This window comes from Zootoca vivipara, chromosome 17 (assembly GCF_963506605.1).
Source record: "Zootoca vivipara chromosome 17, rZooViv1.1, whole genome shotgun sequence".
Taxonomy (NCBI): Eukaryota; Metazoa; Chordata; class Lepidosauria; order Squamata; family Lacertidae; genus Zootoca; species Zootoca vivipara.
The window spans coordinates 24,564,110-24,625,057 of NC_083292.1; the positions used below are offsets into that span (position 1 = coordinate 24,564,110).

General features: G+C 46.5%; 4 protein-coding genes across 5 annotated transcripts; all 4 read left to right on the forward strand.

The window, feature by feature from the left end:
- The first annotated feature begins 10,265 nt into the window (after positions 1–10,265).
- Positions 10,266–17,203, forward strand: LOC118076209 (arylacetamide deacetylase-like 4). Its single transcript, XM_035098834.2, has 4 exons — positions 10,266–10,442; positions 11,857–12,073; positions 15,622–15,685; positions 16,423–17,203. The coding sequence occupies exons 1-4, from the start codon at positions 10,266–10,268 to the stop codon at positions 17,201–17,203; spliced, it is 1,239 nt and encodes a 412-aa protein (XP_034954725.2).
- Positions 17,204–18,892: 1,689 nt separating this feature from the next.
- On the forward strand, positions 18,893–26,777 carry LOC118076560 (arylacetamide deacetylase-like 4). Of its 2 annotated transcripts, XM_060269603.1 has the most exons (5): positions 18,893–19,086; positions 21,470–21,686; positions 23,096–23,159; positions 24,382–24,968; positions 26,346–26,777. In XM_060269603.1, exons 1-5 carry the CDS (start codon positions 18,910–18,912, stop codon positions 26,384–26,386), a joined length of 1,086 nt encoding a protein of 361 aa, XP_060125586.1. In that variant the 5' UTR covers positions 18,893–18,909; the 3' UTR covers positions 26,387–26,777. The 2 variants fall into 2 exon arrangements, with proteins under 2 accessions (XP_060125586.1, XP_034955298.2); XM_035099407.2 differs by having other exon boundaries at positions 24,382–26,777.
- A 7,016-nt stretch (positions 26,778–33,793) lies between these two features.
- LOC118076538 (arylacetamide deacetylase-like 4) lies at positions 33,794–51,639 on the forward strand. Its single transcript, XM_035099376.2, has 4 exons — positions 33,794–34,117; positions 34,885–35,098; positions 38,120–38,183; positions 47,223–51,639. Exons 1-4 carry the CDS (start codon positions 33,941–33,943, stop codon positions 48,001–48,003), a joined length of 1,236 nt encoding a protein of 411 aa, XP_034955267.2. The 5' UTR covers positions 33,794–33,940; the 3' UTR covers positions 48,004–51,639.
- Positions 51,640–57,824: 6,185 nt separating this feature from the next.
- LOC132591316 (arylacetamide deacetylase-like 3) lies at positions 57,825–60,298 on the forward strand. The gene has a single exon (XM_060269425.1). The coding sequence runs from the start codon at positions 58,172–58,174 to the stop codon at positions 58,979–58,981; it is 810 nt and encodes a 269-aa protein (XP_060125408.1). The 5' UTR covers positions 57,825–58,171; the 3' UTR covers positions 58,982–60,298.
- Positions 60,299–60,948: the final 650 nt, after the last annotated feature.

A 60,948-nucleotide genomic window follows, 5' to 3' on the forward strand; every position in this document is an offset into this window, starting at 1 on the left:
TTGGAGGTTTTTAAGCAGAGCTTGGATGGCCATCTGACAGGGATGCATTACCGGTAGTTCAGAATTTAGGACCCTCGAGGTCCCTTCCAATTCTACACTTCTATGATTCTATCATATGGCAGACCACATTTGGTGGGGTGTGTGGGCAGGATTCGCTTGTGATTTGCACCACGTTTGCTGCATCTACCACAGGGGTCAGCAAACCTTTTCAGCAGGGGGCCGGTCCAGTGTCCCTCAGACCTTGTGAGGGGCTGGACTTGTTTAGTCGTGTCTGTCTCTTCGTGACCCCATGGACCATAGCACACCAGGCACTCCTGTCTTGCACTGCCTCCTGCAGTTTGGTCAGACTCATGTTCGTAGCTTCGAGAACACTGTCCAGCCATCTCGTCCTCTGTCGGGGCCGGACTATATTTTGAAAAAAAATATGAATGAATCCCTATGCCCCACAAATAACCCAGAGATGCATTTTAAATAAAAGGACACATTCTACTCATGTAAAAACACCAGGCAGGTCCCACAAATAACATGCATTTTAAATAAAAGAACACATTCTACTCCCATAAAAACAAGCTGATTCCCGAACCGTCCACGGGCCGGATTTAGAAGGCGATGGGGCCGGATTTAGAAGGCGATTGGGCCGCATCCAGCCCCCGAGCCTTAGTTTGGGAACCCCTGATCTACCATAAGCATTTCTATAAGGGGTGATACAATACAACATTGAATCGTAGAATTGTAGAGCAGGAAGGGACCCTGAGGACCATCTAGTCCAACCCACTGCAGTGCAGGAATATGCAGCTATCCCATATAGGGATTGAACCTGCAACCTTTGCATTATCAGCACCATGCTCTAACCAACAAAACTACCAGGTGGCTTTTTAGTTTAGAACAAAAGGACAGATATGGAAAGAGGTTTATACTTTCTTTTTTTTTTTAAACATAATTTTTATTGATTTTACAAATTACAAAAGATGGTACATACATATACACCTTTTCCACCTTCTTCCCACCCCCCTCCATGGGTCCTCCCCTGCCACAGAAGTATCCCACGCAGGTGAACAGTCAGAAGTGGTCCATTTTATGATTGGGTTTCTGTCCTCCTCCCCCTCCCCTGCCCCCGAAGCCCCCCCCTGCCACCAGGGAGCTCCAGTGAACCAGGGCAGTACGCAGGAGTTCATCCATCCAACCATCTATTGTCATACCAAAAAAAAAAGAAAATACAAAAAGAGAAAAAGAAAAAAGAGAAGAAAAAAAAGACAAAAAGGAAAAAAGACAAAAAAAAATTCATCATAATTGTTAAATTCATAATTGTTAAACCATATTTTGTGGGCTTCCCCACCCTCCCCCCTTCCCCGGTTTTCCTCCCTTATTTATCATCTTCAACAGTTTCATAGTTCATATTTTATAACATACACCTTTATATCTTGTACCACTTTTAAACTAACTATTATCATTTTCGCCTATTGTCCAATCACTGAGAAATCAAACTCCCATTTTTTCTTCCCGTGCCTAATTTTTACCCCTCTATAGGCCTCCATATTTTCACCTTTTTCCAGAATCAATTCACTTTTTAAACCTATAATTATTCCCAAACTAACCTTACACCCCCCCCCGAGTACTGGCTCCACCCCACCAATCCAGCAAGTTCCATAGTCAGCAGTCCAGTTATAGTCCTATTAACCCATCCTTACAATCACAACTTCACTTTCCCTTCACCCCACCCCCTGTTTACAGTCTTTTGCCATCCAGGCCTCCATATCAGACCCCTGAGCTTCTTCTCTTCTCTGCTTAATTTTTCCTTCTTCCCTGTGGTCATTCTGGAGTTCCAGTAAGTCCAATCGTGCCCCCCTCGAAGGGGAGGCACTCCATCCAACTTTTTGTAGAGTAAAATCATCATTTTTTTCGTGATGGGCTTCATTTTGTGTTAAGTCATCACAGTCCTCATCATTGTCATTCTCACATTCGTCTTCTTCAGTTTCAAAAGCTTCATCTTCTAAGAAATCATATTCTGCCATCATCATCTGGAATTGTTGCTGTAACACTTGCCGTTGTGTCTCCTCTTGACATAGTTCTATTCTTGCTTCCCACATTAAGGTCAAAACAGTCCGCTGAAACTCAGGCGGGTACCTTTTTGTTGACATAGTTCAGTCCTGTCAAGGTCAAAACTTGTCACATGGGGTGGAATATAATCGCAGTCTATTTTCTCGACTCCATTTTAACAAGCTGGCTGCATTCTTAAAAATAAAGTTCGAACTCACATTTCAAAAGTATATAAACCAAAAAAGAATTTCCAAAAAGTCCAGAGATAAAGATAGAAATAGAATTTAACTATAAATCCTGATCAACTCACTGGATTGTCTGGGCTGCCGGCTCCCGAGGAACAGAAAGGTCTTTCTTAGTCTTAACTTCTTTCTGCAGGGCAATCACAACCACAGTCTCTCTCCCCTTTTACCCTGCATTTAGGGGAGATTCTCTTTGATGCCTTTGAGGAATCCTTTTAAGTTGAAATCTTCTGTTTACGGCTTCGGGTTTCTGTTTACTGTCTCTTATGTTACCGTAGGGGGGGGTGGCTTCCTCTTTTCCCCTCTCTCCCAGGTCCAAATTGTTGCCTTAATTTACATTCCAAAGAATCCAAATTACTCACAGTCTATTCATTTGCTGAATGTTCTTTGAAGAATTGGCCACCTCCACTTCCCAGACTCGCAGCTTCGCACTCTCAGAGCAGCAATGTCAGCCTGTCCGCCGCGGTTCACCTCCTCGCTCTCGGGGGCTTAAACAAAGCCGATCCGGGGAGGAGAGAGCCCGCTTTTGGCGCCGCCAGGCAAAATCTGTCCCCAAAAAGCTCGATTTGGGGCTTTTAAGGAGGTTTCGCTTCGCTGGAACGATTCCCTCCACCTCTGAAGCGCCGAGGTCCGCTCCGCTGTGCGGACCCCCGTCTGAGCAAGATGGCGTGGTCAACCGGAAGCCGGAAAGAGGTTTATACTTTCATCATGCTAAAACAGGTTACTCGATTTAATTGATAGGCAGGGTATTCAGGGCAGGCAAAAGATTTGGAGTTTAACAGACCATATAATTAATTTTACAGCATTTGTTGCCAAAAGGAGAATTGGCTAAGTGTATGGAGGTGGAGGAGGATGGTGCTGAACTATTGTACTGTAGCCTCTTCAGAGATCCTGAAATCTGTTTTGTTTCGGGGTAAGTGGGAGTTGCAAAATCACTGGAAGTGCTTCCACGTGAGGAGTTGGAAAGGGGCAGGTATGCCATAGCTGTCAACTCCCAGATACGAAAGGAAGGGTGCCGAATAAGGGAATTTCCCGCAAAAAAGGGAAAGTTGACAGCACATATCTAGGCTGCAGTGAGGAGGACTAATTGGAAGTGCTGATTGAAGATTGGAACATCTTCACAATTTGCATTCCACCTCCACAGGCATGCAACTATGAACGGCTATTGCATGCTGTATTCTCTCAATGGCAACTGGTTACCAGAAATGCCCATAGTGGCTCTGCAATCAAGATGAAATGCAGCTGTGAATTTGATGCAATTCCAAGGTATAGCTTAATTTAATCAACAACAGAGCTGTGGTGAAAGAGAGAGCGAGAGAGAGCACCCCCTCCTGCCCCAATTAACCAGTCCTTCTAATCCACGGGTGTCAAACACAAGGCCCGGGGGCCAAATCCGGCCCACCAGACCTCGTCATTTGGCCCGCCGAGCGCCCCAGCCAGCGGGACCCAGCAGCGGGACCTTGCTGCTGAAGCGCCGCGCCAACAAAGCGCCGACAAGCAGCTGGGGCCGGGGGGGGGGTAGAAAGGCGGCCAGAGCAGCGCTGCGTGGAGCACCCCGAGCCACAGCAGGAGAAGGAGGAGGCAGCTTGCAGGGTCAGCACCCAGCAGCGCCGCATCCCCTTCCCTTTCTTCCTCTCGTTCTTATTCTTTCTTTCCCTCTCCTTCCTTCCTTTTTTATCTCTGTCTTCTCTCCCTCTTTCTTTTTCTTTCCTTCTTTCTTCCTTCTTTCCTACTCTTCTTTCTCTCACCTCTTTCCTTCCTCTCTCCCTCCCTCCCTCCCGCTCCTTCCTTCCTTCCTTCCTTCCTTCCTTCCTTCCTTCCTTCCTTCCTTCCTTCCTTCCCATCTTTCTTCCTCTCCCTCATTCTTTCTTTCCCTCTCCTTCCTTCCTTCTTTCTCCCTTTCCGTCTTCTCTCCCTCTTTCTTTTTCTTTCCTTCTTTATTCCCTTCCTTATTTCCTACTCTTCTTTCTCTCCCCTCTTTCCTTCCTTCCTCTCTCCCTCCCACTCCTTCCTTCCTTCCTTCCTTCCTTCCTTCCTTCCTTCCTTCCTTCCTTCCTTCCTTCCCATCTTTCTTCCTCTCCCTCATTCTTTCTTTCCCTCTCCTTCCTTCCTTCTTTCTCCCTTTCCGTCTTCTCTCCCTCTTTCTTTTTCTTTCCTTCTTTATTCCCTTCCTTATTTCCTACTCTTCTTTCTCTCCCCTCTTTCCTTCCTTCCTCTCTCCCTCCCACTCCCTCTTTCCTTCCTTCCTTCCTTCCTTCCTTCCTTCCTTCCTTCCTTCCTTCCTTCCTTCCTTCCTTCCTCTCCCTCATTCTTATTCTTTCTTTCCCTCTCTACTTCCTTCCTTCTTTCTCCCTTTCCATCTTCTCTCCCTCTTTCTTTTTCTTTCCTTCTCTCCCCGCTTTCCTTCCTCTCTCCCTCCTGCTCCCTCTTTTCTTCCTTCCTTCCTTCCTTCCTTCCTTCCTTCCTTCCTTCCCAACTTTCTTCCTCTCCCTCATTCTTATTCTTTCTTTCCCTCTACTTCCTTCCTTCTTTCTCTCTTTCCATCTTCTCTCTTTCTTTTTCTTTCCTTCTTTATTCCCTTCCTTATTTCCTACTCTTCTTTCTCTCCCCTCTTTCCTTCCTTCCTCTCTCCCTCCCACTCCCTCTTTTCTTCCTTCCTTCCTTCCTTCCCTCCCAACTTTCTTCCTCTCCCTCATTCTTATTCTTTCTTTCCCTCTCCTTCCTTCCTTCTTTCTCCCTTTCCGTCTTCTCTCCCTCTTTCTTTTTCTTTCCTTCTTTATTCCCTACCTTATTTCCTACTCTTCTTTCTCTCCCCTCTTTCCTTCCTTCCTCTCTCCCCTCCCACTCCCTCTTTTCTTCCTTCCTCCCTCCCTCCCTCCCTCCCTCCCCCTCTCCCTAGAAACATAGGATGCTGCTTTATACTTCTGGCCCTTAAACCCTGGAACCAGGAGAGCAGCTCCAGTGAGTCAACCTCAGCCAGTCCCTTTGGTGAAGGGTGGTGGCTCACTGGCAGAACATCTGTCCTGCATGCAGAAGGACCCCAGCATCTCCAGGTACCAGTAGCTCTGCAAAGCTCCTGCATGAAACCCTAGCGAGCCTCCACCACCCAGTGCAGTTACCAAAAATCATTTTTCAATAAATTGTACAATAATGGTACATTTAAATATCTACTTGCCATTATTCTGACTAGGTTTCTGCTTTCAGAGCTAGTTATTACTTACATTATTACAAAAAAACAGTCATCATTGAATGCAGTGACAATAATTTATGATAATCAAGAGTGGACACATAGTCCTACAGATACAACCGGCCCTTTGAGGGCGACCAAACTGCTGATGCGGCCCCCGATGAATTTGAGTTTGAAACCCCTGTTCTAATCCAAGACAGGACTAGGAAAGCAGGGAGGGAGGGGTACCCCCTTTCCAGAAGTTGCACAAAACAAAAAGGTAGATGGCTGCCACCACTCTTTTATCCACCCCCAACCCTAGGGCAGAAGTTAAAAGAGCAAACCTCCCGCTGTTCCCAGGTTGCACGGTCCCCAGCCACTTTACCGTGGCACAGGCAGAAATTCAACTGGTAGGGGTCAAGCAGTCAGATGCTGGTTTAGCTTCGCAAGCAAGAGACACAAAACAGAAAGGCAAAAGTTCCATTCAAACATTTAATAAAAGAAAGGATTACTAAAGTTGGTTATACAATTCTCAGAGAGGTTACAAACAGAACAAAATAAGAACATTGTAAAGTATAAGCTAGCTAAAAACACATACTCACGAATTGAGGCAGGGCAATAACAGATTTTCCCGGGCTACCCGCCAAACAAAAGAGCAGCATGGCTAACAGAGACCCCAAAATAAAATAAAAATCCTTCAGTAGCACCTTAAAGACCAACTAAGTTTTTATTTTGGTATGAGCTTTCGTGTGCATGCACACTTCTTCAGATACCCCAAAGAACGATGGCTAAGGGGAATTAGCATTTCAAAACCCCAGACTTTTATCCTGAAAACACCACGCTGGGTTTCCTAAACGAGCTAATCAACAAAGATACTTAATTGTGAAATGACCAATGGCAAGGTGATAAGCATTCATCTTTTAGCTGCCAGAAATCAGAGGAGATGTCTTAACACAGGGTAGAGGAAACTCCCTTGCATTTCTCAAGCCATGATTTACGGTAACACCTGTGAGGATAGATAGATAGATAGATAGATAGATAGATAGATAGATAGATAGATAAATTAATTCCAGTAGCGCTTTAGAGACCAACTAAGTTTGTCATTGGTATGAGCTTTCGTGTGCATGCACGGCTACCTACCTGTAACTAGTACCTGTGAGGTCTGTAAGTCACCAATTAGTTGATAACCTGTGCTTCAAATATCCTTTTCACAGAGCTGTAACAGATTTCCCTCTCCCCCTGCAAATCAGAGAAGGGTCCTCTGGTGCTGGAATTAAGAAACAACAGGCACAGGGAGGTAAGAGATAATTCATTTTAAAGAGGCAGCTGGCCCCATTCCCAGAAAGCTGCAGTTTTGTTTTCCCACAATGCTTCACATTTCAAGAACCAAAGTTTGGTATACATACAAAGAAGCTCTTACTACAAGAGCTACCTGTGTTAATTTCTCCCCAAAAGAAATCCATTGAAAAACAGGAAGCTTTTCTCAAATGCAGGGCGGTAGCATGGTGGTGTGGGATAATTTCCGGAAGACTTCAATTTTTGATCATAATATATGGGTAAAGGAGAAAGTTCTTAGCTTATTTTGCCTTGCCTTAATGAGATGCCTCCTAAGGAAAAAACAAACAATTGCAGAAGCCCCTACTCTTGGAGTTCTCAAAGAGATTTTGGCTCAGGTTCAACTTCTAAAGCTGATTCAGGAGAACTTAGCAGTTCCTAATGATAAAATGTCCTTCTTAAAGGCAATGTTGTTACTCTCAAAACTGACACTTCTGTTTTAAGTCTCTTATTCTCAAACAAAGATTGAAGCTTTTTTTTGTCATGAATGAAAATGGATAGGCCTATTTCCTTCTTTCTATTTGGACACCTGCAAAATATTTTTAAATGGCTGTTTTTCTTCTCTCTTTTTTCTTTTTATTAATACTATTCTCTGCTTTTTATCTTTTTATAAGTGATTCGAATGGGAGGTAATTTTTTTGCTTTTTCTCTTCCCTTTTTAATCCCCCCTCTTCATTTTTTAATGCTACTATTTTTTTAAGGCTGTTATTTGGAACTCAAACTATATCCTTGTTCTTTCTGTGTGTGGCAATTTTTCTGTCCGTTGTGTTTCTTCCTGTCCTTGTAGGATGTTACGTCTTTCCCCTGGTTATTACTCTGTCATGCCTTCAGCAGAGCTGGTTATTGCCCAGAAATATCTCCGTCGCACCGTCCTGTGCTTCCTTGTTTTGCAACTTTAACAACAACTGAAAAAGTCACTCTGTCCCAGTAAATGTTACTTGTTGTCACCATGTTTCCCTCTCAAACTGGGAAGAAGAGCTGTCTGTCAAACTGCACATGACTCAGTAAAGAACCTTATCAGTTCCTTGGCAGTTCAGACTCCTTTCATCCTTCCTTCCAACTGAAGATATATGAGCAATTGTATTTCCAATTAAATTAAATTCCAAGTCCTTTGAACCAGCATTCAGAGGAGGATTGCAGAATCATAAATGTAGAGAAGAAAACTTTAAATAAAGAAACCCTAGGTTCCCCTCCCCACCACCGTCTTTTGCACCGAATGAATTCTTCTCTCAAGTTCAAACCTTAACGACCTCATCTCTTCTAGCATGCGCCTGTACATTCGTCCAAATTAAACTCTAATGAACAGGAGAACCTCTGCTTCTTAATGGCAGCATAGGAGGGTTATCGGCTCCATGCTGGAGCGAGAGCCAGGTTCCGAGACGAACTGCAAGTGAAGACCATTCCTGGGAGGAATTTGCAATAATGATTTACCCTCTATCATCTTTGTTTTTCCTTCACCAACGATTTCCCGCTGTCTTGGGATCTGCCTCCGTTAAGGCAGAGCGGAACCAGAAGCCTACTTGTGTGGTTTCTCTTTTCCCTTTGGTTATTTTTCTAGAAGAACAGGTGCCAGAACTCACCTCCCTTGTTCTCTTATAATAGTAATGTTGCCTACCTGAGAGGTGCCAGAGGTGAGCTCCTGCGAGTGCTGGCTGAAAGAAACCCCAATTTTGCCTCCTCCATGTTGTTGAATGTGCAATAGAATCTGACTGAGGCTTGGTTGTTGTTGTTTCTTTGCCTTTAGAGCTTTCTCTCCACCCAGCTCCTTTTTTTTGCATGTGGTGGGGAGGGATATAACTATATTTTCTTGCCAGTGTAGGCACTTTGCATCCTGGGGCTGGATGATTGGTGGGGCCCGCAGCACTCACTGCATCCAAGTCTAAGGGAATGCAACCTGGTCTCGCCCCAGCCTGCCCATGGCTTATTGTTTGTTTGTGTGCAGTGAGGAAAGAGAAAGCAGAAAGGCTGTTCTGACAAGGTTCTTCTGACAGGTCCCACAAAAACCTTCTAGTTTCCCAGAGCCCTCCTCATGCTTAGGCTGTCTGCTGCTTCTGTTTCATTTCATTTTTAATCTTCCTGCGGAGCATGGACACTAGCAGGCAATCTTCAAGGCTGTCTTCTTTTGGGGTGGTTTCCCTCAACCCCCACTTTTGGGGGGAGCTGCCATGCCTTGCATGAGCGGGGGAGGGCAGTGGATTAACTGGTCGACCTTGGCCCCCATAGGTGACACTCTGCATTTACACTCCTCACCAACTGTGCTGTATTTTCTACACCAAATAACAAACCCTTTGTGGGAGAAAGACAGGTTCCTTGCCTTTGCTCTGTGAACAGAGATATATTTTTATTTTCCCGCTCTTTTCTTCTTCTTTTTGCTTAAAACCACTAAGGGAAGGCGCTTGGGTGTCATGGCCGCTGAGTAGTCTTTAAGTGATCTTCCCCAGCACCACTACTTATGGGTGAGGGGCAGGATTCTGAAGCTTCTCTTTTGAAAGTCCCCAGACCCAGCGGACAATCCATATTGCCTTCCCCAAGTGTCATGAGTGGGGCTCCTCAACCATGCTTAGGTATCCCTCCCTTCTGAGGTGTGTCATAGCTGTCATGGCTTTGCCTGTTGCTTCTGCTACCTCAGGACAAGATGGCCGCCCAGGAGGGGACAGGTCAGACCCCAATGGCTTCTTCTCTGACAGGGCCCAGTGTTTTGAGGCAGGGACTTCTCATTCACCCACTTATGCTACAGGTGGATAAGTAATGCTCCTTTCTGTGTCAACTGAGTTTTCCCTTCTCATTGGTAAATCGAGCATTTACAAAGAGGTAAGGGACTCCTTCCCTCATAGTAAAGACAGGAGGGGGTGAAGCAGCAGAGAATTTATCGATTACAAAATAATGTCCTTGCAAGATCGGGGGTCCAAAAGCAGGCACACCCAAAAATAGTAAGACCGACGAAGGTTATATCCCCTATACCCAAGCGCAGGTTCCCTCCCCTGTTTCCCCATTGGCTGGGTACATGCAGGGTTTGCAGCCTATCATGTCCGCCCAATTAAAATACTAAAATACTAAAATCCCTGCCTTTGTTGACATCTCCCATTCCTCTGAATTTAATGACCATTCCTCATAATTTCTTTCCTCCTTATTTGGTCTGTGTGCCTATGCTTTTACTCAAGGAATAAAGCCACACACCAACAACCCTTAGGCGTAAGCAAGCTCTATATTTGTGAAGCATGCAGATGAACCACATTTCAACTGTCAGCCAACCTGTTTTCAGGCATTCTAACCATGAGACATTCTAAAGATAAGCTTCTAAGCAAGTCTACAGTTACTTAGCTCTTTAAACCTTTTACTTAAACTATATGTTTTCTTCTCAGTTGAGAGGTGAGTGGGTTGGCCGAGGATGTTCTATTGCACATGACATCGACTGTTCTTGTACAAAAGCCACCAGCATTGGCTATGGCGAAGTCCTTGTCTCTGTGCCTCTGAGTTTAAGGGAAATGGCATTTGGTGGAACTCTGTGGATGCTGATATTATATCTGACCATCTTCATTCATCTCTTGCTGTTGGTGTGGGGAATTTATTATAATCTTGCCAGGACCCACCTGCCCCGTGGAATTAGCCGTCCTGTAGCATTGATACTTTTCAATTTCTTAGTGGGATATGGATTTGTACTGGTAAGTTTATTTTACATATATCACAGGGGTGAAGCGACACCTCTATAAAAAGGGCTGCAACATTTGAAATGTTCTAGTTTAGAGAAAAGGCAAGTAAGAGGCAAGTAAGATTATGAAGAAAATAGAGAGAGAAAGGTTTTCCTCCCTCTCTCATGACACTAGAACTTGTAGACAACCCAATGAAGCTGAATGTTGGAAGATAGAAGAAAGCACTTCTTCACACCGAACATATTCAAGCCATGGAAGTCACTTTCACAAGAGGCAGTGATGGCTCCCAAGTTGAATAGCTTCCAACGAGAAAAAGATAAATTCATGGAGGAGATATCTATGGATGCTTATTAGCCCCCGTGGCTATGCTCTGGCTCTAGAGATGGAGGGAGCAATGCTTCTGAACACCAGTTGCTGGGAAACACGGGAGGGGGGAGGGCTCCTGTGCTTGGGTCCTGTTTGTGGGTTTCCCATTGGGGCACCTGGTTGGCCACTGTGAGATACTGGACTAGATGGGCCATCATCCTCCTGCCCCCCTTTTTTAATAATAAAGATTTTTATTAAAGTAGGAGAATTTTTGACCAAACTGCGGGAGGCAGTGGAAGACAGGAGTGCCTGGTGTGCTATGGTCCATGGGGTCACGAAGAGTCGGACACGACTAAACGACTAAGCAACAACACGAGAATTTTTACATACATTATATTCTCTCCTTCCAATTTTTAATTTCCCGTACCATTTTTCCTTTCCTTTCCCTTCCCTTCCCCCCCTTCCCCCACCCATAATCCATTGGAAGGGTTCAAACAGTTGTCCTCAGCCATGGGTACAATGTCTTTAATTTCCACTGAATGTCTTCTGATCCAGTAGTTGTTATCCATTAAAGATAGGGGTTCCACCTGGTCCTTATAATAGTAGACTTGGCCCTCCATGTTATTTCCTGTGACGTTACTGCCACAATGTCTGACTGAATAAATTCATACAAATAATTAGTCCAGACGTCTACTGTCCATTTTTCTCTATCTTTCCAACTATTGTTGCCTTTCCTGCTAGTATCATTGCTTTGAAGGTGGGCTGGTCACCTTTCTCTATGGATGGGCCATCATCCTAATCCACCAGGCTCTGCTTAGGTTCTTATCCACTCCAATGTATTTATTCTGAGTAGTACTAGCACTGAATACCCCCAATTTCTGTTTTATCTTAACGTTTAAAATAACACAAAGCATACTAGGAAAGGGGAGTGGGGTAGGGGCTTCACTTCTGTGCTGCTCAGGGAGAATAATTTTCCATCCCTAGAGGAAGGAAAGGATAAAACAGCGTAGTCGTCTCCCACGCACGGTTTCTGTTACACAGGCAATACATATATGCAATTTTTATTGTATTTTTTTGAAAAAGTGGTAAAATATCTAATGCTGATTTAATATGCTAACAGGCAGGAATTCTGGAAAAACTGGGCATCTGCCATAGATATTCCATAATCAGGGCCATATGCCTATTCATTCCAAAAATGAAGGACCCAAAACTGATCATAAGGGATCTGGTTTTTGATGGGGTGCCCGTGAGGGTGTACTGGCCCAAGACATCACCTGCTGGGAACAGGAAAGGAATCATCTTTCTTCACGGAGGGGTTGGACTATTTGCAAGCATCCGTAAGTTCTTTGAAATGTTTTTGAAATGGTTCACTCTGTTGTTTGTGGAGAATTTGGGGTGGCACTTTAGTGTGAAGGTCATGAAATGTTTGCTATGGAGGGGTGGGGGTGGTTTGTGCTGCCTCTGGATTTTTATTTTTATCTTTATTAATACTTTTACATAAGTTGGGTATCACCTCCACTCTCTGCCAAACCAGTGGTATGGGATGATGAGAATTGTGTGTGTGTGTGTAAAAATTTTATAAAATAAGACAAACCAAAGACAAAAAAACACAAAAAACATGATAGCAAACAAATTACACACACTACAATAAAGAATATCAAAGCAATCTTCTATCTTAAAATCTATCATTGTTGACTTCCTCCAATCCTTCCCTGCTGCGTTTCATTATATTGCTTCGTTAGTACTTCCATATCTTAATTCCAAACTTTTTAATAATTAATTAATAATAATTAATTAATAATTAATTAAATAATTACCTGAACTCTAATTGACTTGTAACATAATAAATCTCTTATTACTATCTTGAAATACAACTCTGTTCTAATTAATTCTTGATATTCAGTACAATAATGCAACTAGATCTTAATATACAATAATAACTCAACTAATCCTCATCTACAACCTCCTTATACTTCCAAATCTTTTATTAAACACTGCTAATCTTACAATTATTTTCTAAATAAACGGGATGATGAGAATTGTAGTACAGTGGTGCCTCGCTTAACGAACGCCCTGCTCAACGAAATTTCCGCTTAACGAAAGGATTTTTCGAGCGGAGCTTGCCTCGCTAGATGAATGCGTCTTACGAAAAATTCGTCTAGCGAATCGCGGTTTCCCATAGGAATGCATTGAAATTCAATTAATGCGTTCCTATGGGCAAAAAAAAATTCAATGCATTCCTATGGGATTCGCTAGACGAAATTTTCGCTATAAGAAAAGACCTGTGGAACGAATTAATTTCGTCTAGCAAGGCACCACTGTACAAGAAAAGTTGGAGACCCAAGCTTGGGGGGAAACACTGCTCTAAAGACACTCTTTCCCTGAAACCTCAAACATGCCCCCCCCCATTGCCATGAGTCTGACAACCTCTTTCTGCTCAGGCCCAAGATTTCCTCTCATAGGCGCCATCAACCCCTTTTGTCATGTTAAGGCGTCTATCCAAGTGAGGCACTGACTTGGAAAGTGTTTTTTTTTTTACTGGACTCCAAGCTTCCCTTCAATACTCCAAATCAGGCATAGGCAAACTACGGCCCTCCAGATGTTTGGGACTACAATTCCCATCATCCCTAGCTCACAGGACCTGTGGTCAGGGAGGATGGGAACTGTAGTCCCAAACATCTGGAGGGCCAGAGTTTGCCTATGCCTGCTCCAAATAATAATCAAAATCCTAGGTAAAGGTAAAGGGACCCCTGACCATTAGGTCCAGTCGTGACCGACTCTGGGGTTGCGCGCTCATCTCGCATTATTGGCCGAGGGAGCCGGCGTATAGCTTCCAGGTCGTGTGGCCAGCATGACAAAGCCGCTTCTGGCAAACCAGAACAGCACATGGAAACGCCTATTTATCTACTTGCATTTTGACGTGCTTTCGAACTGCTAGGTTGGCAGGAGCTGGGACCAAGCAACGGGAGCTCACCCCGTCACAGGGATTCGAACCGCCGACCTTCTGATCAGCAAGCCCTAGGCTCAGTGGTTTAGCCCACAGCGCCACCTGGGTCCTACCACTTATTAATTTCTAAGGTTTAGGTGGGTCTCCCCCTGTAAGGGGGCAGAGTTACGGAGGACAGCCCCCCCCCCATCATAAAGTCCAGCTCCTCAACCAGTCAGAGCCCCAGCAGCGGGTCCAGTGAAGGGCAGGAGGAAGTGAGCAGGTCGGTACAGGGCTCCAGCAGGATCCAAGAGCCGCGACTGCAGCCTAGAGCTCCTATACAGGAAATGGCCAGCGGCGGAGCATCGGACAGGCGCCCTTTCCCCCCAACACCTGATTTGAGGCGTGCCAGCTCCCGTAGGAGCAAGGGGTCCCCAAACTACTTTGCTGGGCACGTAGCCGGAAAGCGCCATTGCGAGATTCTGATAAAGACTGAACAGTCATGTTTCTCTTATCTCTTGCACTGTAAATAAGTATGCACCAATAAAAGTTTCAAAGACACGACGGTGTGGAGCGTCGTTACTCGAGGGTAGCCACCAGCAACCCTGACACCCCCCAAATCTATAACAAATAACGACAAACAATATCAATAACCTGTGCCTACACACAGTTTAAAAGGCTGTCTATTGTTAATAATAATAATAATAATAAATTATTTATACCCCGCCCATCTGGTTAAACATTAAAAGCTTCCCTAAACAGGGCTGCCTTCAGATGTCCTCTAAAAGTATGGTATTTGTTTTTCTCTTTGACATCTGGTGGGAGGGCGTTCCACAGGGCTGGTGCCACTACCAAGAAGGCCCTCTGCCTGGTTCCCTGTAACTTGGCTTCTCGCAGCGAGGGAACCGCCAGAAGGCCCCCGGCACTGGACCTCAGTGTCCGGGCAGAACGATGGGGGGGGGGAGACGCTCCTTCAGGTATAGTGGACTGAGGCCATTTAGGGCAGGCATCCCAAAACTTTGGCACTCCAGATGTTTTGGACTACAATTCCCATCTTCCCCGACCACTGGTCCTGTTAGCTAGGGATCTTGGGAGTTGTAGGCCAAAAAATCTGGAGGGCCACAGTTTGGGGGGGTGCCTGGTTTAGGGCTTTAAAGGTCAGCACCAACACTTTGAATTGTGCCAAAGGCACCTGAAGATGTGAAAAGAAGGCGCCAGGTGAGTCTCCCGGGGGAGAGCATTCCACAAACGGGGAGCCACAACAGTTCTGGGCTTGGGCCCGGAAACAAACTGGCAGTCAATGCAATCACGCCAGGATTGGCATTATATGCTCAGACCACGGTGGGCAACCTGGCTGCTGAATTCTGCAGCAGCTGAAGTTTCTGAACTGTAGGCAGCTTAACATGGCAGGAAGGGATTGTGTGGTAGGAAAACAGAGCTGAGGCTTCCTGTTGCAGAGGTGACCGGTTCTGTATTAATTCCTAATGTCAAGTTTAATGAAAAATGCCAAAGAAGGTATTTGTGCTTGAAAGGTCTTCCCGAGGTGTTCAGAATTAATTTGAAAGAAGCCCAAAAATGTGGTCTGAGGTTTGTTTGGTCCTGTTCTGATTTATTCATATATTTACACGTTCATTCTGCATGGAGGGAGTCCATGGGCATCTCAAGCAGGGCTATACTGTTCCCACAGCTGGGCAGCTCTGGAGTCAAAGGCATTTTCTCAGCCAGCCTTCAGCTAGCCAGTCCAAAATGGATCCCAGTCTTTGTTCTTCCTAGCACACCTTGCTTTAAAAGTATGGATGTTTTGGTACTATTCTGAGTTTTATCCACTGAAGCTGCTGATCAGGAGGGAACAAAATTTACATAACGGTTTTCAACGAGTGATGCCCCGTTTATAAAGGGTTCAGTTCAACTTAGTTGGTGCCAAAGGAGACTCGTTGAAGGTTGCGTGCTTTTTTCCAGGAACGTCTGCAAGGATCTGCCATTCGCTTGCCCACGGAACTGATTCAGTGGTTATGTGTGTTGAGTAAGTATCTTCACGCTCGTTGGAGCAGAAGAAAGAGTATTTCCCTTCAGTTTCTAACCCTTCCACATGCCCAGAAAAAGCTGAATGCTGGAAGAGTCACATAAAAGAGAGTACTTCTTCCTGCAGTACACAGTTAAGCTGTGGAACTTGCTCCCTCAGGCAGCAGTAATGGCCTCCAACTTGGGTGGTTTTAAAAGAGGATCAAACAAGTGCACACAGTACTGTATAAGACTGCCAGTGGCTACTAGCCTGCCTCTGCAGTCGGAGGCAGTGTCCTTCAGAATGTCAATGGCTGGAAACTGCGGGAGGGAAGAGTACGACTGTATTCATGTCCTGATTGTGAGTTTCTTCAATGATTGACCAGTGGCCACTGAGAACGGGGTGCTGAACTAGCAATATATTATCATGGAAAACCTCAGGCCCTGGGGATGAATGCTCCACTCCAGGCCTCTTCAGTTCTCCCTCTGAACTCCCCCAGACCCCTCCCCTGCACCATTGCCCCTCTTTTGCACCCTCCTTGAGTGGCATCTGCCTGGCTGGAATTTGTTTTGCTTGCGTGAAGGCAGGGGCACCAACCTGAGTCAATATTGCACACACACACCCTGTAAGTCCCATATTGCATAAATGATCACATGACGTGGAGCACATAACCATTTGAATGGCAATGCCAATCAACTTAGAGGTACCCAGCCCCAAGTATGATGTCAAATGTTGATGATATCTTGTTTTTTCATTAGATTTCGTTTAGCTCCTGAGCATCCCTATCCAGTCCCTGTACAGGACTGTTTAACTGCTGCAATACACTTTCTGAAGAATGCCAAGGAATATGGAGTGGACCCCAGCCGCATTGCCATTGTTGGGGAGAGTAGCGGAGGCACTTTTGCTGCAGCTGTTTGCCAAGAACTGGTGACCAGAGAGGACCTCCCAAGAGTGCGAGCTCAGGTCCTCGTCTACCCATTCCTACAAACAGTGGACTTCGATTTGCCCTCCTATCAGCAAAACCACACAGTACCTCCCTTGTTCAGGAAACGAGGTGTTAAATTCGGTTTGACATATCTCACTGGCAAGAAAATCAATGTGGATGGAATTCTGAAAGGTGCCCATGTCCCTCCTGTTTTGAGAGAGAAATACAAAAAATGGATCAGTGCTGATAACATTCCAGAAGAATTCAAGGCCAGGGGCTATGTCCCTAAAGCTCCTGCTCCATTTTCAGAAGAACTTTACGAGCAAGTTAAAAGAGCTGGTGAGACAATGTTTTCCCCCCTTCTAGCAGAGGACGACATAATACGCCAGCTCCCGGAGACTTTCATTCTAACCTGTGAGTATGATGTTCTCCGGGACGATGGGCTGTTGTACAAGAAGCGGCTAGAGGACAATGGTGTGCCAGTGACATGGTTTCATGTACAAGATGGATTCCATGGAATAATGGCCATGGCTGGTTGGCGGTCAATTGAATTTCCGAGCACACAGAAATGTTTGCAGAATGTAATACATTTTTTTAAAGGTTTATATAAATAAATTCTTTGTCTTCCTATGGCAGTCTTCCCCTTCTGTGGAGGGAAATATCTTTCCTCATTGTGCCAATCCTGAAGTAAAAACTCTGATCAAAAGTTCTACTCAGTTTAATTCATTAAGATGACCATGGGCTCTATAAATAAATAAGCAAAGCCCTCCTGGATCAAGCCATTGGCTCACTTCATGCAGCATCTTGTTCTCTTTATTTTACATATTTTTATTAAGTTTCATACAATTTAACAAATTCAGTTCAGTTTCAATACAATATTCCCTCAACATTTTGACTCCTCATCCTTACTTCCATGATGTTTCTGTTCAAATCCTTTATCTACTAAATGTAATACTCATTTCTATAACAAATATCCAACATTAGATTCCTTTACCATTCTCCTTCCTTTGCTTATATTTCCAGTCCTGCCTGTGTTTTCATTTGACTATAATATTTTCTCAGATAGTATGAAAAGGATCTCCTCCACAAACATTTCGTCTTTTTGGTCTCTTATTTTCGCCGTCTCCATCACTTATTTTTTATTTATTTTCCAGATTTTAACCCAATTATAAAAATTATAACAAATTCCAAATTAATACAATTTTGTTTAAGAGATTCCTGTGTGCCGTTCTTAATATGTCCTTATCTTCCAATGTTACTGACTGTGTTTACATATTCTTATTTACTTCAAATAGTATAACAGACCCAGGGGATCAGCACACCCCTCTTAACTGGCTTGGGAATTTTCTCTTTCTAGAAGATCTCTCCCCTCCTGACTGGAATGAGCCCCATGTAGGCTGTATCCACACAGCTTCTACTTCTCCTGGCTCAAATTCAGCCCTCCTGCTAACTCCTGGCATAAAACTTTCCCAAGACACTCAACACGGTCTCACTGTCTAAGCTACAAGGCTCCTTCCTGTAGCTATAGATATTCTCCTCAGAGTGGGTGTTAAACTCAAAATTGAACCAACTCTATCCCTATCTTCCATCTCAATTCAAGCCCTTTCTCTAATGTTATCCATTCCTTCAACCAACAAAGACAGGATGCTTCCATTTTGTATCATTGCAGCAAATGACCAATGGGTCCAACAGCAGAGGAAGCTTTTATAAATAAATAAATAAATAAATAAATAAACAAACAAACAAACAAACAAACAAATAAATAAATAAATAAATAAGCGAGCTATATAAATGGAAAGTGGGGTTGTATGAACAGCAAATTGATTTCTGTAAGAGCAATAGACTGGGCGAGATTGTCTCCAATTGGTGCTTGCACAGCGCCAAACCTCTTTCCTCACCACACTGTTCTGGCAGGTCACAGTGGCACTGCTGTTGGGAGGATGCTATTGTAGTGTTGTGCCAGCCAGCCCCACCTGCTTTGATGTGGCATCCCTTTTAGTTATCCCTGAGGGCTAACTCCACAGGGAGGGAAGAGGCACAATGATTTTGTGTGGGAGGGCAGGCAAACTCCTATGCACGCCTTCCCTTGGGAGGAGAAGTTGGGCAAATTCACACCCACCACCGTGTACCCACACCCTGTGTGAGGAACAACAGTGTCTTTCAGGAATCCAGGATAGCCGCAATGTTTTTTTCTCAACTGAGAACGATGTGGGTTGGCCTAGGGTGTTCTTTTCCATATGGCATAGATTGTTCTCCTATAAAAGCCACCAACGTTGGCTAAGGCGAAGTCCTTATCTCTGTGCGTCTGAGTTTAAGGGAAATGTCGTTTGGTGAAACTCTGTGGGTGCTGATATTATATATGACCATCTTCATTCACTCCTTGCTGTTTGCATGGGGAACTTATTATCGTCTTACCAGGATCGACCTGCCTCAAGGACTGTCCCATCGCCTAAAATTACTGCTTTCCGATTTCTTAGTGGGATATGGATTTGCAATAGTAAGTTTATTTTACATATATCACGGGGATGAAGGTAAAGGTAAAGGGGCCCCTGACCATTAGGTCCAGTCGTAACCGACTCAGGGGTTGAGGCGCTCATCTCGCATTATTGGCCGAGGGAGCCGGCGTACAGCTTCCAGGTCTTGTGGCCAGCATGACAAAGCCGCTTCTGGCGAACCAGAGCAGCACACGGAAATGCCGTTTACTTTCCCGCTGTAGCGGTACCTATTTATCTACTTGCACTTTGACGTGCTTTCAAATAATAAATTTTTATTTATACCCCGCCTTCCCCAGTCAAAACCGGGCTCAGGGCGTCTGACACCAGTAAAATTACAATAAGACGTAAAAAACTAATTTTATTAGTTGTATCCTGCCCACCTATTAGTTGTATCCTGCCCATCTTGTTGGGTTTCCCCAGCCACTCGGGGCAGCTTACAGAATATATAAACATAATAAAACATCAAACATTAACAAACAGAATATCTTATACAGACTAAAATAAACCTATAAATCAAATAATAATAATAATAATAATAATAATAATAATAATAAATTTTTATTAATACCCCACCCTCCTCAGTCAAAACCGGGCTCAGGGCATCTGACACCAGTACAATTACAATAAGATGTAAAAAACGACAACAATTAATTAAAATACGTGTTAAAATACAGTTTAAATTTAAAATTTTAAAATGCAGCCTCATTTTAAAGTAGCCCAAATCCAAACCATAAGGGAGGAAAACATAGGGGTCAGACTGAGTCCAGCCCAAAGGCCAGGCGGAACAGTTCCGTCTTGCAGGCCTTGCGGAAAGATGTCAAATCTTGCAGGGCACTGGTCTCCTGTGTGAGAGAGTGTTCCACCAAGTCGGGGCCAGTACTGAAAAGGCCCTGGCCCTAGTTGAGACCAATCTAACCACCTTTTGGCTCAGTATCTCCAAAATGTTGTTATTTGTGGATCTTAAGGTCCTCCGTGGGGCATACCAGGAGAGGCGGTTCCGGAGGTACGAGGGTCCTAAGCCGCATAGGGCTTTAAAGGTAATAATAATAATAATAATAATAATAATAATAATAATAATACCCAAATTAAAATAACTGCCAATCCCAACCATAGCTGTCAACTTTCGGATTTGAAAATAAGGGAACAGCAGTAGCCTCACCTGTCCCGGGGACAGTCTACGGTATATCTAACAATCCAGGATAGCACCGGGAAACGGAGCTGGAATAAGGAAATTTCCAGCAAAAAAAAAGGGAAGGCTGACAGCTGCGGCTTGGAATAAGGGAGTTTCCCGCAAAAAAATGAGGGTTGACAGCTATGGCAAGGAGGGAGGGGCGAGTCCTAGGCACGCTTACTCGGGAGTAAACCCCGCTGGCTTTTGTGAGGTTTGTGCACTGGCACCGGTTGTAAGCCCATGCCTCAACGGGGCTTCCTTTGGAGTAGGACAAATTGCGTTGTTACCAGCCCTGCACAATCCTAGCCATTTCTACTTCTCCTCGGAAGGGAGCCCCCTTGAAGGGTGTGGCTGTGGCATACCTGCCAAGTTCCTCTCTGAAAAATAAGGGACCGGACCGGAAGTAGCGCTGCCGCCCTTTTGGAACTGGGCGGAGCATGCTCAGAAGTGACTTTTGATGCTACTGAACCCAGTTCCAAAATGGCCGCCGCACCAGAAGTCGCGCTGCAGCCATTTTGGAACTGGGCAGAGCAGCATCAAAAGTCGCTTCTGAGCATGCTCCGCCCAGTTCCAAAATGGCCGCCACGCCAGAATAACCCGGGAAAAAACAAAAAATCCATTTTTTCGGCTGGGGACAGCTGGAAAAACGGGGGTTTCCCGGGGAATACGGGAGACTTGGCAGCTATGATCCCAACAAAATGTTTAACAAACCCCAACCCAACAAAAAGAAAACAGGGGAACCAAAATTAAAGATATGAAAACATTTTAGCCAGTTTCCCCATCCCAATGTTCCAGCAATGCCCCTCTGGCCTCCCGGGATTCTCTTTTACCTGTTCAAGGTGAGCCTGGGCCCTGCCCCCTAGGCCAAGTGGAAATGGGCCTTTCTGCAGCAGGGCCGGCCCTACGGCAAGGCTGGGTGGCGCCGGGCCGGCAGGGCGCCGGGCTGGCAGGGGGCGCCGTGCTGCTGTGCCCGCAGTGGCCGCACTGTGCGCTGTGTCCGCCAGACAGGGCGCCATATATGCTCAAGACGGCCTTGTTCAGCAGGGAATGGTCTTCCAAGTATCGGGTATCTCACCCTGTGTCAAAGTATTGGTCATGATCACTTCTAAAGACTCGATTAGACAGTCCCAAAATACTTTTTTAAGTATTAAAATATTGTAAGTGGAAAAATATCTAATGCTAATTATGAATGCTAAATGTTTTGTTTTAAACAGGCAATACTTCTGGAAAAAATGGGCATCTGCAATAGATATTACTTAGCCAATGTCATATGCCAATTCCTTCCAATAATGAAGGACCCCAAGCTGATCATAAAAGACCTGGTTTTTGATGGGGTGCCTGTGAGGGTGTACTGGCCCAAGACATCACCTGCTGGGAACAGGAAAGGAATCATCTTTTTTCATGGAGGCGCTGGGGTGGCTGGAAACGTTCGTAAGTTCTTTGAAATGTTTTTGAAATGGTTCACTGCGCAGTAGAACCTCTACTTACAACCGCCTCCACTTGCAGACGTACTAAATTGTGACCATGGCAAAACCAGAAATAACCAGCGGGTTTGCCGCCGTTCGCGCATGCACAGAAGCGGGCAATCGCCGCCCGCAACTGGGCACAACGGCGCCTCTCCCTGCGACCTGTTTCGCCATAAGGATGGGCCTCCGGAACGGACTGTGGTCGTGAGTCAAAGCTGTCAACTTTTGGATTTGAAAATAAGGGATCAGCAACAGCCTCACCTGTCCCGGGGACAGTCTAATCTCTAACAATCCAGGGTAGCAGCGGGAAACGGCACTGGAATAAGGGAATTTCCAGCAAAAAAAGGGAAGGTTGACAGCTGTGGCTTGGAATAAGGGAGTTTCCCGCAAAAAAAAGGAAGTGTTGACAGCTGTGTTGTGAGTAGAGGTTCCACTGTATTGTTACAAGAGAATTTGTGGTTGTAATTTAATGTAAAGATCCTGAAATGTTTGCCGTGGATGGGTGGGGGGTACATGGTGGTTGTTGTTGTTTTCTATAATAAAGTAGCATATATATTTTATGAACAAACATAACAACAACAACATTTATTTATTCATTTATTCATTCATTCCTCACCCATCTGGCTGGGTTTCCCCTGGCTGGGTTTCCCCAGCTACTCTGGGTGGCTTCCAACAAAATATTAAAATACAATTGTCCTTCAGATATTAAAAGCTTCCCCAAACAGGATTGCCTTCAGATGTCTTCTAAAAAGGCCCTGTAACTGGACCTCAGTGTCCGGGCAGAACGATGGGGGTGGAGACGTTCCTTCAGGTATACTGTGCCGAGGCCATTTAGGGCTTTAAAGGTCAGCACCAACACTTTGAATTGTGCTCGGAAACGTACGGGAGCCAATGTAGGTCTTTCAGGACCGGTGTTATGTGGTCTCGGCTGCCACTCCCAGTCACCAGGTAGGGTCTCAGCCTGCGTACCAGATGGAGCTGGAAAACGGTTGCCCTGGATGCTGAATTGACCTGCGCCTCCATGGACATAAAAATGGACATTTTTTATGACAGAGCAATATTAGTCATATCCAGTCCTTTTATTCTAGAAAAAGAGGTGCCAGTACTCACCACGAAGTTGTTAAGGTAAGTGCCACACTTTTAAACAACAACAAAAAGATGTGCTGGTACTGCATAACCCTTGTGTACCCCGGGGGTGGGGGGGAAGCACTGGTCATATCTGTTAATTTCAACAGGTTTACTTTCAGTAGGACTAACTCACAGTGGGTTCAATTCACAGTGATTTCAATGTGAATGACCAAGGAAATTTGTAATGGAGCATAACAAATAATTGCCTACAGCAAGCCGTGTGTGATGTGTTTTCCCCACCCCCAGGAACCACTGAAAAGATCTGCCGCAGCATTGCCCACCAAACTGACTCAGTGGTTATGTGTGTTGAGTAAGTATCTTCACGCTTGTTGGAGCAGAAAAAAGAATATTTCCCTTCAGTTTCTAACCCTTCCGCATGAGCCCAGAAAAAGGCTGATCTTGCCAACATAGTGAATTTGCCAACCTTTAGAATGGGTGATCACCTTTGTATTTTGATTTTTATGCCTTTAGACCCAATCCCTCTGGCTTTAAGCATAAGAAGAGCTCTGCTCCCTAGGCAGCGGCCTAGTTCGCCTAAATGGACGCGCCGGCCCTGATATTAGGCATGTCATGTGGAAAGTAGCCTAGGGAAGTGTGTTTGTCCCTCTCTCTTAATTCTAGAACAGGGGTCAGCAACCTTTTTCAGCTGTGGGCCAGTCCACCGTCCCCCAGACCATGTGTTGGGCCAGACGAACGAATTCCTAAGCCCCACAAATAACCCAGAGATGCATTTTAAATAAAAGGACACATTCTACTCATGTAAAAACACACTCATTCCCGCACTGTCCGCGGGCCGGATTTAGAAGGCGATTGGACCTAATCCGGCCCACGGGTCTTAGGTTGCCTACCCCTGCTCTAGAACATGTGGACATTCAATGAAGCTGAATGCTAGAAGATTCAGATAAAAGAAAGTACTTAACCATACAGTGCAAAGTTAAACTATGGAACTATTTCCCACAGAAAGCAGAGATAGCCTCCAACATGGATGGCTTTGAAAAGGGATTAAATAAATGGGCAGTGTATAAGGCTACCAGTCGCTCCTAGCTATGCTGGCTATAGTCTGCCTCTGCGGTCAGAATCAGATTTGACCAGTGGCCACTGAGAATGGGATGCTGAACTAGCATTATATTTGGGTGCAGAGCATCAGGCACAAGGGCTGAATGCTGCACTCCACGCCTCTTCATTTCCCCTCTGACCCCAGACCCCACTCCTGCACCATTGCCCCTCTTTTCTGCCATCCTTGAGTGGCATCTGACTGGTGTGAATGTATCTTGCTTGCTTGCTTGGAGGGCAGAGAAAGGTGTGTGGCTGTGTGTAGGAACCAACCTACTTGACCAGTGGGAAAGTTCGCATTTGCTTTCCATTTTGCTCTCTGGTCCCACCCACAGCTGACATGTGGCTCCCAGGAAGGCTGCATAGAAAGGAATGTGGCCCTAGGGGTGCCCTAGGTATGCCACCCTTGCAATATGACATGCAAGGAAAATGCTGCAAGGTATATGATGAATGCTGATGATATCTTGCCTTTTCTTTAGGTTTCGTTTAGCTCCTGAGCATCCGTATCCAGTCCCAGTACTGGACTGCTTAACTGCTGCAATACACTTTATGAAAAATGCAAAGGAATACGGAGTGGACCCCAGCCGCATTGCCATTGCTGGGGAGAGTAGTGGGGCCACAAAAGCTGCATCCATTTGTCAAGAACTGGTGGCCAGAGAGGACCTCCCAAGTGTGCGAGCTCAGGTCCTCATTTACCCATTCCTCCAAGGAATAGATTTCAATTTGCCATCCTATCAGCAAAACCATTCAGTTCCTCCCTTGTACCGGAAAAGAGCTGCCAAATTTGGTTTCGCATATCTCACTGGGAAGACAATCAATGTACCAGTAGATGGAATTCTGAAAGGCGCCCATGTCCCTCCTGTTTTGAGAGAGAAATACCAAAAATGGATCAGTGCTGATAGCATTCCAGAAGAATTTAAGGCCAGGGGCTATGTTCCTGTAGAGCCTGCTCCATTTTCAGAAGACCTTTATGAACAAGTTAAAAGAGGCACTGAGACAATGTTTTGCCCCCTTCTAGCAGAGGATGATATAATCCGCCAGCTGCCAGAGACTTTCATTCTAACCTGTGAGTATGATGTTCTCCGGGATGATGGGCTGTTGTACAAGAAGCGTCTAGAGGACAACGGTGTGCCAGTGACATGGTGTCATGTACAAGATGGATTCCATGGAATAATGGCCGTGGCTGGTTGGGGGCCGTGTGAATTTCCGAGCACACAGAAATGTTTGCAGAATGTAATACAGTTTTTAAAAGGTTTATAGAAATGAATGACCTTTGTCTTCAAATAGCGGTCTTCCACTTCTGTGGGGCGAAATTTTTATTCCTCATTGTGCCAATCCCAAAGTAAAAAGAAAAACTCACTTCTAAAGTTTTACTCAGTCTAATTTGTTAGAATCACCATGGGCTCCGTAAGTAGGTAAGCAAAGCCCTGTTGGATCAGCCATTGCCCCACTTTGTCCATAATCCTACTATCTCTTTTTTAAATAATTTTTTTTAATAGATTTTCCAGTTTAAACATCTAATCCATTTTCAAATTATACAAATTACACAAATATCAATTAAACAATTAATCCAAATCTTCTGCCAAATTCTACAAATTTAAATTTCACTTCCCATACTTCAGACTCAGAAAGCCTAGTCCTCTTATATTCACTGCTTTCTAATCAATCAAGTCCAGATCTTATCCAATAGTCTATTAAAATCCTTCTGTCTTCTTTCAAGCCGCTGAGTTTTTCTGAGCAAGCGAGTTTGACCAAACCATATATATTTCAGTGTGAAATTATACCTATGATTCCTCTATAAATTAACATTGTCTCTTCACTCGCTGGTATCTTGCCAAGTCCGTCCAAAAATCCAACGATCTTTCTGACAGCCAGCAGCAGCCAGCCACAGCCATCTTAGAGCAGTCCCCATAAATCAAATCTTTCCTGTGATGTTTCCTCCAGATCACCCCAGATCGCGACCATATAGCCTTTCCAGGGGGAGAGCTGCCAGATCAAACCTATAAACACACATCTAATGTCTTATTTATGGATCTCTCCCCTCCTTTGCCAAATATGTAGCCAGCTTTGTCTCCACCATGGCAGACTCTAATTTATAGCTGCGTCATAACTCAAAAGTTCCTTGACACGTTTCCAGCTGCTTCTCTTTAATGTCCACATCTTGTGGAATCTTTAGCCACATTCCAAGAGAATCCATGAATACATACTTTGATTCTGTTTTCAATTCACACTTTGTATATTTAATAAAACTATATTCAATAAATTTCCCACTTTCCACTCTCGCTTGCTTTGTAAATATTGTTCACGGTTCTTCAGGTGGGAGTTTTGTTGAGTAGATTATGAAGCACAATAAAACAAAATTATAAAGTTCTCGCTCCCCTCTCAGTTCCGCTACATACCCGTTTTCAGCTCATCATTTCTCTGTTATCTTTTGTTTTATCAGTGGCTGAGTTTAGCAGAATAAAATCTTCATTCCTTGTCTGAAGCATGTCCACGACTTATACCCAATCTTTCTCTTGTCATGGAGCCTGTATTTGCTCGTAGAGATGGCGTCTGGGGGATCGAGGCTCCCACGGGCGCTTTCCACCCAGAGCCTCCAGCTTCTTCCTCCTTCCGAAGTCGAAGCTGGTAGTGGGCAACTGCGGGTGAGACTGCATCAACCCATACCCTTATCGAAGGCGGACATGCCAAGGGTGAGGGGGAGAGGAGGGGCAGCAGCAGAGAAGGGACAGGATCCGACCCCCGCTTTCCCAGAAGGAGCTGATGGCCACCCGCTCCCACTACCCTTTTTTTATATATATATTAATTTTTATTGATTTTCATTTGTGTACATTAACGAAATAAAAGAAAAGGAAAGAAAATATGTATACAATACAAAAAGAACCACAGGTGTCAGTTTGTAACATACATTCCTCAAATAAAATAACATTTTTATACAAATTGTCAACCTGGATTTATGTCTCAATTATTACATTTTTCCTTCCTAATCCATGTTTCACTCTTAACTTTGTTCTCTCGAACTCGACTTCCTCCTCTCTCTTGGTTTTGTTTTTTTCAACTGTTCGTTTTCGGTGCATTGTGTGTTCTTGCCAGTCACCTTTTTCCATTTTGGTTAGATATAATTTTAGATCATGGTTACATACCTTCTTGTTGCATTTTATGATGAAAACCTACTGGCCTTTTTATATATATATTCATTTATTTAAATCTTACAATATTCTTTCATATAGGTTACAAATTTTTCCCATTCTTTTTGGAACTTTTGTTGTTTTTGGTCCCTAATTCTCCCCATTAGCCTCGCCAGCTCTGAGTAGTCTAACAACATCTCTCTCCAGTCCTCTATCGTTGGAATTTCCTTTGTTCTCCACCTTTGGGCTAAAATAACTCTTGCGGCAGTGGTGGCGTACATAAAAAGTTTAGGATCTTCTTTCTTTATATTTCTACTCAGTATTCCTAATAGCATTTCCTCAGGTTTTTTTGGGAAAGTGTATCGTAAAAGCCTTTTCATTTCGTTATATATTTGTTCCCAATAGACCTTAACCTTGTCGCAAAGCCACCACATGTGGTAAAAGTCTCCTTCTTTGATGTTACACTTCCAGCATTTTTTGTTATTAGTCTTATTAATTTTGGCTAATTTAACCGGTGTTAAATGCCATCTAAACATCATTTTCATGATGTTTTATTTTAAAAGAGTGCAGGTCGTAAATTTAATTTGGTGTTTCCATAGATTTTGCCATTGATCGATGTTAATATTATAGCCCAAGTCTATCGCCCATTTGATCATGCACTCCCACTACCCTTTGTGTGCTCGCACCGGAAGGATGCCACCGCATCCTTTACCCAAGGAGTAAAAAAAATTACGATACCGTGTGTTGCTTTGACGTCCAATAGATGGTGCTGTATTTCCAAAAAAACCATATTTTTACCTGTCACAGGTGTTACATCTATATAATCTAATTCTATGCAAACACTCCCGTATTCGATTGGAACGTTGTGTTCAAATTTTAAACCAATTGGTCAAGAACTTTCGGAGATTTTTGATTTTGTACAAACGGACATTTACATTTTTATTTATATAGATTTTAAAAACGCACAAAAGAACAGACTGATGTCAAAACAGAACACCATATCTATCTGTGCAAAGTTACTTCATGACAATCAGGGCTTTTTTTTCTGGGAGTACTTAAGGTTGTACACATTACCTGCACATTTTTTTTCTTGAAGAAAAGCATTGATGACACTCCATGGCATAGCTGCCAAGTTTTCCCTTTTCTCGCGAGGAAGCCTATTCAGCATAAGGGGAAAATCCCTTAAAATAAGGGATAACTTGGCAGCTATGCTCCATGGAACTATCCATTCTCCAACCTAGCAGGGCACCACATTATTATTATTTTTTGTGTGTTTTTTGTGGTTCAACAAGTGTGCAAAATTTCAAGAAAATCAGATGACGTGAGGTAAAAAATTCACCAAAAATGTCTTCCCCAGTGGCAATGAGCACCTGAAGGTTCACCTCGCAGTTGATGAAGCCCATTGCATTGAGTTGCTCGAGCTGCTGCTGCTGCTGCTGGAACTGGACTCTGCAGCTGCCAAGGGAGAGAGATCAGAGTTTTCCTTCTCTGAGATGGGCTACCTTCCGAGGTTGATGAGCCCCATCTGCAGCATGTGCTGAAGCAAATTATGTCTGAATATGATCTGTCCTATACGACATGACAAAGCCAATCCTAGGTTGGCGGCAGAGTCAGGATCATTCCCTTCCAGCCTTTCTTGAGCTAGAGAGAGGTCACAGCAATAATGCAGAGCAGGTTACAAAACACACGTTGCAGTGCTTTGTACATCTTGCATGCCTCCTTTCGGCCACTCCTGCTGCTATGCTGGTGCCAAACAGCGTTCCTTTGGACCATATGAGCAAGGCTGAGAGGTGGATACTCCATACAGGACCTCCATACACATTGCCTAGGCTTGCGCTCCGGGGAAGTCACCTTAGTGCTGCTGGAAGCCATGGGTGCACAACGACAGGGGTTGCAGTTGAGGGGTTTGGACAGGCCACCTGTTCCACGTCAGCTTACATGGCAGATTCCAGTAGATTTGGAAAAAGGAGTGGTCCCTTTGCACAGTGACTCCAGCCTCTCAAACCTGGGTGGTTTTGCCTTTCTGCTTTTGCCTTTTGTGGTTGTGGAATGTCAAGATGGGGAGCTGGGAAGCAGATCAGTGGTACAGCTTGGGAGATCCACCATGTTGCTGTGATGGGATTTGTGGGAAGGATTCCCTTGCAACTTGTACCACAGGCCAAGGACATGCAAAAGGAAGTATTTTAACAAACCATATCATTAACTTACAGCATATGTTTAATATATGTTTAATAGATTATTGTGTTTTATTTTTCTGTTGGAAGCCGCCCAGAGTGGCTGGGGAGACCCGGCCAGATGGGCGGGGTATAAATAATAAATTATTATTATTATTATTCTATAGCATTCATTGCCTAAAGGAGGATTGGCGAAGCGTATGGAGGAGGAGGTGCTGAACAAATGGCCTGTAGCCTCTTCACGTGCCTTAAGGTCTGTTTTGTGGTGGGAAGGTAGGGACCTTCAGCCCTCACAACTGCCTTATTTGGGCAAGACCTACTGGGAAGAGTTGCTCTTATCACTAAGCCTGAGATGTTTTGCTTTCTTTGAATAAAGAGTTAACCCACTGACAGCAGGTGGCTTATTGCTGACCTGGTCCTGACTCCAGCACCTAACACAACTTTGCACCCCATGGGATCAAGTGTTTGCCAGAGTAGACTGGAGCAGGGGTTCCCAACAAAATTTTCTCGAGGACCCCTCATCGAGCCGCTATTGTGACAAGGACCCTCATTAATTCCTAATCCTAAAATTAAAAAGTGAGAGCCAAATTAAGAGTCTTTTTATATTTTATATTTATACGTTTTTTACAGTTACAACAGAGTACTCCATCAGTATACAGTTAGTTTTAATTTTCAGTTCTTAATGAGATGAGTTAAATCTGTCCTTTGAGTCCATTATTTCTGAAATATTAGGTTCCAAACTTGAAACTTTCACTCTGAAATCCGATCGCATGTAAAAATAGCCAATTCCTATATTTGTTTTTCATGAAACACATGGAAGAAAATGCTTGCTTTGTTTACAAACACTACTGTTTTGCAAAGAGGCAGCGCGTGCCAGGGAGGAGGGAGGGGAATGGAGAAGACAGGGTACCTGCGCAGTAGTGCACAAATGAAGCCGACGCGCGCAAAGCATCTTGGGGAGGTGAGCGTTAGTAGAATGCGCGCGCTGCCTCTTTGCAAAACAGTAGTGTTTGTAAAGTGCCACCTAACGGCATACAGCAGAACTACTGCCTCTATCTAATTCTAGTTTTGCGCTAGACTCTGCTCATGCAGGAAGCGGCCAAAACAAAAAATCGGCCAGATGGGCGGGGTATAAATAATAAATTATTATTATTATTATTATTATTATTATTATTATTATTATTATTATTATCATACGAAATATATTTAATATATTTTTTTATTCTAATAGCATCTTGCGGACCCCTCTGGCATAGCTCGCGGACCCCTGGGGGTCCCCGGACCACCTGTTGGGAACCACTGGACTGGAGGACATTCAGCGAACAGGATGATTCCCCCTACCCTACATCAGATAGGAAGGGCCTTTTCCGTCTCTTACCTCCTCTCCCAGGTTCAGGAGCAATCCTGCCCTTAGGTTCTGCCCTGTCTGGTGAAGTTGGCAGCTTCCTTTTTTCCTCTGTGAAGAAAACATTTTCTTACTCATGTGGCTTCAGTTTTGCCTCCTCCATGTTGTTGAATGTCCATAGGAATTGGCTGAGACTTGTTTTTCTGCCTTTAGAGATTTCTGCTCCTCCCCCCCACCCTTCTCCTTTTTTGTACATGGGTGGGAGGATAACAATATTTTCTTGCCAGTGTGGAAGCTTCATATCCTGGGGCTGGAGGATTGGTGGAGCCCACAGTACCCTATGATGTGGGAGTGACATTGCCTCTAAGGGAACACATCCATGTCTCTCCCCTGCCTGCCGCTGGCTGGATTTTTGCTTTTGTGCAATTGGGGGGGGGGAGAAAAAGCAGAGCTTCAAGGCTGTTCTGATGTGGTTGTTCTGACAGGTCACACAACACCCTTCTGGTTTACCCGAACCCCACACACGTAGGCCGTCTGCTGCTTCTGTTTCGTTTCATTTGTTCAGATGGAGATATATTTTTCTCTTCCCGCTCTTTTCTTCTTTTACCACTAGTGAGTGATTTTAAGGCGAGGGAAGTAACATTGGTGTCATGGCCACTGAGCAGTCGTTAAGTGATGCTCCCCACCACCACTACTGTGGTAGGGTTGGCATATGTCCGAGAAAACCCAGACATCTCTTTTTCGGGGCCAACATGCCCATCTGAGCATTTTTAATATATATTTTAAAGGAAATGTCTGGGTTTTTTTGGATTTGGGCGGCTTAGGCTCCGGCTGCTCTGTATGCCGTGGCTGATGCCAGCCTGAGCTGGGGAACAAGGTGCACAGGGGCAGTGGTGGCAGCCTCATGCGCCCGCACACCTCTTTCCCTGGCTCGGGCTGGCAGCAGCTCGAGCTGTCCTATTTTTTGCTCTTCAAGATACAGCAAACCGTGAGGGGCAGGATTTTGAGGGCTCGCTATTGGAAGTCTCCAGACCCAGCGAACAATCCATATTGCCTTCCCCAAGTGTCATGAGTGGGGCTTCTCAACCATGCTTAGGTACCCCTGCCTTCTGAGGTGTGTCATAGCTGTGATGGCTTTTCCTGTTGCTTCCGCCATTCTAGAACAAGATGGCCGCCCAGGAGGAGACAGGTCAGACTTCTTCTCTGACAGGGCTCAGTGTTCTGAGGCAGGGACTTCTCATTCACCCATTTATGCTACAGGTGGATGAGTAATGGTCAACTGAGTTTCTTCTTCTTCTCAAAGGTACACTCCAACATGTACCTTCTCAAAGGTACACGCCAACATTTACAAAGAGGTAAAGCACTCCCTCCCTCATAGAAAGGACAGAAGGGGGGGTGTCCTCTTCACAGAAAGCCCATGAGGGAAAGAGTTGGCACCATCCAGGAGGCGTATGAGGAGATCATGGCTCCCCAGCATGGCCAGTACTCAAAGATGATGGGAGTTGTAGTTCAAGAACATCTAGGAACTCAAGGCTGAGATCCAAAGAACTCTGAGGGGCCGAAAAAGTTCTCCTCCCACCAAACCCTGAAATTGGAGAGCGATAGTAAAATAATCCCCTCTGATTCAAGCAAGGCCTGTCACAAGGGAGCTTTCTCCCACAGTGATGTTGGCTTTCCTTCCTTGCCCTCATCACCTCCCCCCCCCCCCCGCATGGTGTGATGGCATTAGGTCCTGCCCTTCAGCATTATCTTGAGGACGAATTAACACTGACGACCTTCCATTTGGATTACTGCAATATGTTATGGATGGAGTTGAATTTGGAAATGGGCTGGAAACTTCAGTTGGTACCTGTCAGAGGGCCTGATATGGCTACTCTAGAGTAACGACTCCAGCATGGTCTTTTGAGGCTTTTATTAAGTGCTGATTATTTACAGTGTGCAGAGCGGTAAAAATGCATCCTTAAGGTGAGGTGTCAGAACCTCCGAATGGCGATTGGCGCGTTTTCTTCCAGCACCAAAGCTTTGGTAGACCCAACCTCTTCCCCCTACGTTTGCGTCGCAATTCGGGAGTTGGGGGGATTGGCCTCCCCCCCCCCCGTGCGCCCAACTTCCTGTCCCACCTGAGGCATGGGCTCCACAACCTTGCCTGAGCCTCGGACACCACTTCCTGACTCTCCGCTGGAGGCAGAGCTCTCCTTACTCTCTCCAGCGCTTGGGGATGGGCTGGAACTTAAGATGGGAGGGACTTCCCTGTATCCCTTGTCCCTCACAGTACCAATAACAACTGTTGGGGGAGAGAGAGAGAGAGAGAGAGAGAGAGAGAGAGAGAGAGAGAGAGAGAGAGAGAGAGAGAGAACCTGAGAATGTGTTCCACATCCACTGAGCTGTATCTAATTCAGAAGAGAATGGGCATGGCTAACTCAGGTCCATTAATTTCAAGGGGTCTACAGTGCCCTGAGTGCTCACTGGAAGGACAGATTGTGAAGCTGAGGCTCCAATACTTTGGCCACCTCATGAGAAGAGAAGAATCCTTGGAAAAGACCTTGATGTTGGGAAAGATGGAGGGCACTAGGAGAAGGGGACGACAGAGGACGAGATGGTTGGACAGTGTTCTCGAAGCTATGAACATGAGTTTGACCAAACTGCGGGAGGCAGTGCAAGACAGGAGTGCCTGGCGTGCTATGGTCCATGGGGTCACGAAGAGTCGGACACGACTAAACGACTAAACAACAACAACACTGCATATAACTTGTTTGGATAAACCCCATTGGATTTTGGCTCCCCTCTTCCTCTTTGTATCAATTCAGCAGGAGGCTATGAATGGGTCCAACAGCAGCAGAAGAAGAGGAAGCTTATATAAATAAATAAATGAACTATATAAACGGAAAATGGAGTTGTATGAGCAGCAAATTGATTTCTGCAAGAGCAATAGACTGGGTGGGATTGGCTCCCATTGGTGCCTGCACAGTGCCAAACCTCTTTCCTCACCACACTCTTCTGGCAAGTTGCAGTAACACTGCTGTTGAGAGGATGCCATTGCAGTGTCGTGCCAGCCAGCCCCTACCTGCATTGATGTGCTGTCCCTTTTAATTATCCCTAATAAGCTCCTCAATGATTTTGTGTGGGAGGGCAGGCGAACTCCTAGGCACGCCTTCCCTTGGGAGGAGAAGTTGGGCAAATCCACACCCACCAACATGTACTCACACCCTGTGTGAGGAACACACAGTGCCTTTCAGGAATCCAGGATAGCTGCAATGTTTTTTTCTCAACTGAGAACTATGTGGGTTGGCCTAGGGTGTTCTTTTCCACATGGCATAGATTGTTCTCTTATAGAAGCCACCAGTATGGCTAAGGTGAAGTCCTTATCTCGGTCCCTCTGAGTTTAAGGGAAATGGCGTTTGGTGGAACTCTGTGGGTGCTGATATTATATACGACCGTTTTAATTCACTCCTTGCTGTTTGCATGGGGAGCTTATTATCGTCTTACCAGGACCCAACTGCCTCGAGGAATGAACGGCCGTGCACTAGTACTACTTAGCGATCTCATAGTGGGATATATCATTATATTGGTAAGTCTATTTTACATATATCACGGGCATGAAGGGATACCTCTCTAAAAAGGGCTGCAACGTTTGAAATATTTTAGTTTAAAGGAAAGGCGAGTAAGAGACGACATGGTAGAAGTTTATAAAATTATACATAACGTGGAGGACGTGGATAGAGAAAAGTTTTCCTCCCTCTCTCATGACACTCTCATGAACATATTGGAGCTACGGAAGAGGCAGCGATGTCTGCCAAGTTGAACAGCTTCCATAGAGGATTAAGCCATGGCTGGTCATAGCTCTAGAGATGGAGACAGCAATGCTTCTGAACACCAGTTCCTGGAAAACATAGGAAGGGAGAGGGCTCCTGTGATTGGGTCATGTATGTGGGTTTCCCATTGGCCACTGTGAAATACTGGACTAGATGGGCCATGGTCCTAATCCACCAGGCTCTGCTTAGGTTCTTATCCACTCCAATGTATTTATTCTGAGTAGTACTCGCACTGAATACCACCCATTCCGTATGATTCTTAAGGACTACAACAACAAGAAACATACAAGGAAAGGGGACAGGGGCTTCTGTGCTGCTCAGGGTAAACCATTGTCCATCCAAAGAGGAAGGAAAGGATATACAGTCGCTTCATATGCCTGGGTTCCATCCCACAGCCAATAGACATATGAGAGAGAGAGAGAGAGAGAGAGAGAGAGAGAGAGAGAGAGAGAGAGAGAGAGAGAGAGAGAGATGAAAATTATCTAATGCTGATTATAAATGCTAAATGTTTTGGATTAAACAGGCCATATTTGTGGAAAAACTGGGCATCGGCCATAGATATTCCATAATGAGATCCTTGCGCAGGTTCTCACTATTAATGGAGGACTCAGACTTGATAATAAAGGACCTGGTTTTCGATGGGGTGCCGGTGAGGGTGTTCTGGCCCAGGACACTTGCTGGGAACAGGAAAGGAATCATCTTCCTTCATCCAGGTGCTGGACTATTTGGAAGCATCCGTAAGTTCTGTGAATTGTTTTTGAAATGGTTCACTATGTGCTTTGAGGAGAATCTGGGGTGCTGCTGCAATGCAAAGTTCCTGAAATGTTTGCTATGGAGGGATGGAGGTGGTTTCTGCTACCCCCATGTTGTTGTTGTTGTTGTTATTGTTGTTGTTGTTGTTTTCAGTGCTTTTTCCCTTAAAAAATTGTTAGGGGTACTCTCATTTTGACTAAAGAAAATCACCATTTTATAGTTCAAATCGGGAGAAATACATACCGTGTTTCTCCTAAAATAAGACACGTCTTATATTTATTTTTCCTCCAAAAAAACACACCATGGCTTATTTTCGGTGGATGTCTTATTTTTTTCGAGCGGGAGCGGGGTGTACAGTTTTGCTAAGCAACGGTAGAGATATCGCAAGGAGTTTGCTGCCTTAATTAGTTAGCTAGCGTATGCATAGTCAATAAGGCACTCAGGAGGCCAGGCATTTCTATTTTGAATCACAATGTGCAGAGTCGAAGAAAAAAAGGGCTATCAGAAAGAGCCAAGCACTTATAATTTCTTATAGTTCGGAATATGCAGAGTCAAAAATTAATCCTCAAGAAAAAAGACAGTCCGAAAGGCAATCCAAGCGCCAAGCCTCGATACTTTCTTACGATCCCGAATGTGCAGAGTTATAAAGTTATAAGAAAGTGGTAACAAAGAATCATCCGGTTATACTTTCCTCAGTTCCTCAGTCCTTCTTGCGCTCTCCATCCGTTTTCTTCTCTCTCTCTCTTCCCCCCCCCACCCCCTTTGCTCTTCGTAAATTCCCTCTGGAGCTCAAACCGCTGGCAACGCCCGGATTTCAGGCTTCCTTGCCGGGTGGAGGGAGAGCTGCTCTCGGCGTCCGTGGTACCGCTCCTCCAACTTCAAACGTCGGTTTCCCGGGAACCGTCCGACGCCACAGCTCTTTCCCTCAGAGTTTGGGGAAACCCCCCCCCCCGAAACTTTTTAGGAGGTCAGCAAGCCTCTAGACCTCCTTTCCCCACCTCTCCCCGTAGAGCTCTCGGAGCAAGAGGCGGCTGCACGGGAGCCGCTTTGGGGAGCACAGCGCAGCGCGAAGAGCCTACCGTAGTGAGAGGCAGCTGCGGCTGCAGGTGAAGCCCGGGATCTGCGTGGGCGACTGGGGGCGAACGCCCTGAGCGCTGCGGCGGTGGCGAAGAGGCGCCCGATCAGCCCGCTTCTCAGCTGATCGGGCGCCTCTTCGCTACCGCCGCAGCGCTCAGGGCGCTCGTCCCCAGTCGCCCACGCAGATCCCGGGCTTCACCTGCAGCCGCAGCTGCCTCTCACCATGCTCTTCGCGCTGCACTGTGCTCCCTGAAGCGGCAGCGCGAAGAGCCTGGTGAGAGGCAGCTGCGGCTGCAGGTGAAGCCCAGGATCTGCGTGGGCGACTGGGGACGAGCGCCCTGAGCGCTGCGGCGGTAGCGAAGAGGCGCCCGATCAGCTGAGAAGCGGGCTGATCGGGCGCCTCTTCGCCACCGCCGCAGCGCTCAGGGCATTCGCCCACAGTCGCCCACGCAGATCCCGGGCTTCACCTGCAGCCGCAGCTGCCTCTCACTAGGCTCTTCGCGCTGCGCTGCGCTCCTCGAAGCGGCTCCCACCCCCGGCTTATTTTCGGGGGATGTCTTATATTTATTCTAATAATTAAAAGCCTGACATGGCTTATTTTTGAGGACCGTCTTATTTTAGGAGAAACACGGTACATTAAATGGATAAAAGTACAAAGATTCACAAAAATGTTTAGGGGGTATGCATACCCCTGTGTACCCCCAGAAAAAAAACACCACTGATTATATTTCTTTTTCTATACCACCTTGCATGCCATAATAAGAAACAATAACAAACCACCTCCAACAGACAGTTTAAAAGAACGTAGATTGTTTGATTAGCCAAAGGTCTGAGAGAAGAGGAATGCTTTTGCCTGGCACCTAAACATATGTAATAAAGGTGCCAAGTGAGTCTCCCTGGGAACAGCATTCCACAAATGGGGAGCCACCACAGAAAAGGCCCCTTCTTGTGTTGCTGCCCTCTGGGCCTCTCACACAGGAGGCACTTGAAGAAGGGCCTCAGATGATGATTTATAATGGGTTCAATCCAACGTAGATTTTCCAGTGGGGATCCACAATCAAGTATATATATATACCATATATACTTGAGTATAAGCCTACTTTTTCAGCACCAAAAATGTGCTGAAAAAGCCGCCCTCGGCTTATATTCGAGTGAAGCAGGCGGCAGCAGAGAAAGGCACAGGACCGGGGGTTCGGAGAAGCGCTGTGCTGCGGCTGTCCAAACCCCCATCCTATGCCTGCTCTGTGCGAGGTGGCGGGGAGGGAGAAGCGGCGAGGAAGGGATCCTTCCTCGCTGCTTCTCCCCCCCACCCCGCTGCCGGCAGCTGGGAAAGGCATAGGATGGTATTTATTTTTATTTTTGAAATTTACCAGTAGCTGCTGCATTTCCCACCCTCGGCTTATACTTGAGTCAATAAGGTTTTCCCAGTTTTTTTGATGCCTCGGCTTATATTTGGGTTGGCTTATACTTGAGTACAGTGGTACCTCTACTTACGAATAACTCTACTTACGAATGTTTCTACTTACGAATGGAGCTCCGTCCGCCATCTTGGATGCGGTTTAGATAGGGTTTTTTCTACTTACGAATTTTTAGATAGGGTTGCTTCGACTTACGAATTTTTTCTCCCAATGCATTCCTATGGGATTTGACTTACTTTTTTTTTTTTTACTTACGAATGTGCGTTCGGAACGCATTAAATTCATAAGTAGAGGTACCACTGTATATACGGGTACATTTTATGACCTAAAAAATTAATTACCATGCCAAAATTAATCATATCTGTTAATTTCAGCAGGTTTACTTTCAGTAGGAGTAATATTGGATTCAACTCACAGCGATTTCAGTGTGAATGACCAAGGAATTTTGTAATGCAGTGTAACAAATAACTGCTCATAGCAGGTTGTGTGTGATGTGTGCTTTTTTTACAGAAGTCTCTGAAAGGCCCTGCCGTTCCTTTGCCAAGCTATCTGATTCAGTGGTTGTAAGTGTTGAGTAAGTATCTTCATGCTCGTTCTATCAGAAAAAAGAGCAAATCCCCATAGTTTGCAACCCTTTCTCACACACAAGCCCAGAGAAAATCTGACAAAGCTTTAAACATAGTGATTTTGACAACCTGTGGAATGGCCCAATCCCCCTAAGCATAAGAGCTCAGCTGCAGGCCCAGCATCCTGTTCTCACAGTGGCCAACCAGATGCCCCGATGCGAAGCCTACAAGCAAGGTGCGAGTCTGAAATCGTCCCTGGCCACGCCCCCAAGCAACCTGATTGGCTGCCTGGCAACCTGATGTGGCTGGGGTCTCCCCCGGCGGGACACGGGACACAACCCTGCCCCAACGCTGAGGGGAGTGGCTAGGTGGCCGGACTGCAACCTGGCCCCACCAGGAAGTGGACCCGATTTCTCATCCCCCTGACCAAGAAACTCAGGGAGATCCTGAGATGAAAAATCAAATCAAGGAAGCATTCAAAAGATAGAAGTTTATAATGGCATGGGGAAAATGGCTAGGTCAGGCATAGGCAAACTCGGCCCGCCAAATGCTTTATTATTATTATTATTATTATTATTTATAACGATTTATTAAATTTTCCAATTAAACACATTTAAAGACATTAAACAAAACAAACAAACATTCATAACAACACAATACATACATCACTCTTTTTACTCTTCTCACAATCTTCTATTAAAAATGCTCCGCCGAGCTTGACTTCCCTCCCTCCCCTCAATAGGTTTTCTAATCAGTTCTTATCTCGCAGTTCCTTTATATCTACTCCTTAAAGTCAATTCGTAGGATTTATTTCAAGCCTGCAAGTGTCTTTAAGCTTCTACAGTTCTTTTCCATATAGTCCACAAATTTACTCCAGTCTCTTAGAAACCTTGTTTCCCTCTGGTTTCGAATCCTGCTAGTCAGTCTCGCTAATTCTGCATAGTCCATCATCTTTGTCTGCCACTCTCCAATTGTCGGTAAGTCCTGAGTCTTCCATTTTGGGGCTAATAATGTCCTCGCCGCGGTTGTCGCATACAGAAATAAAGTGTCACAGTGACCGGATAGGACTACTTCAGAGTAACGACTCTGCACCGCTCTGCATTTTATCTTTTTATTTGTGTTACGTATTTACAGTGCTAAAGGTGGAGCTATTTACAGAGACACATCTTCTCAGCTTGAATCAGTACCTCCGAATGGCGTTTGGCGCGTCTTGCGCCAGCATAACAACTTGGGGAGCCCCATCCTCTTCCCCCGACGCTTTCTGCGAAGTTCCGGAGTTGGGGGGATGGGTCTCCCCCCCTTTCTTCCTCCTTCTTGTCCCACCTGGGACGCTGGCTCTTCTACCCTGCCAGAGCCTTGGACCCCACTTCCTGTTTCCCCACTTGAGCTGGAGCTTTCCCTGCTCTCAGTCGTGCTCTGGGCTGGGCTGGAACTCAGGAGGGGAGGGGCTTCGCGATACCCCTTGCCCCTCACATCCATCCCCCTCCCAGGCCCCCCTTCCTCCCTCCCGAGAGGCTGCACGGGTGTCGGTGGTGACTGAAAGCCTAAAAACTCCGTGCTGTCCGAGCCGGTTGGTGTGAACACCTCCCCCCAGTTCCCTTGGCCCCCTCCTTCCTCCTGGGAAGAGGGAAAGCCCAAAAAGTCCGTGGCCTCAGAGCTGGTGGGGGTGAAAATCTGCTGCCAGTCCACCTCTTCTCCTGACTGAGTGGACCTCGGAGATACCCACATCTCCTCCTCCGTGTCCTCAAACTCTGCTTCCCATCTCCATGGTGAACTGCTTTCCCCCTCCTGTGCTTCCTCCTCCTCCCCCTCCCTTTCCATGTGCCAGGGCTTGGGCCTGTGTGGGAAGAGGGCGTGGAATTCTTCCACTAAGAATTCCTCCTGTATCTGGGTGGCTGGGACCCATTCATTTTGGGATGGCGGGGCGTCCTCCCATGCCATAAGGTACTCCAGGCCCCCAACCCCCTTCGTGAATCAAGGATGGCCGTTGCTTCATTGAGTGGCTCCCTGCCTCCTCTCTCCCCCCCTCCCCCGGGGGTCTGTGCGCTGCCTCGGAACCTGCTACTTTCCCTGTACGGAGACAGCAGCGATCTATGAAACACTGGGTGCACCCTCATGTCCTCTGGCAGTGCCAGCCTGAATGCCACCGGGTTGACCTGCTGCGTGACCGTGAAGGGGCCCAACCTTCTGGGTGCCAGCTTCTTGCACCTCCCTCTGGTGGGAAGGCCCTCCGAGGACAACCAAACCTTGTCCCCCACCCTGATGACCTCCCCCGGTCGCCTATGGTGATCTGCCCCCTTCTTGTACGCTTCCTTGGCCCTCTCCAAGTCTTCTCTGAGCTGCTGGTGCACCGTCTCCAGCTCCTCTGCCCAATCCTCTGCCTGCGGGCCCTCCTCCTCCTCCTCCCCCTCCCTCTCCGGGAAAGATCGGAGGTCGCGCCCGTAGTTGGCCTTAAAGGGCGACACCCCTGTGGAGACGTGCACCGCATTGTTGTAGGCAAATTCTGCCAGTGGCAGGCGATCCACCCAGTCCGTTTGCCTCTGGCTGACATAGCATCTCAGGTACTGCTGCAGAATGGCGTTGACCCTCTCCGCCTGTCCATTGGTCTGCGGGTGCCGAGCCGTCGACAAGCTGACCTCCACCTGCAGGAGGTTCATGAGCCGCCTCCAGAACCTGGAAACAAATTGGTGGCCTCTATCCGAAATAACTCTTAAAGGTAATCCATGCAGTCTGAATACGTGGTCAACAAACAGTTTGGCTGTCTCTTCTGCAGAGACCGCCCTGGCACACGGTATAAAATGGCACATTTTGGACATAAGGTCCACCACCACCAACACTGCGGTCTTGCCCCTGGACGACGGCAGGTCTGTGATGAAGTCCATTGACACTACTTCCCACGGCCTGTGCGGGGTGGCTAATGGCTCCAGCAACCCTGCTGGTGCTGCTCTGACTACCTTTGCTCGCTGGCAGGTGTCACAGCCCCTTACATAGTCCCGAACATCTTCCCGCACCCCTGGCCACCAGAAGTGTCTCATGACTAGGTGAGTGGTTTTGTCCCTTCCAAAATGACCCGCCGTCGGGTTGTCGTGCATCTGCTTGAGGACCTTACCTCTGAGCTGGTTGGTGGGCAGGTACAGGGCTCCTCTGTAAAAAAGCAACCCCCTCCTTTCCGCAAAGTCTTTTGCCTGCTCCCTCCCCCCTCGCAGCTCTCTAAAGATGCGGGTGGCAAACTCATCTGCTGCCGTCAGTGCTGTGAGTTCTGCCTCACTCACCACTGCTGCTCCGCAGGACCATGCTGATGGGGGGAAAATGTGTCGGGGTGCAGGTGGCAACTCCTCCTCCATGTACTCTGGCTTGCGGGAGAGGGCATCCGCCCTGACGTTCTGCTCTCCCGGTATGTAGTGGATGGAGAAGTTGAAGTGCGAGAAGAACTCTGCCCACCGTATCTGCCGCTGGTTGAGCACCCTGGCCGTTCTCCAGAACTCCAGGTTCTTGTGGTCCGTGCACACCTGAATGGGGTGCTTGGCACCCACTAGGAAGTGTCTCCAATGCTGGAACGCAGCGTGGATCGCGAGAAGTTCCTTATCAAACACCGTGTAGTTGCGTTCTGGCTGTGTCAGCTTTCTGGAGAAGAAGGCACAGGGTCTCCACTCTCTGTTGGCATCCAGTTGCAGCAAAATGGCGCCCAAAGCCCTGTCTGAAGCATCTGTCTCCACGCGTAGGGGCGCATCCTGCACCACGTGGAACAAGTTCTGGTCAGAGGCGAACACCCTCTTGAGGCTTTCAAACGCTGCTTGCGCCTCTGGTGTCCATCTGAACTTCTGCTTGCCTCTCAGGCAGTCCGTAATGGGAGCCGTAACGCGAGAGAAGTTCTTGATGAACTTCCTGTAGAAGTTGGCGAAGCCCAGTAGGCGTTGGGCATCCTTGCGCGTCCTGGGGCTGTGCCAGTCCAGGATGGCCTGCACCTTGTCCTTGTCCATCGCTAGCCCCTTGTCTGACAGCTTGTAGCCCAGGAAGTCCACCTCTTTGGTGTGAAACTTGCACTTCTCTAGCTTCACATACAGGTGGTTCTCCTTTAGGCGCTGCAACACCTCCCTGACATCCTTCACATGCTGCTCGGGGTCATTGGAGTATATAAGGATGTCATCTAGGAAGACCAAGCAGTTCTTGAAGAGGAGGGACCCCAGGACGTGGTGCATGAAGGCCTGGAAGCATGCTGAGCCCCCTTGCAAACCGAAGGGCATCACCAGATATTCAAAAGAGCCCAGAGGCGTGAACATCGTGGTCTTCCACTCATCGCCTTCCCGGATCCTGATCAAGTTGTACGCCCCCCCTCAGGTCGAGCTTGGTGAAGATCTTGCCCCTGCGTGCCGCTGTCAGCAGATCATCCACTCTGGGCATAGGGAAAGCCACCGGTTCCGTCATGCTGTTGAGGCGTCTGAAATCCACCACCAGGCGGCGCTGTTGTGTGTCTTTCTTGTCCACCCAGAAGACCGGGCTGCCCCCTGCTGCCTTGCTTTCTCTGATGAACCCCCGCTTGAGGTTCTTGTCGATGAACGCCCGCAGGTCCTCCAGTTCCTGATCTGACATGGAGTACAGCTTGGCTGGGGGTAGCGCGGCCCCTGGCACCAGGTTGATCTGACAGTCAAACGACCTGTGCGGGGGTAGGTGGTCGGATTCCGCTTCACTGAAGACCACCTGCAGGTCCCAGTATGGCTTGGGTATCGCCTCACCCCCCTTGACGTGCATGGTGGCCACCGTGGCTATTGGCGGCCCCTCCCTTGGTTGGTGCTGCATGCAATGTTCCAGACAAAAGTCTGATCCAAACGTGATGCATCTCTGGTGCCAACTGATGGAGGGGTCATGGCGCGCCAGCCAGCTCATGCCCAAGACGATGGGGGGGTCTGAAATGGTGGTGACGTTGAATGCCAGTGTCTCAGAGTGCCGTCCCACCGTCATTCTCATGGGGGGGGGTCTGGTGGGTGATGGCCCCTCCCAGCAACTCCCTGCCATCAATGGTGGAGACGTGCAGGGGAAAATCCAGCTGCAGAAGTTGGATCTGGTGCGCTTCTGCAAAGTTTCTCGAAAAGAAGTTGGCCGACGCCCCCGAATCGATTAACGCGAGGACCGTCAGGGGATACCCATTAGGGAGTGTTAGCGTCACTTCTAGAACCACCCCTGCTCTGGGGGGGGGGGTGGGCTGGCGCTGCTCCTCGCTGTGCGGGTGGGTGGGCTGGGGCTGTTGTTTGCCGATTGCGCCTGGCTGCTGCCCCTTGTCTCCTGCAGCCAGGCTGTCTCGTTTCCCTGCTGTGGTGCTGCGTCAGTGGGGGAGGGCACAACCGTTCCCGCCTTTCCTTGCCACTCCCTGCGATGTGGGCAGTCTCTGACGAGATGCTGAGGGGAGTTGCAGAGAAAGCAATTCCCGCCTCTTCCCTCCTTGCGTCTTGGCGTCGCTGGGGTTTGAAAAGCCCGCGCGCGCGCGCTATCAATTTGCATGGGTTCCTGGTCTTGGCTGGCCCCTGGCATGGCATGAGATGGCTGTTGGGGGAGTGGCTTCTCCTGCGACCGTGGGAACCAAGCCCGCTTTGTGCGCGTTGCTTGCTTGTCGTTCCACCGGGATTCCTGTCTCACCCCCACCGCCAGAGCCGCTTTGCTCAGCTGATCCATATTACTGGGCTTTGGACCTCTCGAGAGCTCATCTTTCACATCCTCATTCAACCCCAGGTAGAATGCCGCTTCCATCGGAGGCGAGTGCAGTTCCCACCCCAGTCTGTGCACCAGCATGGTGAATCTTGACCAATATTCACGAACTGTCATTGTTCTTTGTCTTAAATTATGCAGTTCCTCTTTGGTCTGGTCCAAATGGCTATCAGCCGCATACATGGTTTTTAAAGCCTCCAAAAATAGTTTGACATCCTTCATGCAAGGATTTTTTGTCGCGATTAACGGTCTCAGCCACTCCCTGGCTCCCCCGGTAAGGTGTTCCACAATAAACGCTACTCTGTGCGCATCATCAGGGAACTCATTATTGTGCAGCTCAAGAGCATACACGATCTCAGTCTCAAAGCCATGATATGCCCTCGGGTCTCCATTGAACTTGCTTACTAGGGTCCCTGCTCTCCTTCCCGGCAGCACTTGGAGCTGGGCACCCCCTCCTCCCTTGGCTTTCTCTGCATCCAACTTGTTTTGGAGGTCCACCGCTACTGCCCTTAACTGCTGCTCTTTCTCCTGAAGCGCTCTCACCTGTTCAGCAAGGTTGTGCCTGTCCTCTTTGACTTTCTCCGTTTCTTGTTTAGCTGCCTTTAATTCCCCCTGTGCCTGCAACGCCAGTGCCTGCAGGTCCTGCTGGGCTTTCTCCACGATCTGCCGCCATTTCTCTGCTTCTGGCGTTGTCATCCCGGCAACTCCAAAGTAGCCCCAGAAAGGATTCGGAGGTAGCTGTCACAGTGACCGGATAGGACTACTTCAGAGTAACGACTCTGCACCGCTCTGCATTTTATCTTTTTATTTGTGTTACGTATTTACAGTGCTAAAGGTGGAGCTATTTACAGAGACACATCTTCTCAGCTTGAATCAGTACCTCCGAATGGCGTTTGGCGCGTCTTGTGCCAGCATAACAACTTGGGGAGCCCCATCCTCTTCCCCCGACGCTTTCTGCGAAGTTCCGGAGTTGGGGGGATGGGTCTCCCCCCCTTTCTTCCTCCTTCCTGTCCCACCTGGGACGCTGGCTCTTCTACCCTGCCAGAGCCTTGGACCCCACTCCCTGTTTCCCCACTTGAGCTGGAGCTTTCCCTGCTCTCAGTCGTGCTCTGGGCTGGGCTGGAACTCAGGAGGGGAGGGGCTTCGCGATACCCCTTGCCCCTCACATAAAGTATTGTCCTCCTTGGTTATCTCTTGACCTATCATTTCGCCAATTCTGCGGTGATTCTCGCTTTAATATCTTCATCCTGCTCCTCTGGTATACCTCTTAATTTCAGAATTAATTGCTTTTGCTTCATCTCCATCATCGCCAAATTGTCCAGCATCTGTTCATGTGCCTTATCTAATTTATCAACTTTTTCTTTCACTTTATCCGATTCTTTCTTGACATCTCTGATTTCCTTCTGGTTTTTCTTCACCGCCTCATCAGTTACTTTGGATCTCACTGATAAGTCTTTTATTTTGTTGTGAGTTCACCCACTGCTCCTTCAACTTTCTCAAATTTTTTGTCTAATGTATCTTGTACTTCCCCTAATTTCTTCTCCATACGTTATTCATTTTGTCTTAATTCATCTTTAATTTTCTGCCATAAAGCATCTAGGTCCCTGACTTCTTCTTGTTTTGATCCTCTTCTCTCTGTTGGTGTTGCCAGTCCTTTTTCCCCATCTTTGCCATCCCTTCCTGCCATTTTTGCTTCAAATTATGCCTGTAATTATAATCTTAAACTCTAGGGGGCGCTCTTAATTCAAATACCACAAATTTAAATGGGTGTAATACCAAAATGTCCTCTAAGTGGAGCTCTAATACCACAATTTTAAATGGGTGTAATACCAAAACGTCCTCCAGGTGGCGCTCTAATACAGTTTTTCAAACAGACATGCAGTATTATATTTTCCCCACTGGGTGGCGCCTGATATCCCTCTCCCCCCCTCTCTCAGTACTTTTCCGTTTACCACTCAGTCAATGAACAGATATGATTTTTGTCTATTGTTCTATTTTCTAGTTTCTCTTTCGCCTTCAGCCACTTGCTGGCCTAATCCACCACGATACCTGTAAAAAAGAAGCCAAGTCCCGCAACTCTTCAGCCTCTTAATGGCCTAATCCAATTTTTAAGGGGAAAATTTAGATCTTGTCGCCAAAGCCAAAGCAAACCAAAGCCAGGTCCCCACGGAAGAAATCAGGAGTCGAAAGTAAACCACAACAATTATAATAATAAAAAGGAAAAAGAAACGCAACAAAAAGAGAGTAACAAAAAGAGACTGCGCTTAATGGGGCTAGTGGTCTTCTCCCCTTCGTGCCCGCAGCTCGATCCCTTCCTCGGCTCTTAACGATAAAAAGCCAGGGTGCAGGAGAGCACGCTGGGCGCCGCTGGGTGCCACGACCCTCAGGGTAACCCCCCCTGAGGTTTAGGAGGTCCGCAGAGCCTTTGCGGTACCTCCGTGCGCCCCAAAAAGCTCGGGATTCCCCGAGAGGCTATCCCGCGCTCCTTAAGATGTCCGCGGTGAACCGGAAGAACTCGGCCCGCCAAATGCTTTGGGACTACAACTCCCCTGATCCCTAGTTAACAGCACCAGTGGTCAGGGATGATGAGAATTGTAGTCCCAAAACATCTGGAGGGCCGAGTTTGCCTATGCCTGGGCTAGGGCAAAGTTGTTTTTATCCCTCTCTCATAATACTGGAACATGTGGACATGCAATGAAGCTGAAAGCTGTAAGTTTCAGATAAAAGAAAGTACTCCTTCATAAAGTTCAAAGTTAAGCTATAGAACTCCCTCCTACAGGAGGCAGGGATAACCTCCTACTTGGATGACTTTCAGAAAGGTTTAAGCAACTTCAGAGTATAAGGCTACCAGTGGCTTCTAGCCATGATGGCTATAGTCTTTCTCTACGGTCAGAATAAGACTTGCTGGAAATTGCAGGAGGGAAGACTGCTCTTGTACTCATGTCCAGCTTGGGGATTTTCTCCAGTGATTGACCCCTGGCCACTGAGAACAGGATGAGGAACTAGAATATTCAGGTGGAAAACCTCAGGTACAGAGGCTGAATGCTGCACTCCAGGACTTTCCATTTCCCTCTCTGAACTCACCCCAGACCCCTCAACATTGCCCCTCTTTTGCACCCTCCTTGAGTGGCATCTGCCTGGCTGGAATGTGTGGCTGTGTGCAGGAGCCAGCCTACTTGTCGAATGGGAAAGTTTGCATTTGCTTTCCATTTTGGTCTCTGGGCCCCAGAATGTTTCACAGAAAGGAATGTGACCCTAAAGGTGAAAAGGATTTCCAATTCAAGGGGACATGCCAAATGCGATCCAGGAAAATGTTGAATGTTGATGATATCTTATTTTCTCTTTAGTTTTCGTTTAGCTCCTGAGCATCCGTATCCAGTCCCAGTTCTGGACAGTTTAACTGCTGTAATACACTTTCTGAAAAATGCCAAGGAATATGGAGTGGACCCCAGCCGTATTGCCATTGTTGGGGAGAGTAGCGGAGGCACTTTTGCTACTGCCATTTGTCAAGAACTGGTGACCAGAGAGGACCTCCCAAGAGTGCGAGCTCAGGTCCTCATTTACCCATTCCTCCAAGGAATGGACTTCAATTTGCCATCCTATCAGCAAAACCATTCAATTCCTCCCTTGTTCCGGAAAAGAGCTGCCAAATTTGGTTTCGCATATCTCACTGGGAAGACAATCAATGTACCAGTAGATGGAATTCTGAAAGGCGCCCATGTCCCTCCTGTTTTGAGAGAGAAATACCAAAAATGGATCAGTGCTGATAACATTCCAGAAGAATTTAAAGCTAGGGGTTATGTTCCTGTAGCGCCTGCTCCATTTTCAGAAGACCTTTATGAACAAGTTAAAAGAGGCGCTGAGACAATGTTTTCCCCCCTTCTAGCAGAGGACGACATAATCCGCCAGCTCCCAGAGACTTTCATTCTAACCTGTGAGTATGATGTTCTCCGGGATGATGGGCTGTTGTACAAGAAGCGTCTAGAGGACAACGGTGTGCCAGTGACATATCATCATCTTCCAGATGGATTGCATGGAATATTGGGCCTTGTTGGTTTGGGGCCACTTGAATTTCCGAGCTCAAAGAAATGTATGCAGCATGTAGTAGAGTTCTTAAAAGGTTTATAGAAATGAATGACCTTCTTTGTCTTCCAATGGCAGTCTTCCACTTCTGTGGGGGGGAATTTTATTCCTCATTGTGCCAATCCCAAAGTAAAAAGAAAAACTCAGTTTTTGTTGTTGCTTAGCTGTTTAGTCGTGTCTGACTCTTCGTGACCCCATGGACCAGAGCACACCAGGCACTCCTGTCTTCCACTGCCTCCCGCAGTTTCGTCAAACTCATGTTCGTAGCTTCGAGAACACTGTCCAACCATCTCATCCTCTGTCGTCCCCTTCTCCTTGTGCCCTCAATCTTTCCCAACATCAGGGTCTTTTCCAGGGCGTCTTCTCTTCTCATGAGGTGGCCAAAGTATTGGAGCCTCAGCTTCATGATCTGTCCTTCCAAAGTTTTACTCAGTCTAATTTGTTAGAATCACCATGGGCTCCGTAAGTAGGTAAGCAAAGCCCTGTTGGATCAGGCCATTGCCCCACTTTGTCCATAACCCTACTCCCACAAAGACCAAGCAGATGCCTCTTGAGATACCCACAAACAGAACCTGGGTGCAAGAGAAGTTTCCCTGCTTATAATTCCTAGCAAGCGGCATTAATACTGCATGCAGTAGTGGAGGGAAAACATACCCATAGCCTCCTCTTTGAATTGGCCTAATCCTCTGTTAAAACTGTCCAAATGAGTCACCAACATTACCTGTTGTGTTTGCTAATTCCACTGAATAACTTTAGTGCCAGAATAACTGGAATATATACAGTCATACCTCGGTTTAAGTACGCCTCGGTTTGAGTATTTTCAGTTTAAGTACTCCGCGGACCTGTCTGGAACGGATTAATCCACTTTCCATTACTTTCAATGGGAAAGTTGGCTTCAGGTTAAGTACGCTTCAGGTTAAGTAAAGACTTCCGGAACTGTAAGGGGGAGAGAGTTCAGAGTACCTCCCCCTATCATCAAGAGCAGCCCCTCCCTGAGCAGTGAAGGAAGCACAGGCTCGGGGGAGGCTAGTCAGGACATGGAGAGAGAGTGCCAGGGCTCAGGCAGGATGAAAGAGCCCAGACTCCACAGGCGGGAAGAGAGAGTAGGGGAAAAGGGGGAGAGGGAAAACATGGAACGCAGACCCTTTCCTCCGGTTCCGGAATTACGAAAGAGAAGAAAGGGGAGGAGATTCAGTGTCCCGCGACTTTTATGTTGGGGGCGTTCGCGCCGGGGGGCACTTCCGGATTCTGCATCGGAGTAAGAAGACATGTTTCTACACCTAGCTCACTGTAAATAGAGGCACCAATAAACACATTGTGGAAAAGTGACATGAGGAGTGTCGTTACTCTAGAGTAGTCGCAAGAATCCCCTGACAGGAACCAATAGTGTTTGTAAACCGAGGTACCACTGTAGAGTGATCCCACATGCGCCTGTTCAGGCCAGATGTGTACAACTGAAAGCAGACTAGGATCTACTAAAGTGGATGAAGGACTGACGAGGTATGGTTCTGCTGTCCAGTCCCAATCTTGGTCCCCACAGCCATTGCCACCACTGAGCAAAGTTTCCCTATCATTTTCAAGGACAGCTCCATGTAAAACACATTGAGGTAATCCAAATGGGAGGTGACCAGTGTTGATTTTGACAGGAACGTACCGGTAATGCCGCAGGCAGTGGCGGAGGAAGGGGGCGGGCTGCCCTGGGTGCTCAAGTGGCGCCATTGGCAAACTGCCCGGAGGCGCATGTATGCTGCTATGTACTACACATGCACGGTGCTGCTACGCACTGCGCATGCACTGCCAGGCAGTTTGCCCCGACACCCCGCCCTGGGTGCCGGTTAGCCTTCCTTTGCCCCTGGCCGCAGGACAGCATCTTCTGGTTGAGAGTCTTAAGTGTAGCTTAGGGAATGGAAAGTAAACATCACAGCAAGGGAAAAGACACAGAAGAAGAGCTCTCTTGTGTGACTGACAGGCTCACTTGAATCAGAGGGAATTATCTTACCCGCTCTCTCCAATTTCAGTGTTTGGTGGAAGGAAAGCTTTGTAAGTGTCCAAGCCAGAACTGTAGCTAAGAGGCATCTAGGTTTCTGCCCCGGGTGAAGCCTCCAGAGGGGAGCCATTGAGGCTTCCAGCATGTCTGGGCTTCAGCTGAAGAAGGCTCATCTACAATGCAATGTAGGGAAATGGAGAGCTGGAGACTCTGGAGATGCTGCGTGACTCTCACCAGCAAAGCAGAAGATAGGATCCCCTGTGGGTTTGCTACACTGTGAGAAAGAAATTACGGAGTGTTAAATAGTGGGAAAGAAGGATGAAGACACAGCTCTAAAAACAACCAGCTCTTTATACTAGTTCTGAGTCCCAGACTGAACAGTAGCTTAGCCCAGTGTTTCTCAACCTTTTTTGGGCCACGGCACACTTGTTCCGTGAAAAAAATCACGAGGCACACCACCATTTAAAAAGTTAAAAAAATTAACTCTGTGCCGCCCTATATTATAATTATGACTGTAAGAAACACTTGCCAAATATTGCTTTCCGGCGGGTCAGCGCTGCCGAGTTCTTAAAAGATCCGGGTTTCTGATCCACCCCACCCGACCCCGCCGTCCCGTATCTTACCCTGTGCGTGTTCTCGGACTTGTGAGAGGACGATTTGGTCTTCATGCCTCCGTGAATTAGCAACAAACTACCTTTTGAATGATGGAGATTGAATATTTTAAAAGTAGCTACTTGAAGTCCGCTCGATTTTCCAATAAAGAGACACACGTGCGGCACTATTAGCTGCTGGGGGCTGCCATCTTGGCTAAAGGATTCTGGGATGATCCTGTCACGTGAGGCATGGGGAAAATGGAAATAATGAAAGCTGATTGGTCCCGTGGAAACTAGAAGGGGCGAAGAAATAGGACGCCCAGGGAGGTGGAGTTTGCAGCTGCAAAATCGCCCTTCTCATCGCCGCACGTCGCGGCACACCAGCCAGCGTCTTGCGGCACACTAGTGTGCCGCGGAACAGCGGTTGAGAAACGCTGGCTTAGCCGACTGGCTTATATACCGGTAGTACTCAGTAACTTGCAACAGTAACAAACTTCCCCTAGCTACCCAATCTGTGAACAGCACTCTCAATCCTTCATTTGCATGTTGTGGACCTGAGTGAGAACTGCAGCCACAGTGGGCAGGGTAAGAACTGCAGCCACGGTGGCCAGAAGGAGTACTGCAGTTAACTTAATACAGTGATGGGCAACCTTTTGAGCTTGGTGTGTCAAAATTCGCCAAAAAACCGAGCATAACTCGGGTGGTGTGTCACTTCAAGAGAAAAAAACATAATTTCATGATATTTATAGTTTAAATAACAATAATGTATAATTGTAATATATAACTGTATTTAATAAACCAAAAACTAATTATTTAATCAAACCAAACCAAAAACCCCTTATTTATCACAAAGTGCCCAGAGTTGTTGAGCTTTTTGGGGGGAGCTGCTGCCCAAAGTTTTGGAGGTTTTTTGGGGTGTGTGTGCAAAAGTTGCTTTGCCTTTGGGGGGTGCCCCAAAGCTGCTGCGCTTTTTTGGGGGGAAAGAGAACAGAAATAAATGACGAATAATACCTTTGCTGGAACTAACACACAGCACTAACATAGTCTGCCAAAGCGCCAAAAAACCCAGCACAGAACAGGTTAAAAATGAACGCTGTTACACCCAATCATCGTCTGCCAAAGCGCCAGAAAAAACAGCACAGAAAGGGTTAAAAAACCAATCTCTGGCTACCAGCAACAACAACAACAAAAAAGGATCCGTGTGAGGAGGAGCGGGGAACAAATTGGGGGGGGGGAGACAACAACAGCGCGAATGGGCCGATGGGGTGCGTGCCAGCAGTGAGGGCTCTGCGTGTCGCATCTGACACGTGTGTTATGGGTTCGCCATCACTGACTTAATACATACCGGTAACACCCATTTTGGACCTGAGTGAGAACTGCAGCCACGGTGGCCAGAAGGAGTACTGCATTTAACTTAATACATAACACTGAGGGACGGAGGGAGGGGCGGGAAGCTGAGGAAGAGAATCAGTGGGACTAGATTATCCTTGGGGTCCCTTCCAACTCTACAATTCTATTATTCTATGATTCCCTTCAGAACTTTGAATGTGTTTAAATAGCTAAGGTCGAGTCATTTTACATGACCTACACACAGGAAAGTAAGGGGTGGGAGAGCATTTTTCAAGCTCTGGTCAACCCGGCTGCATTAGGATTATATTGGAAGGGGCTACTTTAGACACACAAAAAGCATTTCTTCACCTTACATGAAACCTAAAATGACTAGTAAAATTACCTAGTAAAATGACTAGTAAAACCTAAAATGACTAGTAAAATCATTTACTAAAATGAGTAATCAAACAAAAATAAAATTGAAAGGAATCTTGTTAGATACAAACGATACATCATTTTATAAATATATATATAGTCAACGTGTTTTGACTTTACATAATTTTGGCTTTACATGCTATCCCTGGGACGCAACTCCTGCGTAAGTTGAGAGTCGCCTGTACTGGGTAGGTGGTGGTTGATGGGAGTTGCAGTCCAAGAAATCTGGAGGGAACTAGGCTGGCAAAGGTTGTCTCAGAGAAGGAGCTCCAACTCTCCGTTTAGCCATCGTTTGCCTTCTTGATCCAGTCTCCCAATTCCAGCAGTGGCCTGCCAGGTGCCTTGGCGCAAGGCAGGAAGGCAACATGCAATCCTCCTCTCTTGTGCCTCCCCAGCATCCAGAGGTGCATAGTTTCTAAACATGGAGGTTCTGTTCTTCGGCATCATAGCTAATAGCTGTTGATTGCACCATAAATGTCATCAGAAGTGCCCTGCTGGATCACTCCAAAGCCCCAACCTTTGGACTGAATGTCTCCGGGTGCTGCGGTCGTCTGCAAGGGATTCCCACATGGCCCACCTTCATGTTGTCAGCCTTCATGTCATGTTTGCAGACATCTTTATAATGCAGAGTAGGTCTGCCAACAGGTCTGCTGCCTGAAAATACCTTCCTGTAAAGCACATCTTTGGGGATCCCACGATCTTCCATTCTTTGTACACAGAATGACCAAGCCAGTATAGACGTTGCTGAGACAGAACTGCGAACATGCTGGGAATTTGGGCTTGGGAGATGACAGCTTTGTTTGAGACTCTGTTCTCCCAAGTGATGCCCAAAATCTTCCTGACGCAGCATGTGTGGATGGCACTGAGGTGTCATTTTTGGCAGATGTAAGTTGCCCACATCTCAACAGCGTGCTCAGCACACAAGCCTGGTAGACTTTCATTGGTCATTAGCATTGCATTCTTCCATACTTTTTTGGACAGGCAACCCATTGCCATGGCTGCCTTGCCAATACGTTTGTCCAGCTCAGCATCAATGGGGAGCTTGCTGGCTATGGTGGAGCCTAGCTAGACAAAATTGTCTCCCACCTCAAGCATGTGGATACCAGCGCTGAAGCGTGGAGTGCTGGCAACGTTCTCACCTAGGATGTTGGTCTTCATCAGGCCGATGTTAAGGCTGAACTCCATGCAGGCTTGGGCAAAACAGTTGATGAGACTCAGTAGAGCATCCTTGGAGTGCGCTGTCAAGGCTGCAATATATTGGACAGTGCCACACATGTTGTCTTGTAAGGACGCAGTGTAAAGAGTCAATCAATCAAAATACTTTATTCGACCGATAGTCCGAAAGAAAAACAATTCTCAATAGACATATAAAAATATAAAACTGAAAACATCAGAGGGATACATAAATGAAGTATGACCGTGCTACTGAACGTCCTACAGGTAACCCACATCAAGGCATTCGATTATACGTTTCTGACACTTGAGCGCCAGGAAGAGGAATTTAGCCACCGAGAAGGTTATTTTCCCAGTGGGCTTGTTTAGCAAATATGCTGCCTGCCGTTCTCTTAGTCGGGAACTAAACTGAGATAAATATGGGTGTGGCAATACCACATTGAAACAAAGACAAAGGACACAGAGATTCAACCAGCAAATCTCTGGGAGGGAAAGTGCGACTCTCTTTCCCTTCGCCAGATCTTTTTATTACAATATCAAAAGGTTACAAAGATTCAAATCATCCAATAGAATTCATCCTAAGTTCTAAAACCCCTCCCAGGTTTCCTCCCACCTTGAATCTGATACTGTTGGGAAGATCTGGAACTAACACCAAGATGCTAAAAAGACTTCCTGGACTTCAAAGAGACTACATCTAAAGACAGGAAAGGGGCCAGGAATTCTTGCAGAGATTAGCACTGTCATGGTAGAAAACAGGTTTGTCAGCTTTTCAAAGGCCAACAGGAAAGAAAGAAGATTAACAGATGCCCTTTCACCCAGATCTGCTGAGCCAAATGTTTTACAGTCAGGCACGAAACAAATGGCAACAAATGCCTGTTTCTTGCACCCCAGACTGAAACGTGCTTGCCAGGTAGAGGATCATGGAGTGTACACACATCCCACAGGATATACACTAAGAAGCCACACATTTCATAACCCAGGCGGGAGTAGTCTGTTCAGGTTAGAGCCACCAGCTCAAAAAACATCCTCCTCAAACCACACATAAAGTCATGAATGCATGATTCCCAATATAATCCCTGAGATGCAGTCACTACATGATCCCTACATATGGGGTTATAAGATATTGCCTTAAATCATTATAAAAGGGACAACTCAGTAAAATGTGTTCTGTGGATCCTACCGTGCACAATGGCACGTTCTCTGAGTAAAGAGTCCTTTTCAAGCAATGTGAAGAGTGCTTTTTGCCTGGTAGAGTCAATGACCTTTGCCAGGTCTATGAAGGCAATGTACAAGAAGCATCTCTGCTCTCGGCATTTCTCCTGCAGCTGATGCTGTAAGAAAATTATGTCAAAGCCACACTGTGATTCGGGATAGATCCCTTCACCAACTGACTACAATCTGTTGAGAACTACACCCTATTGAGAACTATTGCTGCACCGAAAGGGGTTTGGACTAGATGATCCTCTAGATGGTCCCATCAAACCCTTGAATTCTGTAATTCTAGGATTCTACATGGGCAAAGGCTTTCCCCACAGTACTCAGCAGGGAGATTCCATGGCAGTTGTTACAGTCATGGTGGTGTCAGGCTTCAGGAAATCGGCTTCCTCCCCTGTGGCCGTAAATGAGCAGATCAAATGAAAGGGAATTCTTACCAGTTAGTGTCTTTAATAAACACAGTGAAATACAAAAGAAAATGTCTACCCAGAATGGCGGTGCTTCCAATTAAGGCTTACGCCCCCTCCGTCCCTATTAATCTACGTCACACTTTTTTTAAAAAAACAAAAAACAATCCAAATATTATGAGTTTTGGGCGGACTTCCCATGCTCCAAGGTCGGGTGTGTGTGTCTGATAATCTCATACTTCTACTGCTTTCATAGTCATTTCCGATAGTTGCCATAAGTCATTCTGATGTTAATCCTTCATTGTTTTCAACAGCCTCTGAGTTCATCCAACAAGCGAGTTAAATCAAAACAGTGTATTTCTGTGTGGGTTTTGTGTCCTTTTATCCTTTTTTTCGGCTAGGGCATTCCAACCAAGATGCCCTTCTGTAGGTTCACAGCATCTCTTCATAAACTGGTGTTTCTGCCAAGTCAGTCCAAAAATCTTCCCACTACAGGCAGTTGCCAAATCCACTCAGTACAGATAAAATCAAATCAAGGCTTCTGCCCAGCACTTTTCTAGCCGTCTTCCATGGCACCAAGCTGGAAGTCCTTATCTACGTCACTACTATGTTTTGTTGTGAGTTCACCCACTGCTCCTTCAACTTTCTCAAATTTTTTGTCTAATGTATCTTGTACTTCCCCTAATTTCTTCTCCATACGTTGTTCATTTTGTCTTAATTCATCTTTAATTTTCTGCCATAAAGCATCTAGGTCCCTGACTTCTTCTTGTTTTGATCCTCTTCTCTCTGTTGGTGTTGCCAGTCCTTTTTTCCCATCTTTGCCATCCCTTCCTGCCATTTTTGCTTCAAATTATGCCTGTAATTATAATCTTAAACTCTAGGGGGCGCTCTTAATTCAAATACCACAAATTTAAATGGGTGTAATACCAAAACGTCCTCTAAGTGGAGCTCTAATACCACAATTTTAAATGGGTGTAATACCAAAACGTCCTCCAGGTGGCGCTCTAATACACTTTTTCAAAGAGACATGCAGTATTCTATTTTCCCCACCGGGTGGCGCCCAATATCCCTCTCCCCCCCTCTCTCAGTACTTTTCCGTTTACCACTCAGTCAATGAACAGATATGATTTTTGTCTATTTTTCTATTTTCTAGTTTCTCTTTCGCCTTCAGCCACTTGCTGGCCTAATCCACCACGATACCTGTAAAAAAGAAGCCAAGTCCCGCAACTCTTCAGCCTCTTAATGGCCTAATCCAATTTTTAAGGGGAAAATTTAGATCTTGTCGCCAAAGCCAAAGCAAACCAAAGCCAGGTCCCCACAGAAGAAATCAGGAGTCGAAAGTACACCACAACAATTATAATAATAAAAAGGAAAAAGAAACGCAACAAAAAGAGAGTAAATCCTCTTCAGCCGCTACTGGCTTAATCCGATTGGACCCTTTTCCGATCCCAAAGTAACAAAGAAAGAGAGTTCCGCTGCTCTTTATAAGGAAAATATATATATATATATAAAAGATAGAAGCAAATACGCAGGGGTAAATGATATCTCTCCCCTCCTCAGTGCTGCCAATAATTAGGTCCTTTCAACCTTTTAGACCCATACAATGAGGGTTTAATGAAGTTTAAAAATTGTTGCGTAGCAGGCAGCTAAATCTTACGGGCTGAGTTCAGACAAATACAGCCTTTGAGGCTCACAGCAGGGTCCGTGTTCCCAGCAGGGAGACAAAGTAACTTTATGTAAACTGCAGTTCAACTTCTTAAACAAAAAGAAACAGTTGCCTTGTTACAAAGTAACAAAGGACTTTAGCGTACCTCACTCAGCAGGCAGTTTCACTTTTCGATCCTCCATTCCTGCGATTTCACTGCTGCGCCATTATCCACACCGCTGCTGGGACGGACTCCCTTTTTGAGCCCTCAGCCATCCAAATTCGCCAAATCTTTAAGATAATCCTAAATTTCCTTTAATATACACCACGAATTACTTATATTTTGGAAGTTCGCCGCTTTACATCAGGAGCCAGAGACTGTGCTTAATGGGGCTAGTGGTCTTCTCCCCTTCGTGCCCGCAGCTCGATCCCTTCCTCGGCTCTTAACGATAAAAAGCCAGGGTGCAGGAGAGCACGCTGGGCGCCGCTGGGCGCCACGACCCTCAGGGTAACCCCCCTAAGGTTTAGGAGGTCCGCAGAGCCTTTGCGGTACCTCCGTGCGCCCCAAAAAGCTCGGGATTCCCCGAGAGGCTATCCTGCGCTCCTTAAGATGTCCGCGGTGAACCAGAAGAACTCGGCCCGCCAAATGCTTTGGGACTACAACTCCCCTGATCCCTAGCTAACAGGACCAGTGGTCAGGGATGATGGGAATTGTAGTCCCAAAACATCTGGAGGGCCAAGTTTGCCTATGCCTGGGCTAGGGCAAAGTTGTTTTTATCCCTCTCTCATAATACTGGAACATGTGGACATCCAATGAAGCTGAAAGCTGTAAGTTTCAGATAAAAGAAAGTACTCCTTCATAAAGTTCAAAGTTAAGCTATAGAACTCCCTCCTACAGGAGGCAGGGATAACCTCCTACTTGGATGACTTTCAGAAAGGTTTAAGCAACTTCAGAGTATAAGTGGCTTCTAGCCATGATGGCTATAGTCTTTCTCTACGGTCAGAATAAGACTTGCTGGAAATTGTAGGAGGGAAGACTGCTCTTGTACTCATGTCCAGCTTGGGGATTTTCTCCAGTGATTGACCCCTGGCCACTGAGAACAGGATGAGGAACTAGAATATTCAGGTGGAAAACCTCAGGTACAGAGGCTGAATGCTGCACTCCAGGACTTTCCATTTCCCTCTCTGAACTCACCCCAGACCCCTCAACATTGCCCCTCTTTTGCACCCTCCTTGAGTGGCATCTGCCTGGCTGGAATGTGTGGCTGTGTGCAGGAGCCAGCCTACTTGTCGAATGGGAAAGTTTGCATTTGCTTTCCATTTTGGTCTCTGGGCCCCAGAATGTTTCACAGAAAGGAATGTGGCCCTAAAGGTGAAAAGGATTTCCAATTCAAGGGGACATGCCAAATGTGATCCAGGAAAATGTTGAATGTTGATGATATCTTATTTTCTCTTTAGTTTTCGTTTAGCTCCTGAGCATCCGTATCCAGTCCCAGTTCTGGACAGTTTAACTGCTGTAATACACTTTCTGAAAAATGCCAAGGAATATGGAGTGGACCCCAGCCGTATTGCCATTGTTGGGGAGAGTAGCGGAGGCACTTTTGCTACTGCCATTTGTCAAGAACTGGTGACCAGAGAGGACCTCCCAAGAGTGCGAGCTCAGGTCCTCATTTACCCATTCCTCCAAGGAATGGACTTCAATTTGCCATCCTATCAGCAAAACCATTCAATTCCTCCCTTGTTCCGGAAAAGAGCTGCCAAATTTGGTTTCGCATATCTCACTGGGAAGACAATCAATGTACCAGTAGATGGAATTCTGAAAGGCGCCCATGTCCCTCCTGTTTTGAGAGAGAAATACAAAAAATGGATCAGTGCTGATAACATTCCAGAAGAATTTAAAGCTAGGGGTTATGTTCCTGTAGCGCCTGCTCCATTTTCAGAAGACCTTTATGAACAAGTTAAAAGAGGCGCTGAGACAATGTTTTCCCCCCTTCTAGCAGAGGACGACATAATCCGCCAGCTCCCAGAGACTTTCATTCTAACCTGTGAGTATGATGTTCTCCGGGATGATGGGCTGTTGTACAAGAAGCGTCTAGAGGACAACGGTGTGCCAGTGACATATCATCATCTTCCAGATGGATTGCATGGAATATTGGGCCTTGTTGGTTTGGGGCCACTTGAATTTCCGAGCTCAAAGAAATGTATGCAGGATGTAGTAGAGTTCTTAAAAGGTTTATAGAAATGAATGACCTTCTTTGTCTTCCAATGGCAGTCTTCCCCTTCTGTGGGGGGGAATTTTATTCCTCATTGTGCCAATCCCAAAGTAAAAAGAAAATCTCAGTTTTTGTTGTTGCTTAGCTGTTTAGTCGTGTCTGACTCTTCGTGACCCCATGGACCAGAGCACGCCAGGCACTCCTGTCTTCCACTGCCTCCCGCAGTTTCGTCAAACTCATGTTCGTAGCTTCGAGAACACTGTCCAACCATCTCATCCTCTGTCGTCCCCTTCTCCTTGTGCCCTCAATCTTTCCCAACATCAGGGTCTTTTCCAGGGCGTCTTCTCTTCTCATGAGGTGGCCAAAGTATTGGAGCCTCAGCTTCATGATCTGTCCTTCCAAAGTTTTACTCAGTCTAATTTGTTAGAATCACCTTGGGCTCCGTAAGTAGGTAAGCAAAGCCCTGTTGGATCAGGCCATTGCCCCACTTTGTCCATAATCCTACTCTCACAAAGACCAAGCAGATGCCTCTTGAGATACCCACAAACAGAACCTGGATGCAAGAGAAGTTTCCCTGCTTATAATTCCTAGCAAGCGGCATTAATACTGCATGCAGTAGTGGAGGGAAAACATACCCATAGCCTCCTCTTTGAATTGGCCTAATCCTCTGTTAAAACCGTCCAAATGAGTCACCAACATTACCTGTTGTGTTTGCTAATTCCACTGAATAACTTTAGTGCCAGAATAACTGGAATATATACAGTCATACCTCGGTTTAAGTACGCCTCGGTTTGAGTATTTTCAGTTTAAGTACTCCGTGGACCTGTCTGGAACGGATTAATCCACTTTCCATTACTTTCAATGGGAAAGTTGGCTTCAGGTTAAGTACGCTTCAGGTTAAGTAAAGACTTCCGGAACTGTAAGGGGGAGAGAGTACAGAGTACCTCCCTCTATTATCAAGAGCAGCCCCTCCCTGAGCAGCGAAGGAAGCACAGGCTCGGGGGAGGCTAGTAAGGACACGGAGAGAGAGTGCCAGGGCTCAGGCAGGATGAAAGAGTTCAGACTCCACAGGCGGGAAGAGAGAGTAGGGGAAAAGGGGGAGAGGGAAAACATGGAACGCAGACCCTTTCCTCCGGTTCCGGAATTACAAAAGAGAAGAAAGGGGAGGAGATTCAGTGTCCCGCTACTTTTATGTTGGGGGCGTTCGCGCCGGGGGGCACTTCCGGATTCTGCATCGGAGTAAGAAGACATGTTTCTACACCTAGCTCACTGTAAATAGAGGCACCAATAAACACATTGTGGAAAAGTGACATGAGGAGCGTCGTTACTCTAGAGTAGTCGCAAGAATCCCCTGACAGGAACCAATAGTGTTTGTAAACTGAGGTACCACTGTAGAGTGATCCCACATGCACCTGTTCAGGCCAGATGTGTACAACTGAAAGCAGACTAGGATCTACTAAAGTGGATGAAGGACTGACGTTGTATGGTTCTGCTGTCCAGTCCCAATCTTGTTCCCCACAGCCTTTGCCACCACTGACCAAAGTTTACCTATCATTTTCAAGGACAGCTCCATGTAAAACACATTGAGGTAATCCAAATGGGAGGTGACCAGTGTTGATTTTGACAGGAACGTACCGGTAATGCCGCAGGCAGTGGCGGAGGAAGGGGGCGGGCTGCCCTGGGTGCTCAAGTGGCGCCATTGGCAAACTGCCCGGAGGCGCATGTATGCTGCTATGTACTACACATGCACGGTGCTGCTACGCACTGCGCATGCACTGCCAAGCAGTTTGCCCCGACACCCCGCCCTGGGTGCCGGTTAGCCTTCCTTTGCCCCTGGCCGCAGGACAGCATCTTCTGGTTGAGAGTCTTAAGTGTAGCTTAGGGAATGGAAAGTAAACATCACAGCAAGGGAAAAGACACAGAAGAAGAGCTCTCTTGTGTGACTGACAGGCTCACTTGAATCAGAGGGAATTATCTTACCCGCTCTCTCCAA

What these genes read in the sequence shown, in the direction of transcription:
- LOC132591316 (XM_060269425.1), top strand. Translation starts at nt 58,172, where the DNA reads ATGTTGATGATATCTTATTTTCTCTTTAGTTTTCGTTTAGCTCCTGAG.
- LOC118076560 (XM_035099407.2), top strand. Translation starts at nt 18,910, where the DNA reads ATGTCGTTTGGTGAAACTCTGTGGGTGCTGATATTATATATGACCATC. An exon ending in TGGGATATGGATTTGCAATA is followed by an intron (nt 19,087 to 21,469) that starts GTAAGTTTATTT and finishes TGTTTTAAACAG; the next exon opens with GCAATACTTCTGGAAAAAAT. An exon ending in TGGGGTGGCTGGAAACGTTC is followed by an intron (nt 21,687 to 23,095) that starts GTAAGTTCTTTG and finishes CCCCACCCCCAG; the next exon opens with GAACCACTGAAAAGATCTGC.
- LOC118076209 (XM_035098834.2), top strand. Translation starts at nt 10,266, where the DNA reads ATGGCATTTGGTGGAACTCTGTGGATGCTGATATTATATCTGACCATC. An exon ending in TGGACTATTTGCAAGCATCC is followed by an intron (nt 12,074 to 15,621) that starts GTAAGTTCTTTG and finishes GCTTTTTTCCAG; the next exon opens with GAACGTCTGCAAGGATCTGC. An exon ending in TCAGTGGTTATGTGTGTTGA is followed by an intron (nt 15,686 to 16,422) that starts GTAAGTATCTTC and finishes TTTTTTCATTAG; the next exon opens with ATTTCGTTTAGCTCCTGAGC.
- LOC118076538 (XM_035099376.2), top strand. Translation starts at nt 33,941, where the DNA reads ATGGCGTTTGGTGGAACTCTGTGGGTGCTGATATTATATACGACCGTT. An exon ending in TGGGATATATCATTATATTG is followed by an intron (nt 34,118 to 34,884) that starts GTAAGTCTATTT and finishes TGGATTAAACAG; the next exon opens with GCCATATTTGTGGAAAAACT. An exon ending in TCAGTGGTTGTAAGTGTTGA is followed by an intron (nt 38,184 to 47,222) that starts GTAAGTATCTTC and finishes TTTTCTCTTTAG; the next exon opens with TTTTCGTTTAGCTCCTGAGC.